Consider the following 72,089-nt stretch of genomic DNA (forward strand, 5'->3'; position numbering starts at 1 on the left):
TCCTAGGAAGTTGATTAAGACACAATGACTTGCCCAGGGGCACAAAACTAGGAAGTATGAAAGGTAGAATTGACACTCAGGTCTTCCTGATTCTAAACCAAGCAATTTAGCCACTATGTAGCCTTGCCTCTACACATGTCCTAATGGCATACTGAAAGAGAACTAAGGAAACATAATCTAACTTTCTCCTTGGAGTTCAAGGTCCTCCAGGAGCTAAAGGACAACTCTTCCCCCTGGCCAGAACAGTCAGACTCACTTGGTTAAATTGGTTTGCCTTGGGTAATACCTTAGTTTGGCATCAAACACCATTCTCTGACCTGGATTATGTACAGGTTAAGTAGCTCTATTGCCAATACACAGCAGTGCAGTGAAATGCCTTCCTTTCTGCATAATGGCATTATCTTTCCAGTACATGCTTGGGCAGTTCTATTCCCTACTCAAGGTGTGGAGGAAATTGGAGTTACTAAATTCTTTGGAACCTATATTTATATTCACTGTTGGTATAAAAGCCCTAAAGAACATGTTAAGAATAGATGTATAAGTAGGTAAAGGTTAGATAGAAATTCTATGGGTCTAAAGTACTCAATCTACCCCCATATTCATTTGTTTCCCATCAGTATTTTAAATTGTTAATAGATATATTATTATTTCTCCTATCAACCATTCATCAGCCCTTTCTGAAGCCACACTGGCTTTCAGGTAGATGACCATCTTCAAGGTGAGGGATCAGCTTATTAAGGAGAACTGGCAAGAATCTTGATAGCAATGACTAAGAGAGAAGCCCCCCTGTGATTGTCACAGGACAATCTATTTCCTTTACCTTTATAGAGATGGACAATGGAGGTATCCTTGAACTCCTGAGGGATAATCTCCTCTCACCTTATAACCTCAGTCAACTTTTGTATGAACAATGGACCCCCTACCTTGTAAATCTCAGCTGGAATAGAATCAGCACCAGATGTTTTGCCACGCAAAAGGAGCCTAATGGCATTCAAAACCTCTTCCTCAGTTGGAACTTCAGCTAGAGAGGGATTGACTTCAACTTGAGGTAAAAGGTCATTGGCTTCAGCATTGATTGAGGATGGTCTCTTGAGAACTCTATGGAAGTATTCAATCCATCTCTCTAGGATCATGTCCTTATCACCAATCAATGTGAGCACTGAGTAGTTGAGATACACCATAGGTCTTTGGCCCATAAAGAGCCTTCAAGGCATCATAAAAGCACTTTGGATTGTTACTATCAGCATAAAACTGAATTTAATTGGCCTTACTGAGGCAAGAATTCTACATCTCTCTAAACTTTGATTGCACTTTCCTTTTTTTTTAAAATTTTAACATGTGTTTTTAAAACTTTGGGTTACAAATTTTCTCCCTTCCTCCCTCCCCACCCACCCTCATTGAAAAGGCAAGCATCTCGATATAGGTTATAGATGTGTAGTCATGCAAAACACTTCCACAGTAGTCATGTTGTGAAAAACTAAGTATATTTCCCTTCATCCTATCCTACCCCCCATTTATTCTATTCTCTCTTTTGACCCTTTTCCTCCTCAGAAGTGTTTGCTTCTGATTATCCCCTCCCCCAATCTGCTCACCCCTCTATCAACACACTGCTCTCTTGTCCCCTTCCCCTCTTCTTTTCCTGTAGGGTAAGATAGATTTCCACACCCCATTGTGTATGTTATTCCCTCCTTAAGCCAAATCTTATGAGAATAAGATTCACTCATTCCCTCTCACCTTCCCCCATTTCCCCTCCACTGTAAAAGCCTTTTCTTGTCTGCTTCATGTGAGATAATTTACCCCATTCTACTTCTTCCTTTTTCCTTCTCTAGTATAATCCTCTCTCACCCTTAATTTTATTTTCCAGATATCACCCCTTCATCTTCAACTCACCCTGTACCCTCTATCTATCTATGTATATATCTGACTACACATCTATCTACCTATCTACCTACCTATCTATCTATCTATCTATCTATCTATACATACATACATACATACATACATACATACATACATACATACAATTCTTTCCCTCCAACTACCCTAATACTGACAAAGGACTCATTAGTTACAAATATCATCTTTCCCTGCAGGAATGTAAACAGTTCAACATTAATAAGCTTCTTATGATTTCTCTTTCATGTTTACCTCTTCCTTGTTTCACTTGAGTCTTGTATTTGAAAGTCAAATTTTCTATTCAGCTCTGGTCTTTTCCTCAGGAATGCTTGAAAGTCCCTTATTTCATTGAATGACCATTTTTTACCTGAAAGATTATACTCAGTTTTGTTGGATAGGTGATTCTTGGTTGTAGTCCTATCTCCTTTGCCCTCTGGAATATCATACTCCATGCCCTCTGGTCCCTTAATGTAGAGGCTGCTAGATCTTGTGTTATCCTGATTGTGTTTCCACAATACTTGAATTGTTTCTTTCTGGTTGCTTGCAGTATTTTCTCCTTGACCTGGTAATTCTGGAATTTGGCTACAATATTCCTAGGAGTTTTCCTTTGGGGATCTCTTTCAGGAGGTGATTGGTGGATTCTTTCAATTTCTATTTTGCCCACTGGTTCTAAAATATCAGGGCAGTTTTCCTTGATAATTTCTTGAAAGATGATGTCTAAGCTCTTCTTTTTTTATCATGGCTTTCAGATAGTCCAATAATTTTTAAGTTCTCTCTCCTGGATCTATTTTCCAGGTCAGTTGTTTTTCCAACGAGATATTTCACAGTCTCTTCTATTTTTTCATTCTTTTGAATTAGTGTTACAGTGCCTTGATTTCTCAAATTTTCACGAGCTTTCAATTGCTCTATTCTGATTTTTAAGGAAGTATTTTCTTCAGTAAACTTTTGGACTTCCTTTTCCATTTGGCCAATTTTGCTTTTTAGGGCATTCTTCTCCTCATTGGTTTTTTGGACCTCTTTTGCCATTTGGGTTAGGCTATTTTTTAAGGTGTTATTTTCTTCAGCATTCTTTTGGGTCTCTTTTAGCATCACTCTCAGTTTTTCCTCTACTTTTCTTACTTGCTTCTCAAAATCCTTTTTGAGCTCTTCCACGGCCTGTGACCAATTCATATTTTTCTTGGAGGCTTTGGATGTAGGAGCTTTGGCTTCATTGTCTTCTTCTGGTTGCATGTTTTGATCTTCTTTGTCACCAAAGTAAGATAATATAGTCTGACTCTTTTTGCACTGCTTGTTCATGATCCTGGCCAATTACTTAAGTAATAAACTCTTTGTTTAAGGTAGAGGTCTGTTTCCAGTGTGGAGAATGTACTGACCCAAGCTTCAGGGGTTTTGTGCATCTGTTTTGAGAAATACTTCTAGGGATCTGTAAATTTTCAGTTCTTCCAAGGTGCTATGATCAAGGGTGAGGTCTTTACTCCTTTTCTGTCCTCTGTGCTCTTTTCTGTGTTCTGCTCTATGAGTGACCACAAGAACTCTTTCCCGTCTTGCAACTGTGAAGAAGATTTCCTCTCCACAGCCACTACAAGTGCCAGTGCTTCTCCTCACCCCAGGACCGCCACCCAGAACTGTGACCCAGATCCAAGCACGGGCAAAGCAAGATAATCCTGCACCAGCAGAGAGATCCCTGCAATCCCCCTCTGATCAGCCACTCGATTCCCCCTCAGTCTGTGTGCCAGAAGCTCAGGAGGCTGCCGCCACACCAGAGCCAAGCTCCTGGAATGGGGCTGGGACCCTGTGCTTCTCTCTAACCTCAGAAACAAACTGACCTTCTAAATTGTCTTTGGCATTTGTGGATTGAGAAATCTGGAAACCACCACAGCTGCCCACGATTCAGCCCTCTGAAACCTGCTCCAGGTTTGTTGTGGTCTGTGCTCCCATGCTGCACTGCATTCCTCTCCCAGCCTGACGCAATATACTTTTCTGATCAACCATCCAGGTTGTCTTGGGCTGGAAATTTGTTTCATTTTGTCTTTCTGTGGGTTCTGCTACTTTAGAATTTGTTTAGAGTCATTTTTTATAGGTATTTGGAGGGGTTTGGGGGAGAGTTCAAGCAAGTCACTGCTTTTCCTCTGCCATCTTGGTTCCACCTGTACTTCACTTTTGATGGAATTAAATGCTCCCTTTTTAGAGATGGATGAACTATCCTGCTGGTAAATTCTGTGGAGTTCTCATTTTTAATTTAGCAGCTTCTGAATTTCTCCATCATTTTTATCAAACCAGTCCTGATGTTTGTGAGTGTTCTGACCCAGATGAGCAAATGCAGTGCTATACACCAACTCTCTGAAAGCTGCCCATTCATTTTCTGCTCCACTGTTGCCAACTGAGTGTTGGTTCAACTTTCCCCCCAAGTTAGCAATAAACTTTTCGGACTCAGAGAAGAGATCTAATCTGTTGACATTAATTCTTCTGGAAGTCATTTTGCCTTGGGGGCACTGCTTTTGTTGAATGAGAATATTTAGCTTGGAGAGACTAATTCCATGGTCAGTCCAGTACTCTGCGATGCATTGCCTTTGTCACTCTCACATTCTGTCTATCTTTTCTCCTTACAATCACATAGTCTATATAAAAAGTTTGTAGATCTGACCAAGGCTTTTGATACTGTCAGTCATGAGGGCTTATGGAAAATATGTCAAAATTTGGTTGCCCAAAGAAGTTCATCAGCATTGTACATCAATTTCATGACAGCATGCTTGCCCAGGTTCTGGATAATGGACAATGCTCTCCTGCTTTCCCAGTCACCAATGGAGAGAAACAAGGCTGTTTGCTTGCTCCCATGGTTTTTAGCATGATGTTTTCAGCCATGTTGTCAAATGCTTTCAATGACGATGAACATGGCATCAAGGTCAATTATCACACTGATGGTAAATTCTTCAACTTGAAAAGTCTACAAGCCAAGACCAAAGTGGAGGAAGTGTGGGTGCATGATTGTCTGTTTGCAGATGATTGTGCACTCAATGCAGCCTCTGAAGCTGAGATGAAACAAAGTATGTTTTGATTCTCTGCTGCGTGTGCTAATTTTGGTCGAACAATTAACACCAACAAAATACAGGTTCTCCATCAGCTACCACCACGCCATCTACATGTGGAACCATCAGTTACAGCAAATGGAGAAGTTTTGAATGCTGTGGATAAGTTCACTTAGAATTTAGGACCAAAGAAGATATAGATACCATTACAAAATGTAAAACAGATAATTTTTCTTATATAAATTAAAAAAAAAAGTTCTTGCGCAAGCAAAATCAGTACAACCAAAATTATAAGGAAAGCAGAAAATTGGGGACATTTTTTTGCAACAAGTAACTCTGATAAAGGTCTCATTTCTCAACTACATAGAGAAGTGAGTCAAATTTATAAAAATACAAGACATTCCCTAATTGATAAATTGTCATAGGATTTGAACAGGCAGTTTTCACACAAAGAAATCAAAGCTATCTATAGTCATACGAAAAAAATGCTCTAAATTACTATTAATTAAAGAAATGCAAATTAAAACAACTCTGAGGTGCCATATCACATCTATCAGATTGGATAACATGACAAAAATGGAAAATGCTGGATGTTGGAGAAGATGTGGGAAAACTGGGACATAATGCATTGTTGAAAGAGTTGTGAACTGATGCAACCATGCTGGAGAACAATTTGGAACTACACTCAAAAGGCTATAAAACTATGCACACCTTTTGATCCAGCAATATCACTGCCAGGTCTATATCCCAAAGAGATTAAAAAAAAAAAGGAAAAGGACTTATTTCTGCAAAAAATATTTATAGCAGCTCTTTTTGTGGTGGCTAAGAATTGGAAATCAAAGGAATGCCCATCAATTTGGGAATGGCTAAACAAATTGTGGTATATGATTGTAATGGAATATTATTGTGCTATAAGAAATGACAACCAGGATGATTTCAAGAAATCTTGGAAAGACATATGAATTGATGCAAAGTGAAGTGAGCAATACTGGGAGAACATTGAACACAGTAACAGCAATATTGTACAGTGAAGAACTCTGAATGACTTAGCTCTTCTCCTACAATACAATGGTCCAAGCAACGCCACAGGATTAATAAGAAAGCATACTATCCACCTTCAGAGAAAAAAATTGATATTATTTGAATACAGACTGAAGCATGCTATTTTTCATTTTCTTTTATGTTTTATGTCTTCTTGTAAAAAATGACTAACGTGGAAATGATTTACATAATTGCACATGTAGAACCTATATCTGATCACTTACAGTCTCAAGGAGAGAAGAGGGGAGGGTGAGAAGGAGAGACAGAATTTGGAACTCAAAACTTTAAATAAAAATGTTTAAAAAGAAAAAAAAATAAGAGAAGGGAGAATTTACTTTAGAAAGAGGATTGTTGCTTTAAATTGTCTATTCATAAAAAAATAAAATAAAATAAAACAACTAAAAAATTAACTTGGGTCACTTCCTTAACCACATTGTTTCTGGTGATGTGATAAGTTTAAAGGTATTATTAACCTGTAACTGTAAATGGACTTTGTTCTCTGCTACGCACTTATTTTTACTTTGTTCTTTTTCTCCCAATCCCCTCCTCCAGGACACAATTGAATGCAAACATATTTCTCTATAGCTATATGTGTATATATATATATATATATGTATATATGTACACACACATGTGTATATATGTATATATATCCTCATATATATGTATATATGTACATGTATATATGTGTATATATATATATCCTTATATATATAGACAGATACTTTTCCAAACCAATTCTATTGCTGACCTTTATTTTTGTTTGTGCATATCTCTTGTTTTCTATCCCTCCTGACTTCTCTACTCTACCCACTACCTTGCCCTTGTATTACTTAGCCTATTCACCTCCAAGGACCCCACCCCTATCCTCCCATTCCCATAAAACTAAACACCCTTCTGTAGCCCCCTATAACCTATTCCCTCACCTTCTCCTCTAGAGATACCTCCCTTGTCCTCTCCCCCTCCCTATGCCCTCACCATTTTAATTCTTCTAAATTTAGAAGACTTTAATATTCTTCTAAAAATACATGTATTGTTCCCTCTTAAACCCATTCCCGATGAAAGTAGGTTACCAGAACTACCAGCCCTCCTGCCTCATCTAATTCCCCTGTATCGATTCTTCCTCTTGCACCTCATTTGTATAAAATAATTTCTTTTTAGCTGTTCCTAAATGGTTTTACTTTTTAAAGTTATATCATACTCAGGTCTACCTAAATCTTTCTTATGAGCTACCCAATTATTAATGAGAATGTTAGACATACATTTTGCGTTTTACATTTTTATAAAAAGTAAACGGTCTGTCTTTATTGAATAACATATAATCAGTCTTTGTTATGTTTGTTTCTCTTGGATCTTGTATGTCAAATCTATTAAGTTCAGGTTTTTTTTTAACAAAATATTGAAAATCTGAGAGCTGATCAAATGTCCATATTTTTTTCATTCAGGATTATTCTATTTGTGGCACCATCATATTTAAATTGCTTTTTTTTCCCTGTTGCTTTTAATATTTTATCCTTGAACTGGGGGTTTCAGAATTTGACTATAATATTCCTATGAGTTTTCCTCATAACATCTCTTTTAAGTGGTAATCAATGGAATTTTTCTATTTCTGCTCTATCCCCCACCCCCTGCCCCTGTTCTAATGCTCTGGACAATTTTCTTTAACTATTTCTGTTACTATTATATCAAGATTCTTTTTTTGATCATAGCTTTCAGTTAATCTGATTATTTTTATTTTTTTGATCTATTCTCTAGATCTGTTGTTTTTCTTATAAGATGTTTTACTTTCTCTTCTATTTTTTCATTATTCTTTTTTTTAATTATTTCTTGATCTCTTACACTTTCGCTGGCTTTGCCTTGCCCAATTCTAATTTTAAAGGTGTCATTTTCTTCCTTAATATTCTGGATCTCCTTTTCTAATTGATTGACTTTCCTTTCATATTCTTGTTTTTCTTGAATTCTTCTTTTTTTTTTTAAGTTTTCCTCCATCTCTCTCATTTGATTTTTAAAGTCTTTTTTAAGTTCTTCTATGAATTCTTTTTGGGCAGGTGATCATTTGACATTACTCTTTGGGGCAAAAGGGGTTTTCTTTGCTTCAATATCCTTCTCTGAAAATGAACTCCAGTCTTCTCCATTCCCACAATAGCTTACTATGATTGTATTCTTTCTCCTTTGCCTTTCCATTTTTTGTAGTAATATTTAATTTTTGTAATTGCCTCTAGCGCTGGCATATGGAGAATGGTTCCTCTTGCCCCAGATCTTCAGTTTTCACCTCTAGCCTGGAACCAAAGCCAATTCTCTAGTCTCCAGTAAGTACCCACAGCCAGGGGCCATCTACCCCACACTGCTTCCGCACTCACTGGGTGTGTACTGGTTCCTTCTAGCCCAGGCTGCTTTCTGCAACACAACTGGGTCTGGTGTTCCTGCTTGTTATTAAGTGGGTCCCTAGCCTGGAGGTGTTTACTCTTCACAGGACCAAACCTGGTCCTGGGATTTTTCTTCTGATCTTCTCAAACTGTCCCAGCAAGACCCCTGTGGTGCCCCTATATTCTTATTTTTTTTTTACTTGCACTTTGTTTGATGTAAGATGCTATTTTGTCTCTTTTGTAGGGGAAAATCTTGAGAGCTTGGAAAATTCTGACCTACTCCACCATCTTCCCAGAATCCTCTCCTCAAATGGATTTTGTTAAAAACAAAAACAAGCTGAGGACAGGCTGATTGGAAGAGTGACTCAAAGTTTATTTTTCAAGTTGCTAAAAATGACAGTGTGTTGCAAATGAATGCTTTGATTTTCATTTCCTTTGCTCTGTTTTGTTAGCAAATATGCTTATTGGAAGGAAAACAAAAACAAACAAATAAAAAAAACCTCTTCTGCCCAGATAAGTTTCCCCAGTTTCAGTTTCATCTTTTTATGCTCCTAATGTGAACTTTTTTCAGTGCTATAAGTTCTAGCCTTCAGGTTGAAAGTATGTTCTATGTAAATGTTTTTTTTTTTAATTGGAAATAACAATAAGTATTTGAAAATAAAAGGAATGAGACTTCCAGGGACAGAGCGAAGATGGAGGAGTAGAAAAAGTACTCCCCTGAGCTCTCCAAACATTCCCCTTCAAACAACTAGGAAAATAATGACTCAAATCAAATTCTGGAGTGGCAAAACCAACCAAAGGTCAGAATGAGACATACTTCCTGCCCAAGACAACTTAGATCAGAAAGAGAAATCTGTGATACAAGGGTGGAGGCTGACCCAAAACTCGCATGAATGAAGCACTAGTGGTGGGACAAGGTGATGGTGACAGTAGAAGCAGAAGCTTCAGGAGCTCTCAAACCAGAGATACTAAAAGGACCTGGTAATGGGTGGAAAGAGATTACAGAAGACCCCTGTGTTAGCACTGGATGCAGAGCTAGATGTAGTTTTGCAAATTCATTGCCTATACCCAATTCTTGATCATAGTTCAAGGGTAGAGAGGAGAACTTTTGCACAAGTGGGAGTGGAAGTCCTGAGGGCCAGTATCACTTTGGTCACAAAGAATCAGGGACCCTGAGAAGCCATACCGCTCCCCTGATCACACCACCTTGGAAGCACCAAAAACAGCAATGTCAAAAAGCCTGAAACTTACAACAGTGTCCTTGCCTCACTCCATGCAGGGAACAGAGCCTAACTTTAACATAGAATTCAAAATCAAGGAACAGGATGGAAAAATGAGAAAAAAACAACAACAAAAAGAACCTGACCATTTAAACAACAACAACAACAACAACAACAACAACAACACTAATATTGTAACATGGAAGATCAAGAAACAAACTCAGAAGAAGACATAAAAGTCTGAACAGCTACAAGCAGGGGCAACAGATCCAAAATTGCAGTGTAGAAGCAGCTACTTACCTGAACTCTCCCAAATTCCCCTCCAAACAACTTTAAAATAACACCTCAGATAGAATTCTGGAGCAGCAGAGCCAACAAAAGCTCAGGGTGAAATAATTTTCTAGCTAAAGACAACTTAGGAGGTCAGCAGAAAAGGTCTGTCCCAGCAGAGGTGTGGTTAGGCCCAGAGCACAGAGAGCAGGCCGCACCACAGCAATGCCAGCTACAGACTGAAGAGCTCTGGACAACTGGTGAAAAAGAGATTACAGGGGACCCATGAAGGCACTGGGTTCAGCACCCTGTTGCATAGCCCAGACACAGTTGTAGGTTGTCGTTTAAGGGCAAAGAGGAGCAGCTGCAGTGGAGATAGGGCTCTGGCCTCAGTCTCAAGATAGAAAGGAACATTAGAGTTAGTAGCTACAGGACAGCAGGGGCCTAAGTCATAGTCACAGGGGCAAAAGGAGCCATAGAACTTGTAGCCACAGGGGATCAGGGACCCTAGTCACAGTTCCAGGGTAGAGAAGAGTGCATGTATTCTATCACAAGGGAGAAAGGATCCTAGTCCTACAGAAGAGTAAGAGACATAGTCACAATTCTAGGGTTAAAAGCAGAGCCAGCACTTGTTGTCGCAGGGGAACAAGGTCTCTTCTTGGGTAGAGACCAGAGCAGAGGCCACAAATCTCCTTAAACATACCATTTTGGAAGCATTGAAAACTTACAGACCCTAAGAACTAGCTCTGAAAACAGCAGCATAAAAAACCTGAAACTCAGGACAGTGCCTGCTCCATTCTGGAAACAGAGCCCAATGTAATATAAAGTTAAACATCAAGTAATATGCTGAAAAAATGAGCAAACAAACAAACAAAAAGCTGAGCATGGAAAGGTACTATGGTGACGGGGAAGGTCAAGGCACAACCTGAAAAATAGATAATGACGTCAAAAGAACTAAAAGTAAAGCTTCAAAAAAAAATGTGAATTGCATTGTGTGATGACTAATGTTGATAGACTTAGCCCTTCTCCACAATGCAAGGATCTAAGACATCTCCAAAGGCCTCATGATGGAAAAAATTATCCACATCCAAAGGAAGAACTATGGAGATTGAATGCAGATCGAAGCACACTAGTTGCTATTTTTTTCTTCTGTTTTGTTTTGTTTCTTCTTTCTGGTGGTTCCTCCTATTGGTTCTAATTCTTCCTTACAACATCACTAAATGCAAAAAATATGTTTAATAGGAATGTATATGAATAGTCTATATCAGATTGTACTCTTTCTTGGAAAGGGAAAAGAAGAGGGAGAAGGAGAAAAATTTTAACACTCAAAAGCTTATGGAATTGATTGTTGATAAATCAAAATAAATTAATAAAAAAGAAAAATGTGAATTGGACACAATGTCAACAAAAATCCACTAAAGAGACCTCCTTAAAAAGTAGACTAGCAATTCTTCTGAAGGAGGGGGGAGGAGGAGGAGGAAGAGAGACAATTTGGAATTCAAAAGTTTAAAAGATGATTGTTATTTTTTTTTTTAGGTAATTGGGGCTAAGTGACTTGCCCAGGGTCCACAGCTACTAAGTGTCAAGTGTTTGGTCGGAGGCTGGATTTGAACTCAGGTCCTCCTGACTTCATGGCCGGTGCTCTATCCACTGTGCCACCTAGCTGCCCCCAAAAATGATTGTTAATTTAAAAAATAATTGGGAAATATTTAATGAAATTTATCAGAAAGAACAAAAGGTCAAGAATATCAAATGAATCAACAGGGGAAAAAATGTGAAGGAAGGGGACCTAGTAGTTCCAGATTTCAAACTATATTACAAAGTGGTAATCCTCAAACCAATCTGGTATTGGTTAAGATACAGAGTGTTGGATCACTACAATAGATTATGTACACAGTAGTAAATAACCATGGTAATCTAGGGTTTAATAAACCCAAAGACACAAGCATTGGGGATAAAAATTCACTATTAGAGAAAAATTGCTAGGAAAACTGGAAAGCAGTTTGGCAGAAAGTAGGCATAGAGCAAAATCTCACATTGTATACCAAGATACGGTCAAAATAGATAAATGATTTAGACATGAAGGGTGATAACATAAGTGAATTAGGGAAGCACGGAAAAATGAAGACGTCAGATCTATGCATAAGGGAAGTCTATGACTAAACAGGAGATAGAAAGGACCATAGGAATTAAAATAGATAATTTTGAATATGCAAAATTGAAAAGCTTTTGCACAAGCAAAACTAACACAGTCAAAATTAGAAGGAAAAAGGAAATTTGGGGGGAAATTACAGTAAGTGTCTCTCATAAAAGTCTTATTTCTCAAATATACAGAGAATTGAGACAAAGAGCCATTCTTTAAAAGGTCCATTAAACATAAAAAAGATCCATTAAATATAAGATCCATTCGCCAGTTGATAAATGCTCAAAAGATATGAACAGACAATTCTCAGAAGAAATCAAAGCTATCAATAGTCACATGAAAAAAAATGTTCTAAATCACTACTAATTCGAGAAATGCAAATTAAAACAACTCTGAGATACACCTCACATCTCTTAGACTGACTAACATGACAGAAAAAAAGAAATGAACAAATGCTGGAGGGAATGTGGAAAAATTGGGACAGTAATCTAGTATTGGTAGAGTTGTGAATTAGTCTAACCATTCTGGAGAACAATTTGGAACTATCCCCAAAGGGCTATAAAACTGGGTATACCCCTTGATCTAGCAAAACCACCACTAGTTCTGTATCCCAAAGAGATCAAAGAAAAGGAAAAAAAAAGATCTGTTTCTGAAAAATATTTATGGCAGTTTTGTTTTTGTTTTTGTTTTTGTTTTTGTTTTTTTTGTTTGTGGTGGCAAAGAAATGGAAATTGAGGGAAAACCCATCAATTGGGGAATGGATGAACAAGTTGTAGTATATGACTCTGATGGAATTCTATTATGTTAGAAGAAATGACAAGGAGCAGTTAGGTGGCGCAGGGGATAGAGAACTAGCCCTGGAGTCAGAAGGACCTGAGTTCAAATAGGGTCTCAGACATATAACACTTAACTACACTTACTAGCTGTGTGACCCTGGGCAAGTCACTTAACCCCATTGCCTAATAAAAACAAAAACATAAAAAAAAGAAGAAGAAGAAAGAAATGACAAGTAAGGTGGTTTCAGAAAAACCTGGGAAGATACATATGAACCCATGAAAAGTGAAGTGAGCAGAACCAGAAAAACACTATATAAAGTAACAGCAATATTTTAAGGATAATCAACTATGAAAGACTTAGTTACTCTGATCAAGACAATGATCCAAGAGGCCCAGTGATGAAAAATGTTGTCCAGCTCCACAGAAAGAACCGATAAACTCTGAATGAAGATTGAAGCACATTTTTTTAAACTTTCTTTTTTTCCCTTGTTTTATTTTTGTGTTTTTTTTTACTAATATGGAAATATGTTTTGCATGACTTCATGTGTATAATCAATATCAAATTCCATGACTTTTCAATGAGGGGAAAGGGTCAGGAGGGAAAAAGAAAATTCAGAAATAAAATTTAAAAAAAAATTTTTTAATACATGTAATTGGGAAATATAAACAAAATAAAAATATATTAAAAAAGGCACTGTCTGACATAAAGTACAAATAATAAATTTTACTCTAACTACCTTATTGCCCTGTTCTGTGTAATATTACCTTTATGATATAGCTCAGAGCTTTACCTTCATTATTACACAGGAGTCCAGAGATGAATACACTTGCTCTTGAAAAACCTTTTCTGTTCCACTCCCAGCAGTTTGGAACTTTGATTCCTTCCCTGCCCACTAGCTACAATGACCCCATTTTTACCCATACATAGTCCTCCTTCATATCAAGTCCAGTACCGGCAAACTCAAAAGTGGTGGTAAGATTGGCAGTGATAAATTAATAGGGGTGGTTATCTGTCTGAAAATGTTGCTCCTTCATAAGTCTGTCCAGCTCCATTCACCTTCTGGTCACACCACCACCAGTGCTGATGCATGTCACACAAGTCTCCAGATTGCGATTCATCATGCCATGATTATATTATACCAAATGAGTATGGCCACCTATACAATAGTAGCCAAAGCCTCACATAGGCCTGCAGACAGCTATTTAATTTCTGTCCTGGATGACTTACTCAAGCCTGTCCTCAAAGTTGCAGGGATTCCCAGAAAAGGATCATCACTTGGTTATAATTCAAATTTTCTTAGGGTTCTAAAAGTAATCCTGTTGAAGGGGCATATAGTCTCCCTCCTCACTGCTTTAGCTTTCAAAGTCCCACTGGCATATTGCCACTTAAACCAGGTGCACTTACAATGAAAACAATTTTGGACTTTAAGCATAATCATCTACTTAGCAATAAGAAAAAGGAAATAATAACACCGCAAGTACTCCTTTATTAAAACAAATGCAGGAAGAATAAAATACATCATAACCCATAGATAAATATAGGTCACATTTCCCTACCAAAGTACTCACCTTCTGTAGAGGACGGTGGGCCCACTTAAAACAGGAAACTGGCAAAGGCACATGCAGGTGGCTGGGTGGGTGGGTGGGGAACCAAAACAAACCAAACCCATATACTGCTGTAACTCACCACTCTCAATTTCAGCTTTTCAAGTCTTTGCTTCATTCAGGAATCACTGCACCAGGTGAAACTATAACTGCTTATCTGCTATTCCTCATTCACCACTCTCTAGCTGGGCAAATCCTCTTCCCTTCTCTTCCCAAATTGATGTCTCATTTGCAAGTTATTTCAATTTACAATCAACATTAAAAAAGCACTGGAAGTTTAACAATAGTAGACTGCCTAGTTAGACTGTCTCTTTAAGACAGAAGCCTGCAAAGCTTATCAGGTTAGCTCTGTCTCTTGGCTATACCAGCAAAACCAATCAAGAAGCAAAGCTCACCAGAAACCAACTCAAATTGCCTATCTGATCAGGGCAAATATCTCTAATCTGACCTTGCCTCATCTCACCAGGATTCTGCATCATCCAATTAAATTGCAGCAACTGTTTTGTTTTTATTTTTTGTTTGTTTGTTTTTGTTTTATTAATTTGGGTTAGTGGTTGCTAAATCTCAATTTTCCCATTCTGCTTTCTCTTATCTAATCAGAAGGCAATAAAGAACAATAAATGTTTCTTTTCAGAAGTTTCACCTCTCAAGTTCTAGTTGCCCTGAGGGGAAATTTCTGGAACTGAAGCAGTCTTCTAGTGAGATTGCTCTTTATTCTGCCATTCACAAACTAGCAAATGAAGGCTTCTTGTCAGCTGACTGCTCCTGCTCTTGGTTTCTTCCAACAGCTCAGACAAAACTACTTTTCAATCCCCTACAGAGTCTTTCTGACTTGCCAGTATTTTGATTAAAATACCCTAAAGAAACCTAAATACAGAAAACTTGATCACCCAGAACTGCTCTCACAAGTGGACCTTTTTTTCAAATCAATAAACATATCTGTTATTGTCCACAACTCTCAGTTTTGTCATTGTTAAAATATTCCTTTAGAACCGAGGCACCAGCTGCAGAAACAGAATAAAATGTGATTAGGAAACATTTAACAAAATAAATAAAACACAATAGAATATAGATAATGTTAGTGTGTAGTTTTCCAATTCAATATGCTGTCTTACTGCCTCCATTTCTATTTGAATTTGACACCACTGTTTGGATTGCCAGTGAAATCCTGATTACTCTCTTTACATGTTTTCACAAGGATAACTATGATAATGATAGAGATTATTCTAATAAAATAAAATTTTATAAATAAAAATGTAAAGGTCAATAATTGCTGTTGACTTTTTGGTCTCTTTTTGGGCAAAAGTAGTAGCCATGATTTTTTTTATATTTGAGAGTATTTCTGATACGGTTTAGGGGTTCAGGGGTGCTGGGACCCCAAAATCACAACATGCGAGTCCTGTCGAAAAGAATTCGATCCAAGCTTTCTTTTAGCCAAAGACAACATTTATTAGAACATCCGTCATATTGGGCAGACTCTTAAGGAGTCTGAACATTAGTAAACTATTGTAAGAATCTGACCAGTGGCTAGATTATAAGAATCTAAGCATCTTAATGGAGACAAGGTGGACCTTATATACAGAAAGACCGTGGGAGGGACCTAGGAGTAAGCTGGGGTGAACTGAACTCCTGGGACCTGGACCTCATGGCCAAGGGAGAATGGAGCCTAGCTAGGATTATGGGTGGGAAATGGCCAGGGGCCATACATGGACAGGTAAAACAAAGGAAGGGAGATTGGGTGTAGCCACAATGAAAGGCCAGTTGATGGGATTATAGCCTCAGGCAAAGGCCAGAGAATTGGCCACGTGGGAAAGTCAATGTTTTTTTCTTTCTGGAGACCAGATCCCAACCCCATCATTTCCAACTTTGATTTATCTTGAAAATTTTCACCTCCAGCAAAGGTTTCTTACATATCTATTTGATCAGGTCCAGACATTTTTCCTAAAATCAAATTGAGTCATTGACACATGTGAAATGCTAGCAGATATTTGTGGTTGTTCAAATCACACCCAACTCTTCATGACCCCATTTAGGGTTTTCTTGGCAAAGATACCGTAGTGGTTCATCATTTCCTTCTCCAGCTCATTTTACAAATGACCAAGCTGAGAAAAACAGGATTAAATGACTTGTCCAGGGTCACACAACTAGTAAGAGTCTGAGGCTAGATTTGAACTCAGGTCTTCCTGACTCTAGGCCTAGCTAGCACTCTCTCCACTGCACCACCTAGCTGTCCCAAGCAGATATACTCTATTTCATATCTCTTTGTTGCCCTCCAGTTTTCATCCGATGATTATCTCTGGATGATTTGACTTAGGTAGGTTGCTTACCCATGAAATTTCATTTTCCTCTCAAGTACTTTTTATTTATTTATAAAACGAAACTGCACAAAGTCTTTCAACCTTCTCTTTTTCTTCCTTTTCCATGTCATGAAAATGACTTTGTACTGTTGGTTTCTACCGTAGAAAAGTCAATCAGTCAGTCAATAAGTATTTTTAAAAGACTACTATATTGCAGGCACACTGCTAAATTCTGGAGATAAAAATTTGAAAAAGAAGATAGTCCCTGCTCTTAAAGAGCTTCCAATCTGATTAGAGACCAAACAATAACAGCTGAAAAGTGAGTCTCAGAGCATGATGGAGAAGTCAGGAGGACTGAAGCTGAGGGGGAAATGAAAAAATGGCTGGCATTGTAGCCTTCCTTAAGAGGATATTTGGGGGGGGGAGGAGCTCATTAATCATCTTTCAACCAGAAGGTACTGGTGAGGTGTGATTACCAAGTTGACTAAGTTCCTGATGATGTCCTGGGGAGGTAATGGAAAAGGTCATAAAAGTAGTCAGGTGGGAAAAAAAAGAGATCTGAAGTACTTGCTACCTATGGTGGTTTCTAGGATACTTCATCTCCTTACTGTGGTGACTATTCTGTGCAAAATTTCTTTTAGAATGGTGATAGATTTTGAACATTTCACATTTTTCAAAATCAATTCCTTATTAAAACAGATCAAATTGAAGAAATTGTAATCACACAGTGTCTAATCTTCCTTCTTTCTTCTAACTTGGACTTGGTTCTGACCTTTGCTGTAACTAACATACGATTTGACTGCAACAGACAGGTAAAATGACTACTATGTCAGTAATCATTCATTTCCTGTTAAGATAAAAGCCTTTAAAATCTATCATTGCTTTCACAAAGATTATATTAATGACTTTTAATTATGAGTGTCGAGTAGTCTACAAGCTTTTCACCTCTTCCTCTCTTCATGCCAAATCATATTTGAATATGATTGAACTATTCTACTCAATGACAACTTTAATATTTGTCAGCTAGTATCATATGTTGACATATTTTTGATCTTTTAAGATTTCTCATATAATTATCTAATTCTTTATGTTGTATAATAGATGTAGTTTCAGAAGCCAGTTGTCTTCAAGGTGGTCTATTTGTTAACATTGATCATAAGCACTGCAAGGCTAAAAAGCCAAGTATGCTCAGAAAGGATGTGATCTTTGGGCACAGGATAAAATACCCTTTACTCACCTCTCCAAGGACAAAATGCAGAATATTAGCTTTGACCTTTTTTTTTTTCGTTTCTGGTTTCATAAGATCATAGAATTAGAGCTAGAAGAGACCTCTGAAGTCAACTATTTCAACCACCATCATTTGAATAGTGAGAAAATTGAGGCTTAGAGAATTTAAGTGACTCCCAAAAGTCACACAGGTAGTAAGAAGCAGAACAAAAACATCAACCCAGATGTTCCTAAATCAAGCATCCTATTGCCTTTACTTGGATCAGAAGTACCACTATACGTGTGAATGTGTTTCCTTCGTAGCATATTAATTCATTGATCATTGGACAAAGGTCATTCATTATTAGAACCCACATTTAATTTAATATTCAGAGATTGTTGAACAATTATGTGATATACAAAGTCCTACGTCTTCAATTTCTACCATCACTGCACTTACTCAGACAGTTTAGGGTAATTAATCATAGAGACAGTCATGCTGCTACCACTCACCCTTGGTGTACCAGGGGTAATAACGGTGTAGAGAGAAACACTCCTACTACTTGCCACTGTAGCTTCTGAGCCATCACCAATCTGCTTCTTATTTACACAAATCAATCACTAGGACACTATTATTTCTTAAACATGAAACCTTTATCAAACAACAAAGTAAAAACAAAAATTATTGTAAAATTTACTCAATAGGTGAAAACAGAAATAATCAAAATATAACTATGCACTTGAATCTGAGACATATTCTCTCACCAGTGCACACGGTGCCATTTTTTGTGTGTGTGTGTGTGAGAGCAATTGGGGTTAAGTGACTTGCCCAGGGTCACACAGCTAGTGAGTGTTATGTATCTGAGGTCAGATTTGAACTCAGGTCCTCCTAACTACAGAGCCCGTCCTCTATCCACTGTGCCACCTAGCTGCCCCTTCCCCCCCTTTTTTTCAGCTTACACAGACATTAAAACCAAAGACTAAATAGAAGGCTTATCTGGCCTTGGAATTAAGAAGACCTGGGTTTCAAGTTCCACCTCTGAAATGTACTGGCTTTGTCAACCTGTGGAGGTCACTTAAATTCTCAGTTGCCAATAAATGGTGACTTATATTGCTAGAGTTTCCTAACCTAGGAATGTCCCATGCCAGTGAAATCACAGGTCAGTTCCACATTACTATCACTTTTAATTTAAACTGAATCTCAAAATTTTCCTTCAAATCTCTTTATCATGGTGTTAAAAATTTTAATTGAAGAATAATTGATCAAATGCTCTCACTAAAATATCAATATTTTATTATAGTGTTTAATAAATATGATAAAATATTGTTAAAATATGTTAATGAGTCAAAAGTTTTATAATGTAATGAAATAATTATTTTAAAATATTGTATACTTATTCTTTGTTTCATGCTTTTAAATTTTTAATTTGTTGTATGTTATATGATATATTTTACATTATAAAATAGACCAATGCCTGGCATATTTTAAGTGCTTTATAAATATTTTATTCATCAATCTGACATATCAGTAATATTAAACATGTATATGATTTATAATGAAGGAAAACAATTTATTATATTGTTCAGGAAAATTATTACACTATTTATATCCAACTTTATATGATTAAAGACTGTCCACACTCAATATGTCATCTGACCCAAGTAACTCTCTAGAAATGTTGGAGATGGCTACCAGTTATTTGGGATTCAACCAGGTCCTGGCTCCATCCAAAGCATTCTTGTTTTGGGTTACTACACTCAGGACTTGTGATGGGTCTACCTAAGCTTGTGTTTTGGCTTCAGCCAAATTTTATTGAATATTTACAATCACTCAGATTTATCTCAATCTTCCTTGCTTTCAGGTTGCCTTCTCTGCAAAATTGCTTAACTGTGTACCTGTGGCTCTTATGTGGACATCCCTGTCTAATGTAAACCTTCTAGAGTCTGGATGAAAGGGATCCACTCCTTCTTTCTGGTTCACTGTCCTCTACTAAATGACCTGATAAATTTCTTTCTACAGTTATTTCAGATTTTGGGAGTTGTTCTCACAAGTAACAATAGATAAGGGAATGAATATGTATTGGGAATGTAAGAGAAAATATTTTTTACTAATAGATCTGTACAATAAAAAAAAATTTCAAAAGCATTCCTATAGAGGAATAATGGGATGATATGAAAAAGAATTGTGCAGATGATCAGGTGTGATCTGTTGTATACTACATTGTTCAATCAATAAATCAATCAGCAGTTATTAAATACTTATTTGCTAGGCACTGTACCTTTCACTGAGTGTTCAAATTCAAAGGATGTCACAATCCCTACACTTAAGAAGTTTATAATTGCATGGGGGAAAATAAGTACATATATAAGGATATATAACAAATATAAAGATAATTTAAATAAATGCAAGGTAGCTAAAAGCAAATGGAAGGCAGCTAAGTGGTTCAGTGGATAGAGTGTTGGGCCTGGAGTCAGGAAGACTTGAGTTCAAATGTGGCTTCAGACACTTATATGTGACTCTTGACAAGTTACTTAAACTCTGTTTGCCTTAATTCACTGAAGAAGGAAATGGTAAACCACTCCAGTTTCTTTGCAAAAAAGAAAAACAAAACCTTTGACAGACTTGCCTCTTTTTAGCAATGCAACGATCTAAGACAATTCCAAAAGACTCATGATAGAAAATGCTATTCACAGTCAGAAAAAGAACTATGAAGACTGAATGCAGATTGAAGCATACTATTGGTTCTCTCTCTCTCTCTCTCTCTCTCTCTTTCTCCCCCTCTCTTTTGTTTCTTCTTCCTGGTGGTTCCTCCCATTGGTTCTAATTCTTCTTTAAAACATGACTAATGTGAAAATATGTTTAATATGAATGTATATGTAGAGCCCATATCAGATTGCATGCTGTCTTGTGGTAGGGAAGAAAATTTGTAACTCAAAATCTTACAGAAGTGAATGTTGAAAACAAAAATAAATAAATAAATACATTAATTATATTTTTAAAAAAGACTGGGAAAGTAGTTTAGTACCAAAATATCAAGGGCTTTACTAACTATATGAAGGAGTTTCTATTTTATTTTAAAGACCCAGAGCTTATTGAGTAAGGGAGTGACATTGTCAAATCTATGCTTAAAGAGAATTACTTTGGGAGCTATGTGAAGGAAGGAAAGGAGTGAGGAGAAATTTTAGGCATGAAGGCTAATGTAATAGTCTAGTCAAGAAATGATGAGAGCCTGAAGTAAGGAAGTGGTTATAATGAAAGAGATGTTGCAGAACTGTTGTGTACATGGAAACATCATGTAATTAATTGGATATATGGGACAAATGAGAATGAAGATTTGAAGATAACTGACAGTATTAATGTGAAGAGAGATAATTGCTGTTATGCCCTTGACAGGAATAGGGAAATTCAGAGGAGGGTTTGATTTTGAAGGAAAGACTCTGCATTCTGTTTTGGGCCATTTGAGTTGGGATATCTCCAGGACATCGAGTTTCAAATGTATAAGAACCAGCTGGTGATGCAGAGATGAATTTCAGAGATAATATCTGTGCAGGATATATAAATTAGTGAGTCATATGTATGGTGAAAATAATTAGACCCATAGGTCTGATGAGGTCACCTAGAGAAGGCATGTAAAGTAAAGAGAAGACATCCAGGACAGAGTATTGGGGAACATCTACAATAGGAGCAGATGTTTGATTGCATCATCACTGCAAAGGAAGACCTGAGGCATAATTGTGCAATGGAGATGACACCAGTTCTGGAGTCAAAGGACCAATTTTCAAGTCCAGTCTCTGATATTTGCTATGTAATTTTGAACAAGTCCCTAGGCCTCCATTTCCTTATTTGTTAGATGAAGAGATTGGACTAAATGTCCACTGCATTCCTTTCTATCTCTATATTTGTGATCCTTGATCCTTTTTTTTGCTGTAATTTAAGTAGTTCAAAAAAAGAAATCATGTAATTGGCAGCTCTGTGATGGCAGAGAAGTTGACTCTATAGTTTCTTTGAAAAGAAGCTTACCCAGATTGGTAACAATTAGGAAAAAAGGGAAAGAGACCAAGACTCATATCTAACATTGGGCCTATGGGTTCCAAAATTGACTTTCAAATTAATTTTGGGAGACAATCCGCTCAAAAGGTGAGACTTGCATGTATGGATTCATCCCTTGCAAGTTTTACTCATCACTTGATAATGTATAGTTTTTGGTTTCCATTTACACCAGAGTATTTTCCACAAGTGCTTGGTCCAATATTACATCCAAGACAATAAACGATTCATTCCTACTGCCTGGAATGAATTCCTCATTCTTCTCTGAAAAACCCTGTCCTGTCACTCCTTCCATGTTCTACGTTCAACCTAATTAATTATGCAGAAGAATCCTGTAACTACATCTTTGCCCTCCATCCTTCCCAGGTGGCCAGTCACTCAGCATTTAGCTATATAGCTCTATACAACCATAGTCATAATCATGTCTTTTCTCATTTATATATGTAGTTATGTACATGTTTTGGCTTGTCTCATCTCAATTATCCACAACAGTTTGTCCTCACTGTTTAGCAACAGCAGATGTTTATGTTCTCACTAAAAAGATTGGTTTAAAACAAATAGACTTTGTTTGGGTGTCATGATCACTCCTTTATTTTTAACTACTTTATCAATATTCACTCAATTCTATTCTTATCAGGATTATCTTTATTTAGGAAATCTTAACAAAAGACAAGGAGATTTCCCCTGCACACTCAGTTCAGATGTCAAGTAAACACTTCAAAACCAGATAATTTGTTCAGATTGTTTTGCTTGTTTTCTTAGATCTCTTTCAACTCTGAGATTCTGTGATTCTGACTGCTACTTCTAGTGAAGATGTGAGCCACAAACTCACCTTAGAAAGATGGCTACTTAGTGTCCTCAAGAAGCTTTCCAATTTCTTTCACTATTGATCAGCCTAGCTTTTGTACTTTCTTTGAAGACCTATAATACCATTTACAATCCACATCTACATTCAAGTGCGACTCCCCCACACCCAAAAAATAAAAAAAAATAAAATAAAATAAAAGGGATTCTGAATAAAAAATAATTTTAGGTCATCCAAGTTATTCTTTTCTATTGATTCCTCTTTATTAGGATAAATGATTAAAAAGCTGTCTGAATTTATTCATATTTCCTATTCTTCCTTTATTGATGATGTTATAAACAAATACGTATGCTATTATTTCCCCCCAAAAAACCAAAATATTAAATTCAGTAATATGCATCTGATAAGTTTTCAGTTGGATTAATTGTCCAACACTAATATTTGATGTTGGTTCTATTGATAAAAATCTATTAAAATGTTTAGTAATTGGGCTGTATATGCAAAGAATTGTGCTAGATACCAGGGATGCAAAGTTGAAAGAAAAAAAATGAAAGGCATCCTATCTTCAGCAAAATTACAATTTAGTTGCTAATGAAAGACCCACACAAATAGGTCTAATACTACAGGTTAGAATAGAATTAAGGGCATAAATAAGGTCACATGGAATGGCAGAGGAGAGCCAAAGAAGAAGAGATCACTTCTAGTAATAATAAGTGATGTGTATTCACCACTTTAAATTAGTTTATGAATTCCCTTGTTCTCTCTAACACTCCGGTAAGGTAGGCATTCTGTGTATTAAATGCAAGTCTTTTACGGATGAGTGAACTGTAGCTCTAAGATACTGACTTGTCCATGGTCATACACTGTAGAAATTAAACCCAGGTTTCTATACATCTTTCCTGTTATAAGCTATGCTATACTATTGTTTGTTTTTCTTTTCACCCAAGCAGGAAGAATCAGGGAAAGGTTATGGATGAGGGAGGTCACATATAAGGAGAGAATTAGTCACGTTTAAATAACACTTCCCAGTTTTCAAATGTCTTTCCTCATAGCAAATGTGTGAGATAGGCTATATAAATAGCATCAATTCTGATGTGCAGATCAGGAAACTGAGGCTGATGGATTAAATGATTGACCCAAAACCACAAGTTGGCAAATAGCATAGGTGGGATTCAAATACTAGTCTTCTTAATTCTGATACCCAAGAGAGTGTCCTTTCCACTATAATACAAGATGTGGGGATGTCTATTCCGGTCAAGAATTTATGTACAGAGAGAAAAAATGAGAAAAGACAAGAAAACAATTAAGAAACAATAATTTTTTCATGTCAGATATATAGATAATAAATGTAGAGGGAGGAAAATATTTTGCACTCCATTATACAAAATACTGGAAATATTTCCATCATGTAGATTGTGTTCAACAAATCTATCTATGCAAATTTGAAGTGGCTTTTGAAACTTGAATTAGAGCTTTTAATCTTATTTACTCTTCTACATTCTTTATAATCCAAGAAAACTAAGAGGCAAAAGTGAAGAAGGAGAACATTCTAGACATGGGGAATAGCCAATACCAACATTTGAAGATGGTAGTAGGAATAAAACAGTTTAACTGGAATCATCAAGTATATGGAGAGAAATAAAAGGTAAGAAGGCAGGAGAGGAATGAAAGTGAAATAAAAATACAATGAACAATAAAAGAAGTTAACTTTTTAAAAACAGATACATATAACATAAAATAAATACAAATATTGTATATTTGTGTTTGTGTAGTTTCTTGACCCATGTGAATTTTAATAATTTTCTCATCTCTCCCTGCTTGGTAGCAAAGTGTTTTGCATATAACAGATACTTAAAATATTGATTAGTGAATGAACACCATACCCCAAGATCCCACTTAACTGATATTGCCTCTCCCAGAATTCATCTCCTTGGTACCCTTCCACGTACTTACAAGCACAGACTTTGTGAATAAAGAGTCCAGTTGACAATTTAATCTGACATTAGTAAGTTAGAGTCTCTTTAGGAGGGCAACCAGATAATGAAGGGTCTCATATCAAGATCTTATGAGGAACAAATAAATAAACTAGGGCTGTATAGTCTGGAGAGAAATCTGGGGGAAAACGTAATGGTTATTTTCAAGTATTTGAAGTTCTGTGTTATGGAAGAGGGGCTAAATTCTGAAGAGGAAAGTTTAGGTTTCATATAAAGGAAGAATTTTTAAAAATCAGAGATATCCCAAAATTGAGTAGACTGCCTTGAGGGAGCTGTCCTCCTTTTGGAGGTCTTCAAGCACATAATAGATAACAACTTCTCAGATGCAGTGTAGAAAGAACTCTTTTTAAGATATGAGTCACAGTAAAGAGCTTCTGATAGCCCACCCAACTCTGATATTTTGTGATTTGGTGTGAGGAGAAGGGGGAAAGATGAGTGTAAAGTACCCTCCAGAGGCAGTTTTCTACTGCCTCCTAGGAAAGATTAAAATGATTTCATCTTCACATACAAGCAAACCAAACCTGCTGGGTAATTTCAATATGAAAGTGTGTGTCATATTTCCAAAACTTCTAATGAACTATTTCTATGGTTTCTTTTATTGTTTCGCTGACTGAAAACTTTAGGGATTGTGCATATTGAATTGGCAGAAATATACGTTGAAACACCTATTTGAGGAGGGTTTGTTTTTAATTAATTCAAAATTAATGCAAACACTAAAGGAAAATTCTTAAAATGATTGACAAGACATTTTCAATTATAGATGAAGTATTCTGAGAAACAAAATTGAAAAAAACAAACTGGCTTTATTTATTTATTTATTTGTTTGTTTGTTTGTTTGTTTGTTTATTTATTTATTTTGCCAAATGAATCAACAAAGGATTTCAACTTACTTAACAACTTGAGTGTCTGAGATATTAGCATAATGCCATGTTTCTTAATAATGCTGTTAGATTTTTATCTCAGAATGTTGAAAGTTATCCATACATAATTGGTGCTTTTCATAAATATTATCATTCCCTTGGTATATTCTAAGAAATCAGTCAATTCATTTCATCTCCCGAGGGAGAAAAGCAATAAGTTCTGCATTTGGAAAACATCCTCATTTGAATACGAGGGAATATTCTCAAGGGAAACTAGGCAACTTTTGAAAATATTACTTAAATAAAGACCCTGTGAGAGGATGGGAAAAACAGACACCAAAAACATACAAAGACTTTTCCAAGAGCCAAATGGATGAATTTTGGTCCTCACAAAAGAGATAAATACCTTTCTCTTTTCCTTGGAGAAGTGAATGACAATGGTTGTAGAACACTGCAGATGTGGCTCCCAAAAAGGTGTATTTTTTTTATATATTGTTTTTCTTTTTCTTTTATTTGACATAAGGTCTACTACAGGGGCAGATGAATGTCCCCAAATAACTACAATGTTTAAAACATACTTCAATATAACTTCAAAAAGAATTAAAGATGTCATGGAGAGCTTTAGTTTGCTTTTTGGCTATTTAAAAAATGTTATTTAAGTATGATTCTTCAATGAGTAAGGGGAGAAATAATCAACTCTAGATAGTTAGCTATTTTTTGTTGTTGTCAATTTGGTTTTATTCCAAAATAAACCAAATTTTGCACACAAATAGCCTTTTAAAAACTTAGAATGCATAGGAACTCAAAGATCTATGATGAAAAGAAAGGCAAAAACAGGAAAAACAAATGAAGAAAGCAGCCTTTAGAGTAAAGCAAATTTTTCCGAGCATTAGATTTTCATAATGAATGCCCAGTAGATTGAAATAATTATTTAACTTTTACTAGCAAATAATCATTTTTATACGGTTAGGAAAGTAATAGGTACTAAACTTGTAATACATTGGTCTAAAGAATTCCCAGATGAGGAAATGCCTTCAACCAAGGTACATTAGCACCATCTCTGTAACTTCTATCTAATCTCATTTGAGCTTCACAATAAACCTATCATGTAGGCATTATAGATATCATTATCTTTATTTTACAGAGGAAGAAACTGAAACTTACTCATTAAGTGACTTGGCCATGGACATGTATTTTTTTAATCCCATCCTCCTCCCCGAAAGTTTTAAAATTTAGAAATTGAAATCTTAGTGGTAATAAATGACAGTGATGATGTTCTGAGCAACAGAAATCCTGTATATCTTGTTAGTACACATTTGTTTGCATGTAGACTCCTTGAATTAGACTGTGAGTTCCTTGAGTGTGGGAACATCTTTGGCCTGTCTCTGTGTCCCCAGAGCTTAGCTTGGAGTTTTGTACATAGTAGATATTTAGTAAATTCTTGACTTGATGGTCATGTACTATAAATGAAAAGGGAAAGATTGGGATATATCAGTGGAGAGAGTGCTACACTGGAGAAAGCAAAAATCCTTGAGGAACTGAAGGATTGAATGAATGGTAGGCTTCACAATTCAGCTAGACTTGCAGTGTCCTGTGGTACTCACTCACCCCCCAGCCTTCACCAAATTACCCAATGATTCTTAAATTCAAAGTCACAGTAGGGGCTGTTAAGTCTAAGCAGGTGGACTTTACTCAGTTATATTTACAAGCACTTTTATTCTAACACAAAAAGTGCTTTACTCGATATTAAAGAATTTGGGCATCCTTCCCAGAGTGCCTACAGATGGCCAACAAAGGTGGAAATCTGATTCACCCAATGCTGTTAGAAAGAGAAAGAAGTACATGGCCAGTAATATCTCTGATTGCAAGGGGAAGGGGAAGAAGAAAATATTACATTATGTGATTCAAGTAAAATCCGATTTTGTTGGAACATATGAAGTCTTCAAATGACAAAGTAATTGCCTAATAAAATGTTACAGTACAGCCCTAAGCAGAAAAATGAAGCCATTATTTTTTTTTTATGTAGCTCTTAGCTTTCCTAACCCAGAATTCCTTTGTTCTTTTGTTTTACTTTTCCTCTTGATCTGTTTGAAGAGTGTTTTTCCCCTGCATGTTTAATAGAAGCTGTTCCCCCAAAGGCTGATACTCTATGGTGCTTTCCCATTACTCACCTCAGCAGTGTTACCTTTCTGACTGTAAAATTAAAACTTGACTGTCAAACAGGAAGCAGTGAACCAAAAGCAGAAATTGCCATGCCATTGGTGAGAAAACTCATTGTCATTTGGGGCCCACTAGCCATCATAGTTCATAGTCAAGCAAACACAGTGGCAGTTCAGAAATAGGTAAAAATAAGGGAAGGCAAAAATAAACAATAGTCTCAAAACTAAAGCTTAAATACAAACCAGGGAAGCAAAGCCTTCCTCTAGAGCTCCACTAGAAAATAGATTTCAGAAAGGCTTACAATTAACTCCAATTTATACTGCAATAAAATATTTTAGTTTATCTATTCCAAATTAATTGCCTTGACATAGTTTGGTGGCCCTTTATAAGGATTATGGGGCAAAGTAATTAAGAACATTTATTTAACCTTCTCTCTACTATTTATTCTTTCATTATTTAATCTCATGTCCTTAATTGTTGCTTCTTCCTGTTCTCTCTCTCTGTCTCTGTCTCTCTCTCTCGCACACACACAGAGAAATATGTGTGTGTGTGTTCATATATATTTATATACATACATACATATATTCATATACAAATCATTCTCATATAAACATATATATGTAAATATATGAATATGCATATAAATGTATATATGTATGTATATATGTGTGTGTAGGTATGTACATACACACAATGAAACTGAAGGGACTGGAATAATGGAATATAAACCCCTTGAAGGCAGAAGTGGGGGCAAATGAGGTGTTCTTTATGTATCCAGGCCTCTATGACACATAGTAATTGGTAGAGTGGAAAAATAATGTTAGAGTGGTAAGAGTATATTAGAATAATGGATTGTAAAAATGTACATTTGTCATTCTATGCTAGTTTCAGGTTCTTGTTTTCAAGGAAAAGAACCTAAAGCTTAAATTGAGACTTCTTGATTAGGAGCCTGAGGAGAACTTACACACGATATAGTTGAACCCCTTCACTTTACACAGTATGAAATTGAGACTCCAGTAGTTGAAATGACTTGCCAAAGGTCATACTCCACAGTAAATAGCAGAAGTAGAATGTGAACCCAGGTACTCTGATACCAAATCTAGGGCACTTTCAATTATAATGGCCTACAAAGGAATCATCCAAGTCTACATACTCACCAAAAGAAGAGACAAGGAAACCTGCACACCTTCTTCACTTGACGTTCTCTCTGGTTTTTTGACCTCATTGAATGAAGCTTCACATGAAATTGTTCCCAGAAGGGCAACTATATTCAGATGCTAGTTTGACCCTGTTCTTCTCAGGTGACTCATAGATTTTAGGGGCTCTGTGGTTATACGCTGCAGTAGACAAAGAAAGATAAATGTTCTAATGTTGAGTAACCTAATTTCAGCAACCTTTGATATCAATCATAAGTAGATCAGATTAAGTTAAACTCAAGGAATGGTAATATCAATGGAGTCAGGGACTGTGCTTGTTAGTTATGTTTCAGTCACATGAGTTTTCTGTCTACAATTCACCCCTCAGTGAAATCAGGTCTGATTTAACTCGTCTATGTTACTACCCATAATTAAAGTAGTTTTATTTCCCTGAATTTTCTTCTAATATTTTCTATTTATGCTTCTACGTTTCACATGTGGTAACCAAAACACAATGCATTATTAAACATGAATTCTACCAACTTAGATAGGTACATTATAATATTATCCTTGTCTTATTAATTCTGTATATGGTTTTATATTTGTGTTACCTGTGTTGGCTCATTGAATAGTCATCTTCATCTAGCTGCCCACAATAACTCTTAGATCCATTTTTTTTTTCTTTTTCCTCAGTGATGATGATTAATGCAGAACTCAGCAATGGTCCAAAGTCAAACAAACCATTCCTTCCTCTTTGCCTTTCCCTGCTTCCATATTTTCTGAACTTTTAAAAATAAAGGGTTTTGTGAGCTTTTCTAATAAGGTGGACTCTGGGAATTCCAGTGCTGTCAGTAGGGCACAAGATTTAGTAAGTACCAAGATAAAAAACCTTTAAACATTGCTCTATTAACAGGATGCATCTGTCATCAGATCAGCCATACTAAGGCAGGAAAGGGTCATCTCCAGGATGATGACTACCAGATATTGAAGTTTTGTGGCCATGGTAACTCATTAAATCATCTGCTAAAGCAAGGAAATGTTGTGATCTTCATTAGGGAATAGATCATAGTATCATGTTCATAACAGGAAGGGATGTGAGTTTCCACATGGATTAAATCAAAGACCCTTAAGGTGTTGAAGTTTAACCAACATGCAGCCAATTACCTTATCTTATTGACCAAAAGCACTGATGTTTTCTGAGCAGCCCTAGCCTCATTCTAGTGGTTTTGTACTCTACCCCAGACTGGAAGACATATTGTGAAGGCACAAAGCTTTATGTGGACAGAAAGTAACTTTCTGTCCTTTCCCCCCCCCCCCCATTCTGGGAGACCACACTACTTTTTATTTTGTCTGGAGAGCGTGGTTAACTTAGATGGACCCAATCAAAAGTAATTCTAGAGTCCTTACTTCTCTCTCATATTCCGACCTTTCAGAAAATATTCTTCTTCCCTTAGTTATGTGAACCTGACATAATGAAGTCCATCCTTAAACAAGAACAGAAATGCTATATGTGTTGATTTTACTCGTTGCATGACAGCAATTAATAATAAAAAAAAAACTTACAATACATATTGGAGATTATCTACCATGTGGTTGATTTCCTAAATTTAGCTCCTAATTTAGTTGTTTTATCCCTGCCACAGGAATGAATAAAGCTTGAAGAAAAATGCAACATCGGTCCAGAATGCTGTTCAACTTTTGTCCTTCCAGAGGTTGAGGTCTGGATCTGGAGTTGGGGAAATTCAAATACTGAGGCTCAATCTCAGTGCTGTTGCTTTTCTACTCTTGGGGATTAATTTCCAGTAATGTTTCCAACTCTTTCCTGGATTGCTGCAGCAGGATTATTGATTACTGAGCCAGGAAAATGGACCTCAAACCAAGTTTCAGCAAGGAGAGAATTTCACTTTTTTCATCCACTTATTTCTAACCTTGAGTTCAGATTTTGGCGACCAGAAATTATTTCACTTTCCCCTTATGCCTGTGTAATCGACATCCTAGCTTAGACACTCATTTCTAAGATGAAAGAAAGAACTAAATAGCAAAAGGTAGTTTACTGTGAAAGTGAAAATATGTGATAGAGGAATCAAAGTATATAGCATATAGTTTAGTTTTAGAAATAAGAAACTTCCTACTATCACATCACTAGCATTGTCTTTATTGTCTAGCACGTCAATAATTCAAGGATATAAAATTCCCTGCTTACATAACGAACTATAACTGAGAGTACGTAATAGATCACCCAGTAACTTTTAACCATCTCTTTTAATCAATGCCAAAGTGTTTCAATAAAGCAGCAAGCAATTGCTAATGGGACATTGCAACATGAATGTGTTTTGTATCCAAAAGTATTCTTGAAACATCTTGGACAATATATTACATAAAAAGACTATAATGACCTCTCTGAGATCAGAATATCAGTGGCAGGGTATTGAATTTCAATTTTTAAAATATAATCTCTAAGAAATAAATTTGATTTCTATATTAGTGCCAAGCAATAACTAATGGAAAAGGAGGGGACTTGAATTTGACAAAGAGGTGCCTTTAATGATTAATGATTGACATTTTGTTATAATGGTTTGGTTATAAATTCTCTAGTTTAGCATATTATTTTTGCTTTAAGAAATTTAGTTAAATTTAATTTTATTCAACAAACATGTATTAAGCACCTATTACTTAAAAGGCATCATGCAAAGCACCAAATATATGGAAACAGTCCCTATTATTAAGGAATTTACATTCTACATAGGATACATATGCAATTATGAGAAAATATGAGGAAAAGTGAGGAAAGCAAAAGTAATATATGTTCTTTAATGGATTATAGAATCCATAAGATTAAAAAAACTGCAAAACTGCTGTTTGATGCTTGTCTTTAATGTTGCTGCCTTTCTAGCTAAGTTGTAATAATGTGGGGGAAGGAAGGAAAGAAAGAGAGAGAGAGAGAGAGAGAGAGAGAGAAAGAAATAAAGAAAAAGAAAGAAAGAAAAGAAAGAAGGAAGGAAGGAAAGAAGGAAGGAAGGAAGGAAAGAAGGAAAGAAGGAAGGAAACACAATTGAGTAATTTTTAAAAAAATTACTTTCCAGAAATGTGTCCTTTATTAAAGGCAGGAAATCATATGGAATTGATTGTATTAAGCTCAAGGAGTGTGAAAAACTTTTATTTACAGCTCACAAAAATTTCTTATTAGATGGCAGGTAACACAAATAAGAGACTTAAATCTGGTATTTCAGATTTTTGCACACCTAGGGCATGATTATGGAAAGGAATAGTTTTTCTAGCTTCATTTTCTTACAATTTTGGACTTACTCATATTAAGTTGTTATTTTCCTTCTAAATGACTCATGGTCAAAATAGAGTATAGTTTTCCAATTATAAAATATATATTAATATGTATTATAATACATATATGTGTGTATATAGATAGAAAGAGGCAGAGGAAAAGACAAAAATAGAGATGAACATAGAGAATATTTTTGGCGTATCAATAACTAAAGTTTTAGATGGGGAAGAAGAAGATAGACTCATCTTATTACAAATTCTGTTCTATGGAGATCAAACTTAATAATTATAATCTAGGCAATATTCTACTTTAAATCTATGAAATAGGGCAAATCGTGATATTTTAGGGTGTTGAAAGTTACTTTGTATACAGTGATAAAAGGACTGACAGAGAATTAGATATTTGGTGTACTCATTCCATCCTGAGCATTTCGGAATAACTCCGTGAAGGCTGAACGGGACAGTATTTTCCTCTTACCTGTGTCAGAGAAGGCTGTAGTCCTATGGGAAAGATAAGGCTTATATTTGTACAACAAACAACATGATTTTTCAGAAATTTAGTCATGGTGTGCTGATATGGTTGGCATTGTAAGTGGAGTGTCTTCTCAATCTCTCATATGTTCATTTTTACTATCACCACCTTAGCTCAGGAGCTTAACTTCAAACCTGGACTAAAAGTATGGGCTACAACATTGGCACTGCAGTCTGGGAAACTGTGATAAAATTCTTCCTTTTCTGCCTACTACCTGTGTTTACTTGGTTAAGTAACCTGATCTCCTCAGTTTCCTTATCTGTAAAATGGTGTAGTTAAACTTGATAACCTCTGAAGTTCCTTTTCAATTACAATTCAATTAGAATTCTATTCTATTCTATTCTATTCAATGCTATGCTATTCTATGTCCCTAATATAGCAACCTTCTGGTAGGTGTTCCTGCCTCAAATCTCTCCTTTGATCTCTTCTACCATATCCATCTTAGTAAAACATCCTTTGATTTTGTCATTTATTTCACTATTTAAAAATATTACAATCTCATCTGCATTAACTTTCCCTGCATCCATGTTAGATTATGACCCCCTTACAACTTAGTAGATAGTTGTTGTGATTTTCTAAGACCAAAAAAGCAAGCAAAGTAACAACTACAACAAAGGCCATACTCATAAATGGTCTCTGGATCCCTGCCTTTTCTGGGCCTCAGATGACAAAACCATGATTCCCTATTGGGGTCAAACTCAAATGTCCCTTTCCAGCTAGATAAAACCTACTAGAGCTTATTCCCTGCTATCACAGCCTTTTATTACTCAAGGTAGTCTCCATTCCCTTTGGAGGATTTTGAGGAGTCATGAAATCTCTCTTACTGAAAAGACTAGAGTGGTTCTGATTTTTTCATATAAAAACCAAAGAAATAAATTAATCATATAACATTATACATAATCTGAGCTGTCACATTGTTTTTACAAACCCACCCTTCTCTCACCACAGGTGGCAGTTACAATTAGGCCAGAAGCCTTCCTCAGCACTGCAACCTCATGAGGACCGGGTCCATGTTTTTGCACAATACACGAAGAATAATGTCACTTAGAATAATGTCTGGTATATAACAAAGATGTAATAAAGTCTTGCTAGTGATTTTTTTATTCTGAATTGATAAAGGGAGTTTTCTTAGTAGGAATATTGATGATTTATGTGAATTTATTTTATATCCTGCTACATTGCTGAATTTATTGTTTTAATCAATTTTTGGGTTTGTTCTTCAGGTTATTCCTAAGTAAATTATCATGTCATCTACAAAAACAACAGTTTTGCTTTCTCTTTGCCTACATTTATTCTTTTTATTTCTCTCTCTTGTCCTATTGCTATAGGTGTCGGATTTAGTCAAGATTCTTTTCAGCATCTGTTGACATAGTCATTTAAAAATAATTATATTATCAACATGATCTATTATATTTATACTTGTCATCATGTTGAGCCCACCTTTCATTCCTGCTATAAACCCATTCTTATCATAGTACATTATTGTTATATCTTTCAAGAAATGTTGAATAATTTTGATATATGAATGAGAACCACCTTATTGGAGGAGAAGCTTTAATATCATATCTTTAATATTTGGTTTAGTTTATAATCAACAAATAAGAACAGAGAAATTGTGTATTCTTTGATATTTCAAACCATTGTGTCATGGTGACGATGTAGTTTGTGATGGAATATCGTTTGCAAAGCCCTGCCTGTTCCCTGTTAATATCCTCAGCAAGGATATCCTTCATGTATATGTTGATAATTCCAGTAAAATATCATCTAGAAGGGAAGTCAGGTATATGGGTCAGTAGCTGTTCCCTTGGACTCATTTTTGGCATATTTATAAGGTCTTCAATATGTTTAATTTGTCTAATTCAGCTGCTTCCTTTATCTTTGTCTACTTTAGTGTCATTTTCATCTCCTTTTTAATAACATCTGAAACTATGATGTTAGATGCCAAGTATGGTGGTTCTCCTGTTCTTTCCTTGATGGATTTTTTTAAAAAAAAGTTATTCTAAACATGTTTGCAATCATTTAAAAATTGTTCTTTTATGTGCTAATTTGATTCTTAAATGCTCTTGGGATGACGTTGCTTAGTTGAGTCTCTCCCCAAATTTTCTATAAACAGGATTTGCCCTTTACTGCTTCTTTCTGTTTTATTAGGTGATAACTTTCATAATCAATCACTCATAATCCATAGCCATGATATTTTGCAGATGAGCTTATATTTAAAACTAGGGGTTATCATTGGCTCCCATCTCTCTCTCCTTGGCAATTTAGTTAAATGCTTAAATGACTCTTTTTTGAGGATCTTTCGGACTCCTTTTTATGGCACCTGATTTAGAGACTTCTGCCTGTTTTAGACTTCCACCTAAAATTAGTGGTTGGTGTTCATATTCTTTCTTCCACCTGTATGCTATTTTTCATTATCAACAACTTGTTTGAAAGGGTCAGGACTGAGTTGTTTCAAGTAAACATTCTATCTTTTTTTCCCCTATTTTAAATCCTTTTTTTCCAGCTTTGCATTAAACTTAAATATTTGTTTTAATAAATGGGTAGTGTCATTGTATACAAATAGCAGATTCATGAATTGCATATCAAGTATGAGTACTTTAAATCCGATAAAATATTATTAATTTAATTTTTGTGCTGTTTGGCACTTGCCATATCTAACTCATAGCAATTCTCCTCTTGGTTAAAGTACTTATGCTATCTAGGCATGAAAAAGATGGATAAAATACTTATGATATATGGTTTTGAGGAGGATACTGTGTAAACTCCACATCTTTGATCTTTCTCATCCTTCATTTCTGATTCACATCTTCCAATACATTCCTTGCCATTCTCACTCTTGCTTTCATAACTAGATATTTCTCACATACACACATAAATATGTGTGTATATGGTTACGTGTCTATGAATTTATGTATATACACACACACACATATATATATATATATATACACTTATATACACAAGCATACCTACACATATATGTATATTTGAAGGATTTATGGAATTATTTGTAAGATTTCAATGTGGCACAGTAGATACAGTTCTGGTCTTTGAGTAGGGAGAACTGGGCTCAAATCCCAAATCTAACACTGGCTGCATCATCCTGGACAGGTCACTTAGTCTCTCTGAGCCAGTTCCCTTATCTATAAAATGGGAATAATAATAATACCCACCTCACAGGGTGATTGTAGGGAACAAATGAGCTAATATAGGTAAATCCCCTCACAAACTTTAAAGTATTATATGATATGTGTTGTAATATTCATCATACTATTTCATCCTCAACAACAAATCTGGATTTATGAACTCTGATCGTTTTAATGGTAGTCTTTTTGGAACAGTGAAGAGTAGTGAAAAAGAGTTTCTTCCATTGTCATTGTCTACTTTAGTAGACTTTTATGTCAGAGGATGTGGATTTAAATTCCACCTCGGACACTTCCTACCTGTGTGATCTTGGGCATGCTATTTATCCACCCCAAGCCTTAGTTTTCACATCTGTAAAATGGGGAGATTGACCTGGTTGGCCTCTGAGTTCCCTTCCTGCTCTTAATCTACCAACCTATGAGATGACCAAATGTCTTGTTATTTTGGAGTACTTGATAAGACCATTCAACCTACTCCTTGATATGTCTATCCAAGAGAGATGTCTAAGCAACCTTTACATTTAGTTGTAATTTGTTTCTTTTTCATAGTTTTGTTCATCATGAAAATGTCAAGACTGATATGATTCAGGATCTCTAGTATCACGTCCATTCATTGGTCCTTGGACATTTGATTTCATCCCTTGGGAGCCTTTCTTGAATAGATATAAATACATAGTATCTCATACATTGGAATATAATCTCACTGAGGACAGGATGTTTTCACCTCTCTTCAACATTTTTCTTAATGCTTGACATATATTTTTTGTGGATTGATTAATATTAGAACTCCCAAGGAATTAAGAAATTATCTTTGAGAGTTACTCTGGCTAAAAAATTTTTCTTTCTATGGCTAGTCTAGTGATGAATTTTTCTAACCTTAACCAGACTGGTCTTCAGACAAAAGATGCACAATTAATCACTAGGCCTGTATCTAATCACTTGGTAGCTTGGGAGGATGTATCAACATTTATGTTTCATTGGCATAGTCTTTGAGAACCTAGGGTCACATTTATATCACAATGAAGTATTGGGATGGGGTTTATTCAAACATTTAAGAGCATTATTAATTTTACTAAAACACATGCATTACTCCATCAACCATATTGGTTTCCCCCCCAAAAAACACTTTTCATCCCAACGGAAAGGTAATTTACTGGATAGAAACTAAACCTAGTCAAAATATGACTAGAATAAATACAGCAGTGTATAAAACATGTACCTCTTGTTTTAAGGTAACATAACGTTGGGATTTTCCATCTGACTAACAATAAAGCATTGGTATTTTCTTTTGGATTGGGGGGAGAAATCATGCCATTCCTCATAAAATATAGGTTTTATGTCATTCTCCTGTTGCTGCAAAGTGAAAGCAGGTGTTTTTCTTCCAGCAAATTTCTATTTCTGTTCACTATTAACAATCAGGTTGCCACAGGTGTGACTGAGCATGACTTCATCTTCCAGAATTGAAGAAAAGACTTAATGAATCTTTCCAAATTTAAAATTATGAATGTGTAGCTAAGAGATTAGCAAAACATTCATGGCTATATAGTCATAGTTTCTAAGTTCAGTACTGAACCTGACAATAGTCAGTTATTGAAGTAGATCTCAAATTTCTCCAAAGGTTTCAGTTGTTATCCTTTCTGCCTCTAAAATGAAAATGTGACTTTGTGGGCACCACGATTCAAGAATATTGTGGATACTTGGAACACTACAAAATTGGACATAAAGAATAATTTTAAAAGAATCAAAGTCTAGACCATCCATTTTGTGTCAGAAAGTTAAGTAGAGAGTGATGGACAAATATTAATGCCTTTATATTTTGTGTAAAGTACATTATAGCAGATTTTTTTTCTCTTTTTTTCCCCCTTTCCAATATAATTTTAAGAAATTTCTTACAAGTTTTAAACCATCTTTTGCTTGGACGACACATGTCTGGAGAATGGGCAGGCTGCTCTATGAGAGAATATATTAATCAGACAATAATACCCATATTTCTCTCTTCTAGTTCTTTCTTAACATTGGCTGATTGTACTTTGTTGAACTGTGATAAAATTCCTTGAAACCTATGACCAAAGTGGTGACAATAAGCATCACTATTAACTCTGCTTTTGCACGCCATCCCTTCAGTTCTGACACTAAGCTTCACTAACAGCATAGTAGAATTTAAGCTGGATCATTTAAATAATGATAAAGCTGTCAACACACTGGTGTGATTTTCTTCTCAAGCAATTCACCTTCCATTACAAGTTTTATTATACTTTATAGTGGGCATCTGTAAATCTGTGGATCAGCTTAGCTCCCTCATTTACACCCATTGCACATCCTACAGAGTTTTAACTGACTTACTTTAGGATTCACAGTAGTTGCTAGGAAACCTTTCTGTGTTCTTTTCACTTCTTACAAAGCATTAGCGTTTCAACTGATAAGGCTGTACCTTTAGGTATAGAGGCATTTCAGTAGAATCAAACACTGACAATGGTGCTGGGGTACAGATAATCAAAAATTAGGGCTTGTTCTTCATACCAGTAATACAGGGATTATAGTGAGGGGAAGGAGGACATAACCTGTTTTCTTTGACTATTTTAAGGATATTTTGTAAGTAGGATTCAAAAAAAAAGTATTCCTATTACAAATTTAAATGTATTTGCAAAGAGTTGGTGTTATAATTTGGGGGGCTTATTCTTCAGATCTTGGTTTTCCCTTAGAGCATTCCAGTGCTACAAGGCATGTGTCGTCCAAGCAAAAGATGGTTTAAAACTTGTAAGAAATTTCTTAAAATTATATTGGAAAGGGGGAAAAAAAAGAGAAAAAAATCCTTCCACACGAATAAGGTAACACATGAATAATTCCTGCCTACTCTGATTTTTGTTTGTTTGTTTGTTTCACCAGTACTGACTCAGTTAATGGGAATGTAAATGGTGATAGTTTTTTGGTACAGATTATGAAAAGTTCAGATAACCAAAATATGCATGCACCGAAAGACTGTAGAAGTCACTCCCACAGTTCCCAAGTGCGGGGGAAGGCAGGTGTGGCTTAGCTCTTCTGGTTACTACCTCCAAGGGTGCGCTTTTCAAAAAGATATTCCGCCATGCCAGATTCAGGGGCCCCCAATTTGTGCAGGTTGGTCGCGCGATCACCCAGTTGTTTGATCAACTTTACCTGTTCGTCTAGGTAATGGGTTTCGACGAAATCACATAAATGGGGTTCGTTCTTGTCAGTTGCCAGCTTGTGCAATTTCAGTAACGATTGATTGACATTTACCAAAGTGCAGAGCACACTCCTCCGCATTCAGCCCACTCTCCCAGTCATCTCAGTCTGGTTTCTTAATGTCTTGCAAGAAGATCTGGCTGCCTAGCTGGTTTTTGGAGTTTCATCAGCTTCTCAGCATGCTCCCTCTCCTGGTGGGATTGGTGTGGGCAATACTTGCCAAAGTTCTTCAGTGCCGCATCATCTCGGTCGAAGTGGTAAAATATGAACAGGTAGACGTGGGAGGCGTAGAGCTCCAGCTTGATCTGCCGATTGATGGCGGCCTCCGAGTCCTGGTGGCAGTTCTGTCGCACCTGAGAAGGGGACGAGGTGGTCATGCAGCAGAGATGGTGGAGGCGGCGAAGAGGAGGAGGAGGAGGCTGAGCAGCGGCTGTGGCTGAGAGGGGAAGCTGCTGCTGCGATGGGAGGACGTAAGAAGTGTTGGTTAGTGGAGGTGAAGGAGGAGAGGTGGCTAAGGGTGACCCTAGACGGGAATTCAGCAGCGGGTTCTGTTCAAGCCCTGTTGAAGCAGGAAACCTCAGTGACTCTCCTTCCCTGCACGTCGGGCTCATTCTGATCATTAATCACTGAAATGCAGGCTTATCATTCACATCAAAATCTTTGTCATTTCTTTGTCAGCACCTCACTTCACCCTGGGAAATCAGGAAGTTAGTACAACTAGGTCGTTCTAATTATTGGGTAGGAACATGGTGAAAGGGGAAGAAGTCTCCACTTGAAGTCTGAGAACTTGGAATGCCAGTGCTGTTACTTATATCCGATATGAATGACAGAATAACAAAATTTGGGAGGTTGAAGGGACTTAAGTGGCTATCTAGTTCATCCACCCCTCCACCCCCACCCCCCCAAGAAAAAAGAAAAGAAAAGAAAAATAATTCCCGTTAAAATATACCCAATAAGTGGATCATGTAACCTCTGTAGGAAAACCTGTGGAGAGGGAGAATATACTACTTCTTGAAGCAGGCCATTCCCTTCTAGTGAGGCTTTAACTCTTAAGTTTTTTGGGGGGGGGAGGGGTAAAATGGCAGATTAGAGGCAGCCACCCAACTGAACTCTCCCAATTTTCTTCTCCAAACAATTTTAAAATAACTCCACAAATCAAATTTTGGAGTGACAGTGCCTATATAAGGTCAGAGTGAGATTTTTTTTTCCAGCTTAAGACAATTTAGGAGGTCAGTAAGAGAGGTCTGTAACACCAGGGTGGAAGTTGCCCTAGAGTGCATACGCAACAGGAACTATGGGCCTTGGAAGTGGCTGTGAAAATGGAAGCTGCTGTAGCATCTTTGGGAGTTCATAGGCCAGAGGCAGCACGGGGGTAGGAAAACTTGTGAGAAAGCTATTACAGGTGACCCTTTTATGGAACTTTTTGTGAGTGCAGTTGGTGATGATTGGCAACTCTATTGCCCATATGCAGTTCTGGGTCACGGTTCCAGGGCCAAGAGGACCACTAAGAAGTGCTACAGGGAGTATGGTAAAGACCAGGTATACACCAGGAAAGCAGTGACCACTATCCCTAGATCATACCACCTTGGAAGCACCAAAAACTTGCAGATCTTCAGAACTAACTCTGAATATAGCAGCATAAAAAAACCCAAAGCTTGGGACCATGCTTCCCCACCCTCAAGTGAGAAAAACTGAATTTCATCATAAATTCAAAGTCAAGAAGTAGAATGAGGATAAAAAAATTAACAAACAACAACAAAAAGAAGTTGGCCATAAAAAAATGCTATGGTGGCAGGGAAGACAAAGACAAACTTAAAAGAAGACAATAATGTGAAAATATCTACAAGGAAAGCCTTAAATAAAAATGCTAATTGGACCAAAGTCCAGTAAGGATTTTTGGCCTAGAAGAGTTAAAGAAAGAGATAATAGTAGTAAAGGAAAAATTAGGAAAGGAAATGGGAGTGATGTAAGGAAATTTTGAAAAGAGAATTAATAGCTTGGTTAAAGAGGCACAAAAAATACTGAATAAAATAACATCTTAAAAAACAAAGGCACAAAAACTCACTGAAGAAAAGAGCTCCTTTAAAAGCAGAATTGGCCAAATGGAAAAAGAGATACAAAACCTCATTGAAGAAAATAACTCTTTAAAAATTAGAATTGGGCAAGTGGAACCTAATAGTACCATGAGACAATAAGAAACAAAAAAGTAAAAAAAAAAAATGAAATAAAATAAAAGAAAATGTGAAATACCTCATTGGAAAAAATGATCCAGAAAACAGATTGAGGAGACATGATTTAAGAATTATTGGACTACCCAAAAATCACTATAAAAAGAGCTTAGACATTATATTTCAAGGAATTATCAAGGAGTAGTAGCCCAATATTCTAGAACCAGAGAGTAAAATAGAAATTGAACAGGCAGTTTTCATAAAAAGACCAAAGCTATGTATGATCATATGAAAAATTCTCTTAATCACTATTGATTAGAGGAATGCAAATTAAAGCAACTCTGAGGTACTACCTCATACCTATAACAAATGAGAAATGCTGAGGGGGATAAGGGGAAATAGATAGACTAAGAAAATTTTGTCATGGTTGTGATCTGGTCCAATAATTTTGCAGAACGATTTGAAACTATACCCCAAAAGCTATAAAACTATATATATTCTTTTACCCAGCCATACCGCTACTAGGTCTGTACCCCAAAGAGGTTAAGAAAAAGGGAAAGGATCTAAATGTACAAAACTATTTATACAGTTACTTTTCTGCTGACAAAGAATTGAAAATTGAGAGGATGTTCATCAATTAGGGAATGACTGAACAAGTTGTGGTATATGATTGTGATGGAGTACTATCGTGCTATAAGAAATGATGAGGGATTTCATTTCAGGGGGAAAAAAAGGCAATATGAAATGATGCAAAGTGAAATGAGAATAACCAGAAAATCATTGCACACAATAACAGCAATGTTGCAATGAGGATCAGCTGTGAAAGATTGGATACTTTGACAAATACAATAATCCAAGTCAGTTCCAAAAGACATTATGAAAAAATGCTGTCCATCTCCAGAAAGAGAATGATGAACTATGAGTGCAAACTGAAGTATTGTTTTCTCTCCTTTATTTGTCTTTCTTTTTGTGATATGGCTAATAAGGAAATATGGTTTGTGTGATTTAATGTGTATAATTGATATCATTTTGCTTGCCTTCTCAGTGGATGCGAAAGGTTTGGAATAGAGCAAGGAAGAGAATTTTGAATTCAAAATTTAAAAAGAAATAAATGCTAATAAATGAATAATTGGAAAAAAAGAAAAAAAAGTTAATTTTGTTTTGTTTTGTTTCCTGGGTATGAGACTAAAGTTGCTTCTTTGCAACTTCCATTTATTCCTCCTCTTTCTGGGGTTAAACATACCAGAAAAGTTTAATCCTTCCTCCACCGTGATAACCCTTTAAAATCTTGAAGTCCACTAGCACATCACTCCTGAGGCTAAACATGCCTATTGCTTTCATCTAATCTTTTAATGGCATGGACCCAATTTTTTTCATCATCTTGTTAACTCTGCTCTGGACATTCCTCATTTAGACAGTGTCCTCCTTAAACAATGGTGGCCAGAACTGAACACATACTGAAAATGAGGTATGATGTATTAAATTGGACTATCACCTCCTGATTACTGTAAGTCATGACCATCCTAATGCCACCCAAGATCATGTTACCTTTTTTGTTTTTTTTGTTTTTACTGTTTTATCACATTGCTAATTCATATTGAGCATGCAATCCACAAAAATACCTAGATATTTTTCAGAACAACTAGCATAAATAGATTTCCTCCACATTATAAATGTAAAATTATTTTGTGTGTCTAAGGGCAAGTCTTTATATTTATCCCTATTGAATTTCACCATATTAGATTCATTCCAATGCTATAGTCTGAGACCCTGACTCTATGATCCAATATGTTAGCTATCTTACCCAGCTTATTTTGTCATCTGTATGTGTGATGAGAATATCATCTATATCTTTATCAAGGTATTGATAAAATATGTTAAACAGTACAGGGCTAATCACAGACCCTTGGATTATGACATTATGTAAACTCAGGCCTGCTATCTGGGGCAGAAAAAATATTGCTTAAGAATTAGAGCTGTTCAAAAATAGAATAGTTTGTTCCAGGAGGGAGTGCGTTTCCCCTCCTTGACAGTTTTCAAGCAAGGGATTGATGGTTATTTGGTAAATGTATGTTATGGTAATTTCTAAAGGAATGTTCTTGACTAGATGGCTGTGAAACTCCCTTTCATCTTTAAAATTCATTGATTCTCTGATTTCTATGACATTTTTCTCATTTAACTACAACCATATACAAAATGATTCAAACCCACCTTCACTCAACCTGAATTTGGCCAGGTGCCAGCAATTCTTATTAAGGCTATTGCTTAATCTTATCCCAATGCCAAGGAAAAAAAAAAGTCATGATCTCTACATCCATTGTTTCACAATTGTCCTAATAAAGAAGGGGAATGAATAGGAAGGAGCTTTTAGCAGCCTGAAACTGCAGGATCTTAATCAGCATTGTCAGGTAGGTAAGACCATTACATACTAAATGGGCTGAAAGAAAATTCACATCAAGAAATGGTGAGACAATATAGTCTGGGTCTAGCTGCCATTTTCTGTTCATCATTACGATAAAAAAAAATTCTTTTGTTTTCTCAAAAGCCAATGTCTTCCATCCTCTGCAAGCTATGGGTACATACACTCACTGCACACCAGGAGTTCAATCAGGGAGATGTTTCAGAAGAGCTTTTCATAATGACACCTTTTTCTTAAATGACTGTATTGGTTCTTTTCAATTGCTTCAGATGGCATTTTTTAAAGGTTAACTGCAAAGGGCCTGTTGGATCCCAGTTTCAAGTCTTTTATTATTTTCCCATGGATGTTTCAAAGTCTTTGTAATACTGCTGAAGCTGTTCATCTGTGATTATACTGTGCTGAACTGTGTGTGTGTCAACTCATTATCCCAAACAATAGTTAATGTAGCAATTCTGAACTGCATTGGATTGCAAAACTGCAGACTTCAAGAAAATATTTATCTGCTTAGAAAAATATTCTGGGGCAAATATCACTGCTGTCTTCTTTTGAGGGAAAGCCCTTAGCATTGTATATCTGCTTTGATCTTAATAATGATCTGGTTGGTGGTCTGAGTGGATTGTGCCCAGGGACTATGCCCTTATCACATTTAAAAAAATAATTGATGCTCTTTAAAAAATAATAATCACAGCCATTTCCTGGTATACCCTTCACGTCTTTGAATCCTTCCTTACAACAAAGAAGAGAAACAGGATATACCATATTCCATATTTGTAATTCCTCACCATTCTATAAGGGATGCTTCACATAATGGAAAGAATGATGGACTTGGGGAAGATGTCTGTTCTGCCATTTTACTATCTATACTTTTGGGCAAGTCACTTAATCTCCAGGAGCAACAATTTGCTTGTCAATAACAAAACAATAACTCACCTTTATATATTGCTTTGTTTTATAAAGCATTTTAGATTATTTAATTCAATCCTTACAAGAACCCTGTGAGGTGGTGTGTGCTATTATTACCCCCTTTTTGAGATGAGAGGACTAACTCTGAAAGAGATGAAGCAACTTGCCCAGGCTCAAACAGCTAGGAAGTAAGAAAGAAGAAAGAGAACTCAAATTTTATGGATCTGAAGACCAGTACTCTATCCTTTCTGCCACCTTTCCCTGTAAAGTAAATTGAGCTACAGGACTTTTATGGTTCCGTCTGTTCTGAATTGGTCAGCCTATGAGCCTACTGAAGGGAGGAAACTGTCTTTCCTAATCAGTTCTCTAGGATCAAAATTGATTGTTGTTTTTAATCTGAGTCCATATATCTTTTCTTATTATTTCCCTTATATTATTGTATTATATATATTATATATCATTATATATTATATACTATATACATTGTTTTGCTTGTCTTTTTTTCTCTGAATTAATTCATTTTCCAATATTTTTCTGAATTCCTTATATTTGTAATTTCTTATGACATGGCAACATTTTATTATATATTATATATTATATATATATATACATATATATATAATAATTTGTTCAGCCCTTCTCAACTGATGAACACTCAGCTACTTTTTCTCCAAATTCCAAATAATGATGTATAAATGGAATTTAAGGAAGTTTTTAAGGCTTTGATGTATATGAACAGTAAAAAAAATTTAAGATACATAACCCCTTTGGGTAACATTAGCATAATCAGAATCACAATAGGATAGATTTAGAGCTGGATAGGATCTTTGAAATCATCAAATCCAATCCCTTTATAAATGAAAGCTATATGAAGTCAGGATCTATTCTATTTTTGTATTTATATCCTCAGTACATGTTCAGAATTGACTATCAACACTCTCACTCAAAGGAGAAAAGTAAAGCAGTTTAATAATTAAGTTGTGATTTAAATTAATCACATATTCTTTGCCATGTTTGAGGATGCAATAAGAAACGTAAAAGCAGACCAGATTTAAATTTACATCAATATAAAATATCAATGCATTGGGAAATTATCCTTCAATGAATCTTTATAAAATCATAAAATCTCAGAATTCAACTCACATTTGGGGAAAAAATCCATACTACAATACACCTCTGATCATCTAATTTTCATTTTAAGACATCCGCTAAGGGATATCTTGATGCTTTCTGAAGCAGGCTATTCCAGTTTATGAAAACTCCAGTTAATAGGAAGTTTGTTAATTTGTTTCCCATTATATTAGGCCCAAGTTTGTCTTTTTGTTATTTTTATCATTTCGTTACTTTTATCTGGGGTAAAAAGGACAAGTTTAATCTATCTCCCATATAACAGCTTTTTAAGTACTTGGAGCATCTGTCATATCTTCCTTAGGTCCTTCAACCTATCCTTGTACAATGGAATCATGCCTTATAATTCATTTGGACACCTGTAGGCCTAGCCTTTGACCCCTTTGTTATAATCTAGGTGCTCAATAAAGTGACTAAATAGATTTATTGAATACATTAGGTTGCAGAAAATTTCCCTAAATAATTGAATACCTTTCTAAAGAATTCTTATGCTCTAATAGTGAGAATAAACTTGAGGTTGCTTAAAGTTATGTATTAAAACAAATTATCAAGTAGTGTTATGTTAACCAAAAAGGAGGGGGGAAGCAATTAGTGGTGCTGTGTCTCTGCTAGATTCCTAAATATTTCCTATAATTTAATAATTTCAAATTGAATAACTTGTAATTTGTTCTTATGTATCCTATTTTCTGCACCAACATATTTGTTTCTGTTCCTGATGAACTTTCCACTCAATTTCTCCATCAAGCAGCTATTAAATCACTTGCCTTTTAAGCATATAATGGAATTACGGTGTCCGCAGTTCTAGTACTTGAATTCTTTCCCTTAGTGATTTCATCTATCCCCATTGCTTTGGACCTCAAGTTAGTGGGTACCTCGAGACCACTTATTTCAAACTACCTCTGAAGAAACATGCAATCCCCTTCCAATATATCTGATAAGTAATCATGTAGCCTTTGCTTAAAGATCCCATGAAAGAAAACACAGCATCCCATCAACTCATTGTAGATAGCTTTAATTATTTTGCAGTTTACTGCTACATCAAGCCTAGGACTACCTCTCTCTGAACTTTCTTGTCTCTGAGACCACATTTGGGGAAAAAAAAATCTATTCCCTCTTCCACATGACATTCCTTAAAATACTCAACTGTATATGTCATCTTCTCCCTAAGTCTACACCTTTTCAGGTTAATATCCCCAGTTTTTTCACAGTCATTATGTGGAATGACCTCCAGGTCCTTCACCATGGTCACCCTCCTTTGGATATTATCTAGTTTATTAATGCCCTTCCTCAACCAAGGAAAGATTTTGTACATATGGATGCAAAAAAATATTTATAGAGTACATCTTTGTCATGGCAAAGAATTAGAAACTAAAGAGGTACATTTTAGTTAGGGAATGACTGAACAAATAATAGAATATGTACTATACATATATGTATATATATATGTTTATGTTTGCTATAATAAAATGGTAAAGGGAACCATTTCAGAGGAACCTTGGAAAGACTTTTATGATCTGATGCATAGGAAAGTGAGAAGAATCAGAACAATTTATGAAATAGCACCATTGTAAAGGTAAATGACTTTAAAAGACTTAAAAACTATCAATGAAAACACTGACCACAATTTTAGAAGACCTATAGTGAAATGTGCTACCCATCTCCTAATAAAGATGCAATGGACTTAGGTTATAAATGACTCAGGTTACACACTCTGTGTGTGAGTGGGTACGTATGTACATATATGTATATTTAGACTTGGCCAATGAGGAAATTTGTCTTACTTTCCTATGCATGTTTGTAAAAAAATTTTTGTTCTTTTTTCTTTTCCAGCATTGTGGGAATGTTTTATGAAAATATATTTTTGTTAATTGAAAAACAATAAAATTTTTTCAGTCAAACTAAATTTTAAAATTTAAAAGTCATTACTTTCTGAAAATGTGATACCTAGAATAGAAATGTATCTTAGATGTGAGGTGAGTAGGTCAGAGTATAATAGGACCATCACTATTTTTCTGGCTACTCTTACTTTTTTTTGAAATGTAGCCTAAGATTAAAATGTAGACTAAATAACATATTTAAATGTCTTATCACTTTTATTGAATGGGAAGACCATACCCAGGTTTTTTAAAGAAGGTTTCCTGTGTAATAATGGCTCCTCATCTTATAAGTATGATGCTGAATTTTTAACCCCAGGACAATATTTTACATTTAGTTCATTTTAACTCATTTAGCTTATTTTACATTTAATTCATTTAATTATGATGCTTATCAAGTCTCCCAATATTTAAATGCCAGAAGAGGTAGGTAATGCATTGGATAACTGAGTCAGATCCAGGGCAAGCTTACCAGGTCAGAACATTTCATTGTCTAATTAGAAGAATTTTAGTAGGGATAAACATAAAGTTGTGAGTATGTATGCATATATGTGTATATATATATATATATATATATTCATTTATATAGATATGTGTGTGTATATATGTCCATGAACATATAGATGTATATATTCACTGAGAAAAAAGCCCAGGGAAAATTTCTGGGTCATTCTATAGGAAACTTTCAAAAATGATATGAAAACATTAATGAAAGCTCAACAGCTTTCAAATCTAACTAATGCACTACAAACTAGATTCAATTCTGTTCATCTAATAATTTATTGATCTCTCCAACTAGGTTTGTCCAGAATTGAGCACTCTAAGTGATCTTATTAAGGTATTTTCTGTCTGTTGTACATAATAATAAATAATATTTATTTAGTAGTTTCCAAAACACTTTTTGTATAACAACTCTGTAAAGTTAGATACTGCATGCATTACCAGCCTAATTTCACATGTGAGAAAATTGTCATATAGTTCAGCAAAAAGAACATTATACTTTCACATATTGCCCCTTTGCTGGAGGTCTTCAAGCAGAGACTAGATAGTGATTTATCTCCTGTGTTGTACAGCATTTGTATGTTGTATTGACCCCATTCATATCAGTTTTGCAAAGTAAGATCACACAAATATTATCATCCTGATTTTGTAAGTGACACAAGTGGATATTGTGATGTAGTAAAAGAGTACTAGACCTGTAATCCAGAAAGGAAGATTTGAGTCCTGGCTCAAACCCTTAACGGTTTTGTCACCATTGGCAAGTTATTTAGTTCTGATATTTTTCTCATATGTAAAACGGTGATCATAATAATCTTATTCTCTTTTTCAATAAATGGGTAATTTACAACTATCAGTGAAAGAACATTAAACTTGAAATCACCAGACCTATGAATTATTTTTGGGATGTAGGAAAGATACAGGATATTGTTTAACTGAGATTAATGATAGAAACCCGCAATGAGTGAATGAAAAATCACTTACTATGTGCAAAACATTGTGCTAAGTGCTGGAAATACAAGCAGAAAAGCAAGAAAATCCCCAATCTCAAGAAACTATCAATAAAATATTGAGAGATAACATTTATATGAAGTTTTTACTATGTCAGATAGAAAGGTCCTATGGTCATTAGGATGGTAATATACTATGCTGATCTGGGGAAGAAAATGCAATTTCTGGGGTTTTTTCCCTCAGTTTCCAAACTGTCTCCCTATGGGTCTGAGGACAGGTGTTGACTTGCTTGGTACATGCTTCCTCCTGTCTCTTTCTCAAAATACCTTGCTATAATCTGTGGTTGACATTTAGTCAACAGTTTATGGGGATATCTGGTTTCTTCTGAGGGTTGGTTCTGCTAATGACTGCAATGTCTGAGCTGGAAACAGGGTCAATATTTTAATATTCTCTCTTCTGTCTTTGCTTCTCTATGCATTTCTCTGTCTCTATCTGTACACGTATATGGGCATGTATGTATATAGATATAGATATAGATATATACATGTGTATATATGTGTTTGGCCATAGATACATATCACATGTATGTGTATATATATGCACCCATGTGTATAAATGTATGTCTCCTCTTTCCAGGTATATTTTCATATATGTGGATATACACATATAGATACATTTATATACATACATATATACATATATACACATATATATTTGATTCAAAACCTTTACAATTTTGACATCATTGGCAAGTTACTTCATTCTTTGATATATCACATACAGGTATATGTATATGTAATATATACATATGTATTTTATATGTTTCTTGCTAATTATATTTTCCCAACAGTTTAATGGTTTAATGAATGTTTCTCATAATTCTCAGGCAATTTTAAAAACAGCAGCAGCAACAACCTGCAATAGGTCTTGTCAGTTTTTTCTCTTCAGACCTCACGTTGGCCGTTCTGTTATGCAAGGGACTCATCACTGGTTTCATCAAATGCTAATCACCCTTTCACCTTAAACACAATCAGGATATAAGACAGAAACTGCAATGTCAAATGCAGAGTGTTGCCAGCTGCCCTGGAGACTGTGGGACATTTCTTACCCACAGCAAGTTTTGGCCTCTCCAACTACTACCAGTGTGACCCAAGCCATAGTTGGATGCCTCACACATGAAGCCGAATATAATGGAAAATTGCATGAAGTCAGAGAATCCTGGTCAGCTTTTCCTCCAGCCTTTTCTCTGTGCCTTTGTTTTCCTCAGTAGGACCTTTTTCTAAAGTATAGAGGGGAAGAGAGTAGTTCAAGTATAAGAAAAAATGAGAAGTATACAGTGGGAACAAATAGAAAGTGATAGGACAAATTGAGAAGCCACAAGGGAAAAGGAGAGTAACATAGACCAGGAAGAAAGAAGAGATAAGAAAGAACTAACCTATGTGGGTGTGAAAAAAACCAGCAGAGCATTATACAGAAATAAGAAACATAAAAAAAGGACAGAAATATGAGTAAAATGGAAAGAGGAAACACTGAAGGAAAATCCAAAGATAGATGTTAGTTTCCTGCTACAAAACTCCAAAGCCAATAATTTTAATTGGTGTAACTAGATGGTTCAGTGTATAGAACACTGGAACTCAAGTCAACAGATCATGAGTTCAAATCCAGCCTCAGATATTCATTAGCTGTATAACTCTGGGCAAACCACTTAATCTGTTTGTATCAGTTTCCTGTTAATAACAGCACATACCCCACAGTACTGTTGTGTGGATCAAATAAGATAGTTTGTTAAAAGTGCTTAGCACAGTGCCTGGCACATAGTAGGTACTTTATAAGTGCTTATTCCCTTCCCCACTTATTCCCCTTTCTTTTCCCCTTTTCTCTTATCAAGATTGAAGTGAAAAAGTGAAAGGAGATAATGTATAAGGTCTAAATATGAGCATGTGAGATCCACATATAGGAATAAAAGAATAAGGTTAAACAAAATTCATTTTGTATGGGAAAAGAATTAGTGTAAAAGATTGGAAGGGTAATCTTTGAAAGAGAACTCTTAGAAGTATTTCAAGGATTCAGATCAGTTTTGGAGGCTGCACAGAGGACATATATCAGAGCTGTGACTGGAGTAAGATGACTACAGCTTTGACCCAGGCAACTGAAATTTAGAAGGTACTAACAGCACCTTCACTCCTTTGGTGGATAACAAAACTACGCTCAGTGCCTGATTTGCACAAATTAGTTACAATAGGAATGTGCCAAATAGCACCCTTCTTTCCCCCATCAGCCTAACCAACAGGACTATCATTTTCTCCCTAGGTATCTGTCCTTTTCCATAAAGCAATATTCAAGCCCCCTCCCACCTCCAAAAAAAATGTCTTATGATCTTAGGATCAAGTTTTTCACTATACTTCATTTACATTTTTTTTCCTTAGAGAGTTTATTTGAGATAACCTTTCTGCTTTGTGATGTTTCCTTGGGAATTCGAATTCCTAATAAAGGCTCTGACTTGAGAAACCCAGTTAAGTCCATGCTCTGAATGTGACTGCCCAGGAAGTTCTAATACACATTCAAGGACCAATAGCACAAAGGTAGAAACTAACCACATTCATGCCATACCTCTTCAGCCCATTACTTCATGCATTCATTCATTAATTCAACAAACATTACTAAGACCCTGTTATGAGCAATGTACTACCTATTCAAAGAAAGTCCAATTGACCATGTATTGTTGCATATGTCATAAAGCTCATTATTATTCTTATTCTTAAGCTTCTACACTATTTTCTGACTTATACATTCTGATTTTTGTAACATGAATGACAAATAATTGCTCTTAGGGCTTTAAATTTTCATGAGTTTGAGGCCAATTAATCACTTCAACACAATTCAAATATTCTTTTAATAGACTCTAGAAGATGATAATAGTACCTCTCCCAATTAGGGATTTTTAAAAGTTCTCTCTTGCTTTTGGACTCCAACCTGTTTTTAGGATTTAGGAAGTATTTTGCGCTCATGGCTCTGCTACCCTAGACTCTCCCCCCACACAAAACAAAGATAGAAAATATGTTAAGGGGTTACCATATTAGAAAATCACTTCTTTCAGAGATCCTCAAATATTGCCATTACTGTTTCTTCCAAAAATAACAATAACAGATTGGAGTAATATGTAGGCATCTGAAAACAGAAGATGAAATGTGTTTGTTTGATTTCCTGGTGCCAAATTTTGACTTGATTAGAAAACCTCTTCCATGAGTAACCTTTGCTTTGGATTGATATACAGCAGATTGGAGGGTCTAGCAATAATGATTTCAAAGACATGCACAACTCTACTTCATCTCAAAACAATCTGTCTGCCCTTTGCTGCTTGGGGAACTTACGAAGGTTAAACCTTAGGGAAAAAGACTTTCTTTCATCCCATGAAACTCTAATAGAGCTGAACATACACTGCAATTTTTTTTAAAAGGTACAAGTTTTTAAGAAAAATTGACAATAAAAATATTTTGTCTGTTTGCTTATTTCAGGCTTTTGTTTTACTTTAGTTGTTTGCTTTTACATTGTTTTGGTGATCAATGTAAGCTCATTTTCAAAGAGATGAACAGTAGTAGTCTCACATTGAAAAAATCAGGTCAAAAGCAGTGCCAGTGGTACTTCCCACTGTTGTGTATGGCTATATGTCTAATTAAAAGCTATTTGTCTTAATACTAGTAAACGGGCCATTTTAACTGGCAGTACCATAGAACTACTGATGGACCACTTAACCTATATTAACATCTCACCAACAAAATGCTCAATTATACTCAAATATGTCAATCAGGGACAACATTAGTATATATGCCAATGGTTACTTCTCAAGACTACCCTTGTCTAGTCATACAATATACAGTTTGGGAGTGTTTTTTAGATCCAGTCTTTTACATTCATACCCTTTCAATGTAATTACTTTTAAAATGAGAATAAAATTCCCATAATTATAGAATGGCCCTTTATGGTCAAATGCATCAAACTTGGCTTATTTATCATAGTTATTTACCATTTCTGACTCTCATTTAAAGCACATATGTGTTAATAAAATATTTCAAAGAAACCAGAAAAAGAAGTCTCTTTTTCTCTCCTTTGACATTTTGGTGAAACTAAGCAGACACATTTGATGTCATTCTTCACCATTAACATAGAAACCTGTCAAATTACTATGATTTGTAAAATTAGAGGCTTTTAACTTAATACTCATTTTGGACAACTATTTTTTCTCACTTAGAGTGATTTTTCTTTGCTCTATTTCAGGATAATTTTTTTTTGGCTGTGAAGCAAATGTTGACCATTTTAGGTCTCCGCCTACACTAATACTAATGTATACATTTTTTAAAAGGTTGACTTTATGCCATAATTTTTCCGTGGGGACTCCAGACAAACACACTTGCCTCCTAATAGATCTGGGGGGAAATGCTGAATTTTAATTTATGTTTTCAAGTGACAGGTGGTGATGAATGGCCTGACAAGGCACCCAACATCAAGCTTCAAAGTGCCAGTGAGTGGTGTTGGCAGAAGGCTGCCAGTTTAGTTACCAATGACTAACAGTTTTAAGTCTGCACCTTTAAAGTCATTTGTTACATTTTTTTCAAAGCACAGCATTTTCCCATAGTTTATTCAGGTAAGTATTATTTATAACAAGTTGTTAAGATCACTTTAACATTGCCAACACATCTCTTTTCCTAGTCTGAACAATTCAAAAACCTAGTCAACGTCTTGAAACTCACCTCATTATATTTAAAACCATAAAACATATCTGATTAAGCATTTCTTAACTCATTATCAACAAACTCTATCCTTATTTTGCAGTAGGTTTTTTTCCTAAGTAATTAAGTCTTGGCCTTCATCACACAAATCACTCATTTGAAAGATGAAGCTTTATTGTCCCATCTTACCAAGAGGTAATGTCTGTCAGCTTGGGCTCCTTGTCAGAGGAAGTAGATTTGCAAATGGAAGTATCTAATTTTGGCCGTCATCTGTAAGGAGGTTGTTACCCTTAGTTGTCACAGAAGGGATCATTAAGGAGTCTATTTTCTCTTTGATGCAAGCAATGCAGATCAACTTTTCCCTGTATTTAGAGTCTTTGAACAGTTCCCATTTTAAACTTCCTTATCCTTAACATCTTATCAATGGTACTTCCTATGAAGTCAAAACTGAAATATAAAAGATCTTCTCATCATTCATTTTTAAAATTCCATCAATTAGTTTAATACATTTTCTTTTTTTTTAAGCATTCCTATTAATTCATTATTGAAAAATGAGGGAGGAAGTTGGGAAGTTAGACCTTAATTTCCAATATGAGTTATTTCCAAGTTTGTATTTAGTGAGCCCTCTTATGATGGTCTTCAATTGTTAATAAATCTACCTGCATTCTACTAACCTTAAGTTTTATTCTTTATGGCTATTAGCCAGTAATTAACTTTACTTTGATTGGTTTCCTCCCATTCTAATATTTCAACATATTTATAGTTTCTGACCTAGACACAAAAGGAGAGTAGCTTTGTTTTGCTATTACAAGAATGAGAAACATTCAACCAAACTTCAAATTAAAACTTGATTGTTTCTGGAAAGGAGCACAGTATTTTTAAGACACTCCATAATAGAGCAAAAATTTGTACCATGTAATCAAGAATCTATGGAGTAAGAGGACCTATCCTACCTCTGATGCCCATTACCTACATCACCATGGGCAAGTTAGTTAATCTTCCTGGACTTCATTTTACTACTCTGTAAAATGGGTATATTGAATTAAATGATCTCCCTGGTCCATCCTGTCTCTGAATCTAAGCTCCTATAATCTAATGACCTGAGTCATAATTAAGGCAACTGGTGCAATGGTTCAGAGCATTGACATAACTCAGGGAACATCCATTTCACATGGGCCCTTCATCTATCTATCACCCAGTCTGCAGGGCTACACACAGGGTCCCAGTTCTTTGCCAGGACAATCCTTGCCCAAATCACTACCTTCACCTGATTTTCCTTCTCCTGTTCATTCTTATAGGAACAAAGATCAGATAACTTACAGATTAGGCATCTCATTCCCCTCTAACAACAACAAAATTAACAGTAACACTAGTGTTTATATAGCATCAACTATGTGCTAGTCACTATAGTAAGTGCTTTATAAATATTATCTTGTTTGATCTTCACCACAGCCCTGAGAGACATATGTTATTATCATCCCCATCTTACAACTGAGGAAACTGAAGCAAATAGAGGTTAACTGACCTGCTCAGGGTCACACATCTAGTGAATGTCTGAGGTTGAATTTGAACTTAGGTCTTATGATTCCAGTGTTCAATCCTCTCTAAACTGCCTATGTGCCCTGCCCTACCATAACTTCACCCTAGTCAGACTGTCCCTTGTCCCAATCAGATTGAGCCTTCTCCAAATTAATTTTCCACGTATACGAGAATTTCTGCCTTTGGTTTTATTAAGTTGGAAGAAAGCAAGTCTGGGGTGAAGGTGAAAGTAAACTTCATAAATTGTCCTAGATTGCTTTTAAAATTTAACAAAGGATATAGATAACATCAAAAATATTTTGAAACTTTAGCATAAACTGGCTTTCTCTCCACCGTAGACCTAGGCGCATACCACTTTATATCCTTAGAAATATTTAGGGAATATGAGAAGCCCTTATCCGACCTAGCCCCTTGTTTTATAACAAACAAACTGCAAACTCAGCTGCTTTCACTCAGCTGCTTAAATTGCCAGGAGATAAGAAATGATGCTGATTCTTCATTCCTTCTCAATCTCTGCCTCCCCATCCACCCCACCCCTATTCCTGCAGCTGAATCATTTTCTGAACTTGGTTTTTTCTTTCTTTCTTTCTTCATTTCAACCACACTGTCTACCAATCTGTCCTTCACTTTATTATTTTCCCTTACCTGATTCCACTAATATTTTCATATTCCCCCTTTTGTCTTTTAATAATATGCAGTACCACCAATATCTTTTCAAATGTTTCTATTAATCTTCTTTAATACTTTATAATTGTTGACTTATTTTCTTTTAATGTTTTAGAGCATCCATGATATCTGTAATTATATTTTTAATGAATTTCATTGGGACATTTATAGTGTGACTTCTCATGGTATTTGGATGTTTATTTCTTCTTTTTTTATTTCTTTTACTTTTTTATTAATTTATTTTAATTTATCAACAATCACTTCTATAAGCTTTTGAGTTTTGAATTTTTCACCCCTTTCCTCTTTACCTCCCTCCCCAAGATGGCACACCATCTGATATAGGCTATACATATACATTCCTATTAAACATATTTTCACATTAGTGATGTTGTAAGGAAGAATTAGAACCAATAGGAGGAACCACAAGAAAGAGAAAACAAAACAGAATAAAATAATAGCAAATAGCATGCTTTGATCTGCATTTAAACTCCGTAGTTCTTTCTTTCGATGTGGATAGCATTTTCCATCATGAGACCTTTGGAGATGTCTTAGATCCTTACATTGCTGAGTATTTCTTTCACTTTTAAATTTTATTTATTTTATTGTAACTTATTGTCTGGTAAACTAGTTTTAGTTTTTGTATGAAAAATTATGTGTGTTTTTTATTCAGTTTTCTTATAACTATATTTGAGGGTGATCCTGAGAATGAAGGACCCCTCATGACTTCATCGGCCATCTTATTAGAAGTCCATAGACACTGATTTGAAAGTGAACACCAATGGGATGGCAATATTGCTCCAACTTAGAAACCATAATTCTGATTCTCTGACCCCCAGAACTTAATAGTGATATCTAATTCATTCTAGGCCATGTCTACCATTGGTGGCAAAATTCATCAGTACAGAAATGCCACATCCTTTCACTATTACCAGACATCTGGACTAGTGATACTCTCACAATTTTCTTAACATTCTTAATCTCTATTCAGGTATGTTTAGATATTTTAGGAATTTATTGCTGTTTTATTTAAAACATGCACTACTAGACTCAGTGTTGATATAAAAGAACACTTTGCAAAACTTAAAGTGAAATAAAAATGTGAGCTAGCACTAATTAATTATGAGCTAACATGAATCCACTAATTATGACCCAGCATTAATTCATTAATTAATTCTAAGTTACTTAACCTTTTGACAATGTTGAGAATCAGTACATGTATATTTCAATTAGCCATCACATGAAAGTTAGCAAGAATTAATAACAAATCAAACAATGTAATTTTTAAAATAAGTATTATCTGAAATTATTTACAGGTTATACGCATCTCAAAAATTAGATTATGAAAAATGTGAGAAAACAAGTGGCATATATCACATGAATTATAGGACTGGATAGACCTCTAAAAATTTCATTTACAAATCGGAAGTTGATGTGTTTGTCAAAATGACATATTTTGAGCATATGGGCATTATTTGCTAACATATTCAATTCCATATGTTGTCTACTCTAAAGAAAATTTTTGCTTGGGCATGCATAGGACTAGATAGTCACTAAGGTCACTTCCAAAGTTGAAATTTGATGATTTCCTGATATCCTTTCCAAAGCATCCTGGGAAATTTTTTGGCTGACACAGCCTAAATAATCACTTCATTATTTTCCATTGAAAACATAGAATTAATACTAATTGTAATTGTTTTAGCATTAAAATTAAGTTGGTGCCATATTCCCCTCAGATGGCTATGATAATAGTGATCAGTGTGTATGATAAGTACAACAGTGCCCTTGGGGCAAAATTGTTATTTTTAAAACCACAAAAAAGGAAAAGTTAGCAAATATCCAGATAATTTTCTCATTGATGTAAAGAGAATTCAACATAATCATGTTTGCATCAGCTGATCATAGGATAAACAATCACTCCGTTAAGTATTCATTAATTGTTTGCTATATGCCAGGCACTGTGCATGGAACTGGAATACAAACAGAACAGTGAAATTATCTCTGCCCTAAAGAATCATTTATCCTGATGTCCACACAATATATACAAATATAAGTATATGCAGAATAGATTTTAAAATGAATGAATACAAGGAGTTTTTGAAGGGAACATTCTAAGAGTTGCAGAGGTCAAGAAAGTCTTCATGTAAATTCATAAGATGAGAGCTAGAATTGACCTCAAATGTCACCCAGTTCAACCCTTTAATTTTACAGTTGAGGAAATTGAAACTGAAAGAACTTAAGTGACTTCCCTCAGTTCACAGTGGTAGTGACAGACCCGAGACTTAATCCCAGGTCTTCACACTCCAAATCTTGTATCCTTTCTACTATACAACCCAGAAAAATATAGTGTATGTTTCTAGGTCTTTGTTGGTGTGACACTTGTAGATGAAGGAAGACTATCTATAGGGACATACAGGATTTGAAAAATTTCCCCTCACATCCACATTGTTTGGAATTAAGGCAAGATTTAAAAGAGAGTCCCACAAAAATGAAAGAGAACACTCTGGGAAGATAGTTATGGTGCTTCCTACTAGCCACCAGGAGCAATAGCATATGACATTAGTGGTAGTGACATCATCTACTTTCCAGGGACAAAGGACAGTTGAAAGGTAAAGGGACAAACAGCAAAGTATAATTCTGTCAGTGGTTTTGTTGTGGTTGTTTTGGGAGCTTATTTGGATGACTGGAATGCTGAAATTAAGGAAAGGCAAAGAAAAGAAATGTGGAGAATATATAGGAATTAGTGATTCATATTCCCTCCTCCTGCCTTACTCCAGCTGATTGTAATAGGTGCTCATTCCTAATCCTGTTATTTTATTCTATGAAAGCCTGCATCTTATTGAGCTAATCTTACATATCACAGGCACTTGTGTCTGACCCAGACCTGTTCATCTCATTATGTTCTTTGTTTAAGGCATGAAAGCCCTGGACAGCTCCAGGAGACAGGCGAGAGAGAGAGTTATATTTCTTGGCAAAAAATTGGGATCCCAACTCCTAGTCTCACTGATATAGTGTTTTCTCTCTATCTGGGGATGTGAACTGTTAATATGTTTACTAATTATCTGTCTAAAGGCAGGATTATAGTGAACCTAGGTACTCTAGCCTATCGTTTCAGATGACAGGACTAACATTTTGGGACATAAAATGCTTAACTGGTTCAAAGTATTTTGTTTGGCTATCTACAAATCCTAAATCAATTACAAATTTGGTTCATCATTTCAAACATACACAATTACTTTGAACCTAAAGTGATTATTTTCATGTATGGAAATACAGAAAAGAATCCAATGAGAAATTCCAGTTGTGGCAAATCTCTTCCCCAATGTAAATCCCAACTATCCATGACTTAGTAAGCAAGTCCTTGGGGATTAACAGAGGTACACTGAAGTTAAGGGATTTGCCAACAGTAATGAAACTGCCAAGTATCAGGGACAGGATTTAAACCTAAATCTTCATGGTTCTAAACACAGGACTCTTGCTACTACATCATTATGTGCCAGTTATTTGCATGTAGATATTTATTTGAAATTTTAGTAATGAAGGTTGATCAAGAGGGAAACATAAGGCATATGTGTACATAGTTATCTTATCCAACATATGAATTGTACTCATTTAGACAACATAGAATTATAGGATTTCAGAATTGGGAGGTATATCAGTGCTAATCCAGTGACTACCTGAGAAAGAACACCCTATTCAATGCACACAAGAAATGGCTATCTATCTTTTCTTGGGACTCCATTGCTGGGGAATCCACTACCTCCAGAGACAGCCAATTTCATATTAGGATAGGCCTTCTGGTTAGGATAAGCAGAAATTAGTTGTTATTGTTTTTGTTGTTTAAATCCCCTTCCAACCACAAGTTATTAATGTTATCTACCACTTTGTATTGAATTTTGCGTGTGTATATTGTTTCTCTCCAGTAGAATGCAAACTTCTTGAGGACAGGGATAATTTCCTTTCTGATTTTACATCCTCAATGCCTAATACAGTTCCTGCCACATAATAGACACTTAATAAATGCTTGTTGAATAGAATTGAAGTTTAGATTTAGTTTTCACAACTTCTACTCATTGATACTAGTTCTAACTTGTGGAGGCTAACCAGAACAAGCCTTAGCCCTCTTCTATCAGATAGCTATTGAAACTAGGAGACAGCTATTGTGTCTCACATGAAGTTTCTCTTTTTCAAGCTTCACATACTGAGGCCCCTCCATCATTCTTCATATGTCAGAAATATCAGTACAAATTTTGTTTTACCTTCATCTCTTTCTCTTTCATATACATATTTATGTACATGTATATGTATATATGTGCATATATATGTGTGTGTGCGTATATATAGGTAGATAATTAGATAGAACATATGAGTTGTATGTGGTTGTGGTTATAGTTTGTCCTTTCTTAAAGAGGACCATGACATCAGGGAGATGCTGAAATGACTTGCATTTGGCTTTAATTTGAGTGAGAGAGGGCTGTGCAAAGTCACCAACCTCACTTTCTCCTCCAAAGCCATGTGGGTCCAGTGGCCAGATATCAATCAGGATGACTAGATATGGCCCAGGATGCAGTGGGAGACCTTGGCTCTTATAAGCTAAGGTCTTTTCAGATTCTCACTTTGAGTGAGGCAACTCCCATTCCATGAGTTTGCCTCTTTAAGAAGTGAGTCAAGAGATGGCCCCTTTAATTGGAAAGAAAAATCAAACTGGGAGGGGAAGACCTTCAGGGTTGCTGACCAAAAGAGAAGCAGTTACTATTTATATACTATTTACATATCTACATATTATTTACATTCTGAGACAGGAGGGCCCAAAAAATGAAATAACCATTAAGTGGTGCTTGGGCAGGGACCTATTGTCCAATCAATGAGATACAGAGTGAATTGAGTTTAAGGCTTGGTCTTTGAGAAAGAAATCTTGCCAGTAAAACCCAAGTTAACTTTTTGAAAGTTAACTGAGATGAGTTTAAAAAAAATGGGTATGCAGTTTAGGGACAATGACAAATATTGTTTACCCCATTAATTTTAACTCATCCCCTTCACATTTTCTTTCTGTTTTAGGTTTCTTCTCCTTTTTCTATTTCTTCCTTCTTGATTATATTCCATTTTCATTTACCCTAAGATCTGAGATATGGAAATATTGATATTTTCTAATAATATTTTAATGATCCAAATGAGTTAATATAATATTCTATAATGTCTAATCAACTCATTTATATAGCGGATTGGGAGAATTAAAATGATATGTCACCCTAAAGACAATGGGGAAATTACTTAATGATTTTGGAGCTCTTACAGTGCTAAGTACTCTAGTTACTAAAAGAAGAACAAGATACTCCCTACTCTCAAAGTGGAACTCATGTTAATACAAGTTATTTCAGCTTCACGTTGAATGGAATGGCCTAGTGTTCTATAGGTTTCAGAGGACAAGAAGATGGCAAAGAATCTTCTTTAAGACCATTCTCATTGATAAAATCATGTCTATTTCTGACAATACCATTTGACAGAGTCTGTTTTTTCCAGATTGTTTCTTTTCATTGTGACCTTGGTGAAAGTCATCATACTATCATCTTACAGGTCCTAAGTGCTCAGGTTTTTTTTTTCTTTTTCATTTTGACTCAAGAGGGAAACAGATACCACTTATTTTAAAAATTTTGTAAGTAAAATATGTCTGAAAGTAATTTTACTTGAAGTCTTATTTTAAAAGATGAGGGTGATGATTAGGCTACTTTTCTTGTTTGAAGAGGCCCGGTCCTGTTTTGTTCATTGCACACAGGTTAAGATTGGTTGAATTGTTTGCTAATTCTGTGAGAGCAAGCCTGCCTTCTGTTTTCTGGATGAAATGGAGAAGGGTAATAAATGTAGAAAGTGGGAACAAGTCCATTCTTGAATGTCAACCCTACATGACCAATTAAGAGGACTTAAAACATCACCAATCCCCAATCCCATTTTGAAGCCTAAACCAAGGAAAATACAGATTTTAATCAGGTCCTACTGCCAACTCTGGTTTTCATGTTTACATGTAATCATTTGGGAGAAAACTATAACATAATCCTGTGTATGATAAGAGACCAGTGCAAAAAGACAAAACAAAATAAAATGGTTAGCAGCATATTTCTCAGAAGGTATCAAACTTCCAAACAGCCAGATGCCAGGGAACTGTGCCCACACACGTCCAAATCAGTAAACAAAATCTTAAGGAAAACATAGTGATTGAGGAAAGGAGAGATGGTCATTAAATTCAATTCAACAAAATATGTTAAAGTACCTACTATGTGGAAGTGTGGCAAGAAAGACAATTTGATGCAGTGGTTATGGAGCTGACCTCGGAAGTAGGAAATCCTTCCTCACACATACTGACTATGATATCTTGGGCAAGTCCTTTAATTTCCCAGTACTCTGGACAACTCTTTGAGACTGAAATTATAAAGAAACTGATAATTTTCATTGGCAGATGGAATTTCCTCATCTGGATGATTTGTATATCATTGAAATCACAGATTCAGTAGTCTCTATCACTTTGTGCAAGGCCCCCTTCTATGGGGAAAAAAAAAGTTCCTGCCTTCCAGGAATGAATGAATAAAGCATTTATTAAGTACTCAATACATGCAAAGCACTGTGCTAAGTACATGGGATACAAATAGAAAAGTAAGACAGTCCCTGACCTCAAGGAGCTCACATTCTAATGAGAGAAACACTATATATGGAAGGTTTCAGCTGCAAGTCAGAAAAGTCCCATGGCCCTTCTGGAACATCAGCAAAGCAGATAGTAATGTTTCTTCTTTCATGCCATTGCCACTAATGAGTTCATCAGTTTCTGATGTTGAACCATTTTCCTGTGCTTTGGAACATGCCTTGGGACTTTGGAAACAAGAACTTTCTTCACTAGGTCCTCAATAGATGTGGCTGTAACATGTGAAGGAGTGAGTGATAAGCTGTATCTCCAAAGATTTTGTTTACCAGGGTGATGACTATGGGCACTTGCCCACAAACATTGCTATTTCAAAGGCATAAATTTGCAAAGTACTTAGCACAATGTCTGGCACATAGTGGATGCTCAATAAATTCTTGTTCTCTTGATCCTTTTCTTTCCCTTTCTGGACTGTCTCCATTGAAGTTTGAGAGGAAATAGTGGTAAGGTGGTGGTGGTAGTTTGAATTTCAAGAATGATACATGCTGCTTCCTGTCTCTTCTTCAGGGCTTCAGCTAATCTAGCCTTCATGGACTGTGAGTGGCAGTTCATTTGCAGTTGGTGGGAATGGTTGTAACCTTTTCTCCACAGGAGCTGCTTCCCAATATGATATACGAATATGAGGACTGGGCTTACAGCAGGACTGAGGTTGAGAGGTTATTGACAATAATTGTAGGTGACAGTTGATCAGTAGTTTTTGCTGGTGGCATTGAGAATGGTATTCTCCTTCTCCTTTAATGATTTCTCCCTTCAGTAATGGATGTGGAAACCAGACTGAAAGTAGGTCTGATGGTCTAGTAGACACTATTATTCCCAAGAATACTGGGTTCAGAGACCTGGGTTGTTTCCATCAGGTCTGAGGGGAGATAGTGGTCAAAGTGATGGTGATGATTTAACTTTCTGGCACATGCTGCCTCCTGTCTCTCTCTGACAGCTCCTTGCTGCTTTAGCTCAGGCTTCCTTGCTTGCTTTGTGAGTGGCAGTTGATTGACAGTTGGTGGGAATGGCTTGCCCCTTCTCTGCCAGGGATGTTTCCTATGATACCTGTGGGGTCTGGGCCAGAAGAAGAATGCTAATTTTACCTCATTTGATTGTGGGATGAGAATCTAGCCTGTATATAGAAAAGTATAAGATAATTAATTTCAGGAAATGGAACAAACTATATACTGGTGTAATCATGAAATATTTTGTCTAGGAAATAACACCCCAACTATGGAACCTTTTCCTTTACCTAGTCAGTGTTAGAAACACATATCAAGAGATCTTAGAGTTCATATATAAAAACCATGTCATTTTATCAACCAAGAAATTGAATCTCAATGCGATGGATTTATTTGCCCAAAAGTAATGTTTCTTCACTTTGTAGAGAAAATTAGTAATCAGGTATGATGATTTCCAGTACATCATCATTTTTTATCCTACTTTTCTTTCCCATATACATTATATGAAGACAAGTGGTGAATCTGTGATGGCAAGTTGACACTCTGTCAATACTATTTATTATCCTGACATTTGAAACAAATCTTTGATTGATTACATATTATTTTAATTAAATTTATACAAGCTTTCCAGAATTCTTCAGCTTGTTGGATATACTTTTTTTTCTTAAGAATTCTAGTTAGTCCAGAAATTTTTATATATAACAACTCAGCTGGTAATTTATTATTTTAATTAACAAAATTTATTTTTTTTCCCTCCTTTATTCTCTACCGATGTAAAAAAAATATGCAAATGAAAACAGACCTCTTGTAAAAAATACACATACTCAATCAAAGCAAATTACCATAATGGCAATATCTTAAAAAAAATTCTCATGTAATGGAGGTCTGGCGTATCAGCTTGCTCAGATGATGCAACCTCTCCATGTAGAAGATACTAGGGAGATGGCTTCCGGGAGAATTGTGACCACATGAAAACAAAGTGCCTTGGAGAAACTGTGGAGCAATCAAAGACATTTTGTAAGTAATTATTATTAGCCAACCATGTGGTGAGAGAGAGTCTTTCTGATTGGGTTTAAAATCATACAAAGTTTGTTGTTTCAGCTAATTCCTCTTGGATTCATTCATGTCTAGGGGATCTCAGTAACCCTATCTTTTACAGTATCAGGTAAGTGATCATGAGATAAGGGAAAGGGCTTTAAGAAGGGCTTCCTTTCTGAGGTCATATGACTCCTGAGGAATGGGCCTCTATCTTTAGTCTTCTCATTTGTACTTATCCATCCTCCATGAAAGTAGCAGAGCCTCACAACCTAGTGAGTTCAAAAAGTTGTCATGAGTGCATTCTGATGTCCTAAAATTCCAGAGCCTAAATCTCAAGCTAGATATTTCAACAGTTCTAATTCTTGTTACCCTGAAAAGCAAGAAATGATGTTTGGGAGCAACCTTCTGACCCACAATGGTCAATAAAATGAAAGACATGGTGGCTGTTGTATATGAACTTTGTGGGATCCATGCTATGTAGGAACTGATCTAAGTTTTGAGCCTACCATCATTGGAAGAAATATTAGCATTAAAATATGCAGAAAACTTAAAAAGGAAAACAAAAACTCATCTTTTTAACACCTTTCTACTCACAACAATGTTTATTACAACCTTATTTTCAGGTAATTCTGACAATTATGTTAAAACATTATTCTCCCTGCTACTAATGCTTTAACAAGTATTATTAACTTAGAGTTTTTGTAAATTAACTATCAAATTATCACATTAGAAAACAAAATGTCATTTCATGTTTATGTGGGCTATGGTGGTACATGAAATAGACCAATAATAGTATGGCAGTTACTGTGGCAAAAGAAAATCCATGGTGTTACACTCTCAAATCTGTCTGGTCAATCATCATAGGGGAAGCCGCTGCATTCTTTTCTTTTACCCAAATTATTCCATTGTTGATAATTTTTAAGTTATATTAATAAGCCAGATGCAGTCCACTGCAGTGTTGCCTAATAGCTTTGTCATAACTATTGACATAGCATGTCACCACTAGAAAAATGTCCTTTCTCCAACCAAACATTTCCATTATAAGAGACTCTATTGTTACTCCACAGTCAAATGTGACTTGAAACACAGAGTGAGTTTCAGATTGCATGCATCTGTCCATTAGCACTTTGGTGGCAGGCCGTTCTTCAGGATTAGAGATGAAATCAGCCTTGCCTCATCAGGATGCCTTCCTCCACACAAATAACTGTCAATCCAATATTGTACTTGCAGCACTGGGAGGAACTCACAGTGTGATAATGAGAAGCCCTGTAAGCAGACCAGAGGGACACCGGCCAGAGGGGTCTGTTTGTGAAAAGAGCTCAGTGGAATTATACAGTATGTTTGACACTCCTGGTAGCAACTTGCTGTTAAACATGAAAGAATAACTATTTCCTCTGCTCTGGGAATACCTGCTAGTTTATAGCTAATTTGAATTTCTGGCTCTTCCATTACTTTCTAATGTTCCAAAATCAGCTCAGACAATTGAATGGCTTTATTTTAGTGTTCTATAATAGGTTTTTCCCCTGGGCCTTTCGGCTTTGCAAACCCATGTTCCATAGCTTCTGTGATGATCATAGATTTAGAGCTAGAAGGGAACTCTGAAAACATCCATCTCATCAAAGCCTTTCATCTTGTAGATCATGGTATCATATCATAATTTATTTAGATATAGAAAAGAAATTAAAGGCCATATAGTTTAAATCCTTTATTTTACAGATGTGGAAACTGAGACCCAGAGAGACTGAGACTTGCTCAGACTCATATAGATAGCAAGCACCAGAGCCAGGATTTGAAACAATATCTCTCACTCCAAGTATATCATACTTTCCACTGCAAAGTACAGGAAAAAATAAGGAGTATTTTGAACAAACTTGGCATGAACAGGAAGGTTTATTTATGCATGATTGATATTTGGCAAGTTGTATAACATTCCTGAAGAGCCTTATTACATCAGCAGGGGATTTTTTCCCCCTAATTGTGGATATTATAGAAGATGAGGTTGGGAAGGTTAGAGTTTTACTTTTTATTCTCCTTGAATTTAGCTTCTCTGACCTAAAGATTAGTACCATGGTATCTGGTATTGCAATGTTACCAGGGCATTCAACCTAACGTACACATAAGCATTATGTTAAGCAAACAGAATCACAGAATCTTTATGTGAGGAGAGACCTCAGAATCACAGAATCATGTATTTAAAACCAGAATGGATCCAAAGGTCTCTAGAACTGTACAATACTGCTCCTAGGTTTATATCCTAGAGAGATCAAAGAAAACAATTGTTTTCCAGAATGTTTGGACCAGTTCACAATTCCACCAGTAGTGTATTCATGTTCCTATTTTTCCACATTCTCGCCAGTATTTGTCATTTTCCTTTTGTGTCATATTAGCCACTCTGAAAGGTGTGAAGTGGTACCTCAGAGATGTTTTAATTTTTAATTTCAATTCTTCTAATCGATAGGGATTTAGAACATTTTTTTTCATGTGACTATTGATAGCTTTGATTTCTTTTTTTGAAAACTGCCTCTTCATAGCCTTTGACCACTTATCAATTGGAGAATCTCTTATTTTTATAAATTTGTTTCATTTCACTACATACTTGAGAACTGAGCTCTTTATCAGAGGAATTAACTGTATCCAATGTATTTTAAAAAGCAGAGGATATATCCATTGTAATAATCATTTTGGTATGTTTTAATTAAAAATATTTACAGCTGCAGAGCCATCTATTCTGAATGAACAAATTTCCTCTCTTCCAGAATATAAATTCTTGGACCTCAAAGACCCTACTTACAAAACTTTGTCTTCATTCTTTTTCCCCAAGTACTTAGCACCAACTTAATTCAATAAGTAATTATTAAGAACATTTATTGTGTCTAAGTTTCTGAGCTAAGTAACAGTAACAATAAGATGAAAAATGATATGATATTCCTTATGTGAAGTTAAATTCTACTTGGGTGATGTAATAGTACTCTGAAAAGAAAGTACATGAGAGGAGCAAAGAAGAGTTGAAGACAAAGTACTCTATAAAATCCAAAAAAGGAGAAAACATTTTCCACTGAGGGAATGAGATCTTGATGGAAGAAGTGGCAACTGACAGAAGGAAAAGATTTGAATAGGCAAAGGAAAGTAAGTCTTGCCATATTGGTATAGGGGCAATTTAAAAAAAAATGGATCTTTCTTTTAAAATGCAATAGTACTATTCTTCCCAAAAATTGTTGTTGATTTGGCAGCTTTATTTAATGAATCAATTTAGCAAAATGATTAAGAAAAGTATATAAATGTAATCAATCCCACAAAGTTATTCATATTTGTGAATGTGTTGAATAAAACATATTTTTAATAGTGTATTATTAGCTAGAAAAAATACCTCGAAGTCACAAAATAGAGATCTTGATGTCTTAGAAAGAAATCTCTAGGCAAAGATTCAGTCAACAGTTGAAGTTAGAAAAATGAAAAAAATCATTCAATTGATACAAATTATAAAATTCTACTTTGTATTTTTTTTAATTTTCAGGATATTTTAGAGAAAAATAGCATGTTACCTGAATTATTGAAATGCGTATTGAAACTGTGTGACAGATATTTGTGAAACACCATAGCACCTTTAATGAAAAGAGAAAGTGTTAAGGTTCAGAAGTAGTGCCATGAAATAGTGGTGGGACACTACAGTGGAATATCTCACTTGGTGATCTCTTCAACTACCAAGGTTTCAATTATTATATCTATGCAGATGACTCTTAGATCTACTTCTCCATCCTTAACCTCTCTCCTGGCCTCTAGTTTCACATCTTCAACTGTCTTGATGTCCAAGGACATCTTAAACTCAACACATCTAAAACTGACCTCATTATTCTTCCCCTCAAAACCTCCCTCCCTTTGTTATTGTCAACAAAACCATATGTCTCTCCGTAACCAAGGCTTACAAATCTAGGTGTCATCCTCAATTCCTCACTCTTTTCTCACCCTACCCATACCCAATCAGTTGTCAAATGTCACCTTCAAAATACCTCTTATATCCATCTTCTCTCTATTGACACTGTGACTACCCTAATATAGGCATTCATTATCTCATATCTGGACTATTGCAATAGCCTGCCAAGGGGTATCATTGCCTCAAGTCTCTCTTCATTGCATTCAATCTCACACTCACCTGTCAAATTGATCTTCCTAAAATGCAGATCTGACCATAACCTCTCTATTCAATATATGCCAGTGGTTCACTGTCCACCTCCAGGATCAAATATAAAATCCTCTGTTTGATTTTTAAAGCCACTCATAACCTTGTCACTTTCTACTTGTCTAGTCTGTTATGCCTTAATCTCTTCCATGAACTCTGTAATCCACTGATACAAGATTTGCTATGCCTTCAAAATGACATTCTATCTCCTGACTTTCCATCTGTTCACTGACTATCCCCCAAGCCTAGAATGCTCTATCCTCATCTCTACTATCTAGTTTCCCTGGCTTCCTTCAATTCTCAGCTAATGTCCTATCTTTTTCAAGATACCTTTTCCAATCCTCAATCTTAAAGTCTCCCCTCTGAGATTACCCTCAATTTAAACTGTATATATCTCATTTGTACCTAGCTGTTTGCTTGTTGTCGCTCTAATACATTATGAGCTCCTTGAGAGTAGGGACTATCTTTGGGTCTTTTGGCTTTCTTTATATCCCCAGCTCTTAACACAGTGCTTGGCACATTGGAATTAGGGAGACCTAATAGAAATTCTAGTCCTTACTTTTATTGGCTGTGGGACTATGAGGTGGTCATATTCACCCTGAGTCTCAGTTTCCTCAGTTATAAAATAAAGATAATGAACACCTCCTTCACTGTCTTATGGTAAATTTCAAATCAAATAATGTAAAGGGCCTTATAAACATTAAAAAGTTATCAAATGTCAGTGATGATATTGGTTATGCATACCCTTTCCTGCGACAAAGAGAATAACCCTATCTTTCCTCTCTATCCTGTGCAATCATTATTCATGCCCTCCCATAAGTCTTCCACAGGGCTTTATTGAAGATTCTGGGAGCTCTCTAATTCCTTGATCTTGTTGGGATACTAATGAAACACTGGTTTTCTTGCACTCATGACTTGTGACAAGAGATTTTTGTTTATGGTCATATATCTTTCTGATGACAACCTCTACAAAATCCTGCTAAATTGCCTCATCATGGTATAAAAGTAATTCTGGTTGAGACAGACAGAGGGAGTGAGAGAGAAAGGAGAGAAAGAGAGAGAGAGAGACAGAGACAGAGACAGAGACACAGACAGTGCTTCATAGAAGAACCTTCAAAGAAGAGACTGGCAGACTTTTTTTTCCAATCTGGAATGACTTAGTGTATAGTTAGTGCATTATAGATCTGCTTTCTGAGGAGCTTCCTAAATACATGCAGAAAGATTCATAGTAAATGGGCTGGCCACCAGGATGCAAAGGAAAGGCTAAAATAAAGGAAAAATCAAAAAAGTTTTCCTCATATTGGGGTTCAAATAAGTAAGGGACATTTTTAATCTGATTCTTACTTAGCTTAAGTATGCATGACTTAAACAGAAGACTTTGTATTTAGTAGAAAATTGATAAAAGTTCTAGATGTTTGCAAATATGAATGAGTGATAGGAAGAAACTAAATATGTTTTACAAATACTGTTTTTATTTCACAGACTCTATAAATATTTATAACCATGAAAAGTTTTTAGCACCCTTAGGTTCAATGATCACCTTTACCTTTCTATTTTGAAATATGCAAACTTTCACTGTAAGTGGAGACCTGCAATATGTTTTTATCAAAGAACCAAGATAGGAGATTATGTACCTTTTGCAGTATTTCTCAATCTGTGCTTAGTTTACAAGGTCACGCATGAAATGTGTGAGATTCTTCCCAACTGTGAGTCAACTCAAGCAAGGTATTATTATGATCATTTAACCAAAGTGATTACTTGACATTGTCACATGAACTTAAAGACTTTAATTTAATTTAATTTAATGAATTTAAAGAATTCAAAGAGGCAACGAAAAATGAAGGCAATGATGCTTCTAAAACAGTGCAAACAAAAGAAAAAAAAAGATTGATTTCCTGAATTCTGTGGATGTTCTTGATTCATTTTGGTCACCTCGCTTTGCTCACCAATATTTTGGTCTTGTTTCATGCCCCCTTTCCTCATTTGACTCATGAATTTTTCTTCAATTCCAATTTTGCTGAGTTTTTTCGACTCTTAACTGGCAACTTGGCTGCAACTGATTGCCTTTTATCATAGAATTTAAAGAAACAAAGTACCTTAAAATCTTCAATTTCAAACACCTCATTTTACAGATGACAAAACTGGGTCCCAGGATAGATACATGACTCTCCAAAAATCATACAAGTAGGAAGTAGCTAAGTCAAATTTTAAACCCAATTGTCCAACTTCTGAACCAAGATTCTTTCTACTACAATTCATTACAACTGAAGACTTCATTTCTGTGGTGCTTACTAATATAGTTTGTGTAATCATTTATATAAATGTAGTTGTAGGTATATAATGCCATATAGTAGGGCCTACAAAGTGTCATATAAATGCCCTAACTTTTCCTCTAGGTTTGGCTCACTCTTCCTATATGAGAAAATATTTATAATGTACTTAGCACAGTGCAAGTATATAGTAGGCTTTAAGTAAATTCTTGCTTCTTTCTCTTCTGCCCTTTTCCAACTTTATTCTCATGGTAGTGGTTCTAAGTTGCCAAAGATAAGCTACTATGACATAGTTATATATAAATGTGGTGAATGCCCTAGAAGTAACCCTGTAAAGGGAACAAAACATTTCCTTTGATCACCCTCTAACTCTTGAGGCCTTATCCAATACATTTTCTACACTGGTAGTAACAAACAAATAGAAACAGATTCTGGAAGGCGATATATTGACTTAGAAAACCACAAAGTAAGATTATTGTTGTTGCATTGAATTTTTGCTTATTCTATTAAACATTTTCCAATTATATTTTAATCCGTTTCCTGCCTGACACAGAAATTTTACCAGCTATATGCTGGTCATGCATTTGACATGTCTGATATACCACTAGCCCCACACAATAACACTTTTAGATCCTAAGCATAACCATTTATTTAATATGGCAAAAGAAATAATGAATTTATAGATACTAATATTATCAGACTAAATATATCATAATGCACATATGAACCTATATCATACTCTCCCACAAGAATACTTAATAGCTATTATAAAGATTGGGTACACATTTATAGGAACCTAGCAGAGAAACACAATGTTATTGATCCATTAAGGAATATCTGTACATCCTCCTCCCAAAATAAACAAAGAAACAAAGAAACAAACATCTGTACATTCTCCTCCCAAAATAAACAAAGAAACAAAGAAACAAACATCTGTACATCCTCCTCCCAAAATAAACAAAGAAACAAATGATAAAAAGTCCTAGACAAAAAAAATTCCTCTCTCTACTCATCACTTAACTGTTGATCCTTACAACTCTCCAATGAAGATTTTTTTTCCTACTTGAACATACTATTTATAAGCTCTTTTCAATTAAC

General features: G+C 35.6%; 1 pseudogene; it reads right to left on the reverse strand.

Annotated features, from left to right (window-relative positions):
* Positions 1-38,833: 38,833 nt before the first annotated feature.
* Positions 38,834-39,384, reverse strand: LOC114039662 (annotated as a pseudogene).
* Between the last annotated feature and the right edge of the window lie 32,705 nt (positions 39,385-72,089).

The sequence above is a fragment of the Vombatus ursinus genome, unplaced genomic scaffold, assembly GCF_900497805.2.
Source record: "Vombatus ursinus unplaced genomic scaffold, bare-nosed wombat genome assembly UNPS02012179.1, whole genome shotgun sequence".
Lineage (NCBI taxonomy): Eukaryota > Metazoa > Chordata > Mammalia > Diprotodontia > Vombatidae > Vombatus > Vombatus ursinus.